Source organism: Myotis daubentonii, chromosome 15 (genome assembly GCF_963259705.1).
Source record: "Myotis daubentonii chromosome 15, mMyoDau2.1, whole genome shotgun sequence".
Classification (NCBI taxonomy): Eukaryota; Metazoa; Chordata; class Mammalia; order Chiroptera; family Vespertilionidae; genus Myotis; species Myotis daubentonii.
In genome coordinates, this window is record NC_081854.1 from 20,206,795 (window position 1) to 20,263,207 (window position 56,413).

The 56,413-nt window shown below is 50.5% G+C and overlaps 3 protein-coding genes and 1 pseudogene across 6 annotated transcripts; 2 read left to right on the forward strand and 2 right to left on the reverse strand.

The window, feature by feature from the left end:
- The first annotated feature begins 319 nt into the window (after window positions 1-319).
- On the forward strand, window positions 320-5,065 carry CCNP (cyclin P). The gene is made up of 8 exons (XM_059666541.1): window positions 320-796; window positions 888-1,010; window positions 1,080-1,277; window positions 2,615-2,704; window positions 2,782-2,937; window positions 3,743-3,901; window positions 3,994-4,145; window positions 4,848-5,065. The coding sequence occupies exons 2-8, from the start codon at window positions 1,005-1,007 to the stop codon at window positions 5,011-5,013; spliced, it is 927 nt and encodes a 308-aa protein (XP_059522524.1). The 5' UTR covers window positions 320-796; window positions 888-1,004; the 3' UTR covers window positions 5,014-5,065.
- A 2,442-nt stretch (window positions 5,066-7,507) lies between these two features.
- On the forward strand, window positions 7,508-9,941 carry TTC9B (tetratricopeptide repeat domain 9B). The gene is made up of 3 exons (XM_059665513.1): window positions 7,508-7,965; window positions 8,525-8,707; window positions 9,746-9,941. Exons 1-3 carry the CDS (start codon window positions 7,551-7,553, stop codon window positions 9,847-9,849), a joined length of 702 nt encoding a protein of 233 aa, XP_059521496.1. The 5' UTR covers window positions 7,508-7,550; the 3' UTR covers window positions 9,850-9,941.
- A 157-nt stretch (window positions 9,942-10,098) lies between these two features.
- Window positions 10,099-26,433, reverse strand: MAP3K10 (mitogen-activated protein kinase kinase kinase 10). Of its 4 annotated transcripts, none has more exons than XM_059666542.1 (10): window positions 25,194-26,430; window positions 20,996-21,176; window positions 18,042-18,190; window positions 17,420-17,595; window positions 16,630-16,876; window positions 14,552-14,668; window positions 12,522-12,696; window positions 12,317-12,429; window positions 11,304-11,984; window positions 10,099-10,675 (listed from the first exon to the last, which is right to left on the reverse strand). In XM_059666542.1, exons 1-10 carry the CDS (start codon window positions 25,876-25,878, stop codon window positions 10,365-10,367), a joined length of 2,835 nt encoding a protein of 944 aa, XP_059522525.1. In that variant the 5' UTR covers window positions 25,879-26,430; the 3' UTR covers window positions 10,099-10,364. The 4 variants fall into 4 exon arrangements, 3 of the variants coding, with proteins under 3 accessions (XP_059522525.1, XP_059522526.1, XP_059522527.1); XR_009448815.1 differs by having other exon boundaries at window positions 10,541-10,675; window positions 11,304-11,932; XM_059666543.1 differs by lacking the exon at window positions 18,042-18,190 and having other exon boundaries at window positions 17,420-17,642; window positions 25,194-26,432.
- Window positions 26,434-52,291: 25,858 nt separating this feature from the next.
- On the reverse strand, window positions 52,292-53,517 carry LOC132217343 (protein-S-isoprenylcysteine O-methyltransferase-like; annotated as a pseudogene).
- Between the last annotated feature and the right edge of the window lie 2,896 nt (window positions 53,518-56,413).

The window sequence follows — 56,413 nt, forward strand, 5'->3', positions numbered from 1 at the left end:
GAACGACCCTTTCACGGGGGTCCCCTAAGACCATCCTGCATATCAGATATTTACATGACGATTCATAACAGTAGCAACATGACAGTGATGAAGTAGCAACGAAAATAATTTTCTGGTTGGGTCACAACATGAGGAACTGTATTTAAAGGGCCAGGAGGTTGAGAACCACTGCCTTAAAGGGAGTGAGGGGCATCTGAGATAAGAGAACTTCAGGCAGAGGAACAGCCAGCGCAAAGGCCGAAGTGAGGCTGAGGATGAGCCAGGAGGCCAGTGTGGCGGGAAAGGGAGGAATGAGGGAGGTTGGGTTAGGAGAGAGCTCACAGGTGTGTGCTCACCTGTGGGAAGATAATGTAGAACCGCATGGACTTTCACTTTGAGGGGATGGGAGCTGCAATGGAGTTCTGAGCAGAGGCCAAGTGAGACCGACCTGACTGACTGGTGTGCACAGGATCCCTGTGGCATGTCCGGGCACAGGGAGGGCAGCGAGGAGCTGCCGCACTAGTCCAGGCCCAGCCCATGGCTGGCGACTTCTCCCCATCACCCGCGCTCTGGGCCTAAGGCGGCGGCTAAGGGGATTTGCTACCCCCGAGTTCCCACTGCCCAGAGCACAGAGGCCTTCTCTAAATGGTGTGAAGCGACTTGTAGCTCCCATGTACTAAGCTCTGATTCTGTTAAGCCCGGAGCTGGCCACTTAACACACAATCTTAGAAAATCCTCGGGACGACTATCAGTTGAAACAATCCCTACTTCATAGCTGAAGATCGTGAGGCTCCAAGGGACTGCTCCTCGCCACGTGGTAAGTGGAGGATGAGAGCTTGGCTCCAGCTGCCTGACCTTAGAGCAGTAGTCGAATTCGCCATTGACCACGCACCTGCCCACCTGCCCAGGTGAAGCTTACTCAGCGCGCATGCGCCCAGCCTTGTTTAAAGCGCCGGCGGCCACGGATCCTCGCTCCAGTAGGAAGAGGCGAGCTCTTGGTTTCGCTCTCGACGCCAGCCTAAAAGATGCTGGTGAGCTACAGGAGCCGGGGTCCCCTCCCAGTGGGACGCTCCAGGCGCTGACCCAATCCTCCCCTGCAGAGTCCGGCAGCCGCCCTTGAGCCAGAGCCTGCGAGCGCCCCAGTCCCGGACAACGTCCCCGTGGGCACGAGCGCCTCCCCAGGACCCCCGGAAAGGCCCCCGGGACGGTGCGCGCCGCCGGGGCTGGAGGAGGCTCTGAGCGCCCTGGGGCTGCAGGGAGAACGCGAGTACGCGGGGGACATCTTCGCCGAGGTCATGGTGAGGCGGACGGGGAGACTCCCTGGGAGCCCCCCAGCCCCGAGGACAGCCCAGGGGGTGGGTTGGCCCAGGCCAGAGCTGCCGGGCTCGCCTAGAGTCCGTGTGATGGGCATTTCTGACCCCCCCCCCCGCCCCGCCCCCGCCAGCCTGTCTGCCCCTTCCCAACCCCACCCCAGTTCCCGGCTGGTTTTTCCTGCAGTTATCTTTGAATGACTGCTCCCACCCTCCCAGGCCGTTTGCAGTTCCTCCTTTGGTACTTCAGACCCCTCTTACTCATCCCTCACACTTATTCGTTTAACACATATTTAGCAATTTATCAACAAATGTTTTTTTCTATCCTCCCTGTGCCTTACAAAAACTACAGAGTTTCAAAGTAAATGTAACAGATGTTTTGGAGCATGCTCTCGGCACTGGGGACGAACAGAGCACAGTCTGTCTTCATTGTGGAGGCAAGCAAGCAAGTGTAGGTGATAACGTCAGGAGGGCCATAAGGACCCAAACACAGTCTGTGACAGACGCTGTCAGAGAAACACTCCAGGGATGAATTAACTTAACACACATCTTGTGAACATCTCTTCTGGGCCAGGGTCTCTGCTAGGAGCTGAGATACAGCTGGGATTTGGACAGAAATCCCTGTCCTTGTGGTGCCCGCAGCCTCGTTGGACAAACAAAATACACAATGAAACAGCCATCTCCAGAGTGGAAATAATGTGAGGGAAATAAAGTGATGTGATAGGGAGGAGTATGGAGAGTCAGGGACGGTTTAGCTGAGACATGAATGACTAGAAGTCAGCAATGCAAGGAGCTGGGGATGGACCACTTCAGGTGGAGGGAATAGTACACATATGCATAGGTACTGAGGTAGGGATACGGTTGGCATAGCCTAGGGCCAAAAGAAGGCTGGGGCAGCTGGAGTGTGAGGAGAGAGGGGGAAGAGGTGATGTTGGAGCAAGGACAGGGGCTGGGAGAGTCTGAGAGGAATTAGATTTTCTCCAGGGGGTCCTGGAAGCTGAGGAAGTGTTTGAAGCTGGGAGTTCCTTGTCAGATTTCTGCTTTAGAAAACGGGTGTTGTGAGGAGGATGGATTTGCCTGGGAACGCTGGGGGAGATGCTCAGGGGGTCCTGTGGCATGGGGGCTGACGACTGGGAGGGTGGGTAGAGAGGCCGGGTTCTAGATGGTTACAGAAGAGGAGCACATCGGGAGACACTGGAGGCCAGTTTCGTGTGGCACTCATGCTGCCCCCACTGGGCGAGGAGGCTGCCGCACCCAGGGCTGGCGTTTAGGAAAGCGGCTGAGGCACAGGTGTGGAGAGTTAGGCCGTCCCTACCTAACCCCAGGTGTGCCCTGCGCTGCCCCAGATGGCCCTGCCCCGCACCGTGACCCCAGAGATGCGAGCACTAGTGGTGGACTGGCTGGTCCAGGTGCACGTACGTACGTAGGTACCAAGAAGGGGGTGGGGTTGGGCCTGCGTGGCAGCCTGATTGTAACCTGCGCCCCTCCCCAGGAGTACCTGGGCCTGGCGGGGGACACGCTCTACCTGGCTGTGCACCTGCTCGATTCCTACCTGCGCTGCAGCCGAGTGCGCCTACACCGCCTGCAGCTGCTGGGCGTGGCCTGCCTGTTCGTGGCGTGCAAAATGGAAGAGTGCGTGCTTCCCGAGGTACTTCCGGGGTGGGGCCAGGAGCGTGCAGCTCCTTCTCCAGGCAGCAGTCACAGGTTAAACGCCTACTCGCAGTGATGGCGAACCTATGACACGCGTGTCAGAGGTGACACGCGAACTCATTTTTTTGGTTGATTTTTTCTTTGTTAAATGGCATTTAAATATATAAAATAAATATCAAAAATATAAGTGTTTTACTATGGTTGCAAATATCAAAAAATTTCTATATGTGACACAGCACCAGAGTTCAGTTAGGGTTTTTCAAAACGCTGACACGCCGAGCTCAAAAGGTTCACCCTCACTGGACTGTGTGCCAAGCACCATGCCCAGCAAACACTTCATATTGTCTTGGAATCCCAGCAGATCTGATGAGGTCGGGGCTGCCAATGTGTCCTTTTAACATTGGCGGAGACTAAGGCCCAGAGAGAGGAAGACATTTGCCCAAAGTCAAGTAGTTGGGACTTGGACTTAGTTACAGTAGTTATAATCCTTAACGAGTGGTTGCAGTTAACATGTGTAAACTCAGTGCATTATCAGAACTGCCTGGTGAAGTAGGAGCAATATCTCCGTTTTACAGATAAAGAAACGGCGTCTCAGCGCCCTGGATGTCCATGTCACAGTGCGGAGTGGTAGGGTTTGAACTCGAATCCAGGTTTCTCTGACTCTGAAGCCTATATTCCCCAAGACTTCCACACAACAAAGCACTGGTCCCATTTTACAGACCAGGAAACTGAGGTCCAGAACGCGGACAGACCCGAACCCAGGGCAGGGAGTAACAGCCAAGGTCTTTCTCCCCAATCTGCAGCCCGCCTCCCTCTGCCTCCTGGGTGCTGGCTCCTTCTCCCAGGCCGAGCTGCTGCGAGCCGAGCGCCGCATCCTGAGCCGCTTGGATTTCCGACTGCACCACCCGGGTCCACTCCTCTGCCTGGAGCTACTGGCTGCTCTGGCAGGGAGCAACCCCCAGGTGCGAGGGGAGGGGGCAGTGGCGCGGCGAGGGGCGTGGCCTGTGCGGTACAGACGCGTGGCCTGATGGTCTGGCAGGTGATGCTTTGGCAGGTGATGCTCCTTGCCGCCTACTTCCTGGAACTGTCTCTGCTGGAGGTCGAGGCCGCTGGGTGGGAGCCCAGTCGCTGCGCAGCGGCGGCGCTGAGCCTGGCGCGCCGTGTGCTCCACGTGGCGGGCTCTGGGTTGGAGCCGGCACTTTACAGGTATGGCCACAGAGGGACGCCCCCCCCCCCCCCCCGCGTGGCGGCTTCAGGATCTGCCTTCGTCGTCCTTGTCTTTACTGTCTCAGAGAGTGAGAAACAATTGTTGGGGGGGGGGGGGGCACGATGACACCTAGACTTGATTTTTCTGGGCATAAGAGAGAATGGGGTATTTGCCTAGCCTTGGGGTATCCCATTGGCTTTTCTCTGGGCGGGTCTGAGAGAGTGGGGTATTGTCCATTTTGGGGGACCCTTAATCTTGTCCAGGGTGGAATATAGGCTCTCCCAAGCCCGGAAGATGGGACTGCGGAGAATGAGAGGTCTGCTAGCCTCTAATCATAAACAGGGTGTCCCTTTAGCTGCTAGAGCCCCTGTCCCTGTTAACCATGCCACCAAGGGGCTGGGCGAATTGTCTTTGTTCGCAGCCGGGCCCACGGGGTAGAGCTGGATGCCAGTCCGTCCTCAGCCCCAGTCCTTCCCTCTTCGAGCGCCCTGCCTGGCGCTCTCTAACGGCGCCCTGTGGGGAGAATCGAGGGTCTGCCGGCCCCTCCAGTCACTTTCTAGTCTAGATGATGGGCCACGTGCCCCGGAAGGTTTCCGGGACCCAAGTCAACGTGTCTTCTCGGCCTCGAGCCCCAGCTCCAAGGACAGGTCATCTCCACCGCCACCCTTTGCATCCACCTTAGTTTCTCCCTTTCCTCGCAGCCCCGCGGAGTTGGGCCCGCTGGAGCCGTGCATGGCCCGCGCGGTGCTCCGAGGCCCCGCACCCGGCCGTGCTGCCATCTTCCTCAAGTATGCGAGGCCCCAGCGTCGGGGCACCAGCCTCTTTGCCGCCCGCCTGCTCCGCTGTCCCCAGCCGGGGCCCCCCTGAGCCCCGACACCCCATCAAAAAAGTCTCAGTGTGTGTCCGTTTCCCACTTCAATAAAAGAGTTTCTTTTATTCCGAGCGCTCTCTGTCCTTACTGGTCAAATTCTGGCCCATCTCTTGCTTTTGATTGGTTACTTTCCGGGCCTCATCCCTGGGGTGGGATGTTCTCACTAACTTCCTTAATGATGAAAATTACGAATTCCTCCGCGAGGGGGCACTGGCGGGCTTAGCCCGGACGGCTCAGCAGGATCAAACTGGGATCCCAAGCGCAAACATTTGCGGGAGGTAGACAGAGGGGCTAAGAGGAAAATTCCAATGCAACCTGAACGGCCCTCAGACTCAGAGTTGGGAAGAATCTAGGAGGGATGGGCTATGGGAAACGGAGAATGTCTGCCCCAGTCATGAATTCTACCTAGATGTTACCAGGTTTTCAGATTTTGTTCAAGTGAAGCTGAAAACCTGCAATTCCTTAAACATCTCTGCTTTCCTACGTTGGCAACGAATTCAGTACTTTTAAATGGTTGCACAAGCCCAACACATCGCCTGCGAGGGTCATCTGTTTGTGGCTTTATGGGTCTTTGATAGCAAATGTTTGATAAATGGGATCTGATTTACTTAACTTCATTGTGGTGTATTTAGATTGTAAGTTAATATATTCACAAAGTTTTAGGACATTGCCTGGCACCTAGTAGGTGCTGTGAAAGTGCCAGCATTGCATCCTTGCAGGACTGTGAGTTCGTGGCAGTGGTCCTGTTTCTACCAAACTCCTGGCACCTAGCCATTTAGTAGGTGCTCAGAAAGTATTTGTTATGAACCAATGGATCTCCATGTTTTTAATTAAAACAAAACACACCGGAGGCACAGAAAGATGACCTCACTGCTCTGGAACTCAACCGCAGGAATATTAGATTCTTAACCAAGCCAGGTTTTGAAGGTAAGAGGTGCAGGTAAGAGGAAGTTTCTGTCCTAAGATGTTCAAGGTTGGACAGGATGGGGGAGAACCTCACTCAGCAAGGTACAATAAGAGATAAAAGCAGATGCTGCTGTTGGAATGGAAGGTGCCTTGTTAGGTTTGGGAATGTGGAGTGGGGCCTGCCATGGGACCTCCTGGGGGAGATGTGGGATAGGAGGGGAAAGGGACAGTGGAAACACAAGCTTGGTTCTTGGGGTTGAGACCCAGCTAGGGTCTTGTGGGGGTGGAGGGGGTGTAAAACATAAAGTTTTTATTCAACAACCATAGATGGATACTGACTCAGAGCCAGACACTTACGCTCACCTGTCTCCTAGTCTCACCGATGATAAGAAACAGGGTGCTAATTGCCCAGTATGTACCAGGCCCTGTGCTAAGTGCTTTGTCTGCATAACGTAGTCCAGTCCCTGCCTCTCCTCTGAAGCAAGCTCGCTTGTAATTCCCATGTTGCACAGATGGAAGGCAAGCTGGAGGCAGAGTGAGGAGCCTGCCAAGGTCCCACTGCTAAGTCAGTGGCTGAGGAGAGCGGAAGGACAACCCTCTCTTTCAGTCTCAGTTTTTCTTCCAAAGGCTCTCACATGTTTTATTTCTGTTCACTCTTACGATTGCACCGCTCACTCTGGGCTGTCACCTGCATTCCCACTGGTTTTTCTGCTCAGTGAGCTCGATGAGGTCAAGAAGCAGATCTCTCTTGTTCATAGTTATCCCCTCCTCTAGGAGATCCATTGATTCATAACAAACATTTTCTTCACTCACCACTACAGTCTAGGGCAGGCACCTCCTCTGGGCCCTCAGAGCCTGTTGTGTGTCCTCCATCCGGGGCTTGGACCCTCTGCCTGTACCTCCCCCATCCTGCCCTGACCACTTTGCCTGAGCTTCCCAGGCTAGCCCACTCTGGGCTGTCGCTGGCTCCTGGTTTGTCTCCTCACGGGACTAGGGGCTCCATGAGGATAGGGCCCGAAGCTCCCTCCATCCCTGCTATATCCCAGCATCACCCAGCCCAAAGCTTGGCGCAGAAAAGAGATCAGTGAATGTTTGTTTGTTGCATAGATAAACCAATGAGTTTCAAAGTTGCTACCATTGTCCCTTCCATGTTACTGAGGAGGATACAGAATTCCAGGTAATTTAGGGGATTTGTCCAAGTCATATGTAACTAGTGAGGAAAAACCCAGGGAATTGAATCTGGGCAGCTTGATTCCAAACCCTGTATCCTTATCCAACATGCCGAATGCCTAGTGGGCTGAAAACCAGCTTTTCACGAGGTTGAAATCTTCCTGCCCCCCCCCCCCCGACTTATCCTTTCCTTCTAGAAAGCTTTGGGTACGAGGAAGGCGAGCAGGCAGAAGGGTGGGGGAGTGGGGGGAGTGGAAAGGAGGAAAGGTGGGCTGGAGAATGAGGGCTGGGGCTGATTTGAAGAAAAGAGTGGGGAAGTCTTGAGGGGTTTCTCTAGTCTAGACCCATAGGGGGCAGCCGGAGTCGGCTCCCGGAGGTGAAGGGGCGGAGAAAGGGTGGGGACAGGCGCGGGGCGCAGCGAGATAGCTGCAGCAGCGGCCCGCAGGAGTTTCCCACAATGCAGCGCGGCGCGCTGTCCCCGGTGCTGATGCTCAGCGCAGCCCCGGAGCCTCCACCGCGCCCGCCTCCCGCACTCTCCCCGCCGGGCCCGGGTCCCCGCCATGGCTCCGCTCGGCCTGGTCCTGCCCCGGAATCGTCGGGGGGCCTGGGCGCGGCGCTCGATAGCAGCCTTCGGGCCGCTGTGGCGTTCAAGACGGAGGGTCAGCGCTGTTACCGAGAGAAGAAGTTCCGGGAAGCCATTGGCAAGTATCATCGGGCGCTGCTGCAGCTGAAGGCGGCGCAGGGGTCCCGCGCTGGAGGCCTGCCCACCCCCGCCCCCGGGCCCGCCACCGGCCCCGGGCCGGCCGGCCTCAGCGAGGAGCAGCGGCGCCTGGTGGAGAACACGGAGGTGGAGTGTTATGACTCTCTCACGGGTATGCCGCCCGCCGTCGGGAGCGCAGAGGGTGCTGATGCGACGGGGTGGGAGTGAGGGGCAATCCTGAGGCCTTGGGCGGGGAGGGGCGAGCGGAGGCTTGAAGGGACCAGCGCTGGGGTCTGGGGGAGGCATCAGAACTTACCGAAGAGAGGGCTTGGGGAAGGAGGGACCACGGGGACGGGAGGCGCCGGGGCGCGGGAAATGGGCTTTGGGCTGCCACCGCGAACCTCAGGTGAGAAAGCCTTGCCCTGGGTGCGCCGTTTAAAGCCTCATCCCTCGCCTGAGGTGGCCCTCAGTACTATCCCCCACCCTCCCCACTTCGAAAATAGCCCGAGCGCTAGTCTGTTTTCACACCCTCTAGCGGCCGTGCAGATTGATCCCATTCTGATTGGTCCGAGGCTCGGCAGCCCCCGGTGGCCTGAAGCAGCCCTTAGGCCCGGCTCAGCCGTGGGAACGGGTGGGGATTCCCTCGCAGCCTGAAATCCATGCTCCTCGCGGTCCTGTGAAGTCTGGGGTTGCCGGCAGGCTCTGAGAGCGCGGGTCCTGGTGCCCCGCAGCCTGCCTGCTGCAGTCGGAGCTGGTGAATTATGAGCGGGTGCGCGAGTACTGTCTCAAGGTGCTGGAGAAGCAGCAGGGCAACTTCAAGGCCACCTACCGCGCTGGCATTGCCTTCTACCACCTGGGGGACTATGCGCACGCCTTGCGCTACCTGCAGGAGGCCCGAAACCGGGAGCCCACAGGTGAGGAGGGTGGGGGCTGGGCGGAGCAGGGGGAGGGGCTGGAACAGAGCAAACAAGGGCGGGAAGGCCAGGGCACAGCTACTTCAGGGAGTGCTGACCACACCCCCCACCTCCACCTCCTCCTCCTCCCCCACCCATCCTCCCACCCATGCTTCCTGGATATTCACCCAACCACCTCTCATCTATTTATTGACTCATTTTGATGCTTCCCATTTAGCCCATTCCCTATGCACTCACTCCATGTCCCCCCCCCCCCCCCCAGCAACACACATTCATTCACCCACTCCCTCACGGACCCACTCCCGCATCCACCCGTTCTCCCAGCCACCGCTTGTGAAGCACTTGCTGGGAGTTAGGCCCCGGGGTGGAAATGGCAGGACATTTGCGGGGGTGGGACAGGGGTTGGCAGAGCTGGAGATGGTTCCCCGCCCTCTGGGGTGTGTTGGTGTGTAGACAGACACAATAGGAGATTCTGTATTAAGAGCCAATGAAGCCAGACCGGTTTGGCTCAGTGGATAGAGCGTCAGCCTGCGGACTGAAAGGTCCCAGGTTCGATTCCGGTCAAGGGCATGTACCTGGGTTGCGGGCACATCCCCAGTAGGAGATGTGCAGGAGGCAGCTGGTTGTTTCTCTCTCATCGATGTTTCTAGCTCTCTGTCCCTCTCCCTTCCTCTCTGTAAAAAATCAATACAATATATTAAAAAAAAAAAAAGAGCCAATGAAGAGGAGCACAACCTGCATGATACGGGCTGTGGGAGCGGAGCTGGTAAGTGGTGGGAGAACAGGCTTGGCAGATGTCACTGGAGGTGAGCAGAGTGTAACAGGAGCCTGAGCAGAGCAGCCCTGGCAGGGGAATAGCAAGTGCTACTCCGGAGGTGTGACATGCCCCCTCCCTAGTTGGGTCTCGGGCTTTTGAAGAAGGGGTCTGGCAATACCAGCAGGGGAGCCACTGAAGGCTGGGGACAGCAAGGTGTGAACTGAGGTGCTGCAGACTTCACCCAGGACACCCAGATAATGCCCTGCCCACCTTCCCTGCAGACACCAATGTCCTACGCTACATCCAGTTGACCCAGCTGAAGATGAGCCGGTGCAGCCTGCAGAGGGAAGACAGTGGGGCCCAGCCTCGGGATGTCATTGGCTGAGGGCAGCCTATGGGGACTGTCCCTACCCCCCCCCCCAATCTCACTGTGTAACTTTCCCGACTCGTGTGTTGGCTAGTAAAGCACTTACCATAGCCTCTTTGTGTGATCTTCTGTGGGAACCAGGGAGGGGACACAGGCGGCGCTTCACCCTCTGGACCTCAGAAACCCAGAGGGGCCCAGGAGGAAGCAAGGGTGGGGGGCAACCCTAGGGGATGAGCCAGGATTAGGGAAAGATACACAGCAAGCATGGCAGGGGGCAGGGGTTACCTTTAATGCTGCATTTTGTGCCAAATCCCCCACATTGCCCTGTCCCTGAGTGTCCCTGCCCCCTTCCCCCCCATGCTGCAGGGCAAGCACAGGGTACAAAGGAATAAATTAAGTGTTCTTCCCACTCCCCTTCCCCAATAAATAGAGTATCCTGCCCAGGGCCTCCCCTGCCTTGTGGCCGGGTGGGCTGGGGCAGGGCCTGGGGTGCTACATTCATGGCTGCCCAAGCGGGTGGCAGTGGGCAGGCCTCAGCGGGAGCCACGGGCGCCACACAGGGGCACTGTGCTGTCCTGGCTCTGCCCCTCCATGTCCATGTCAAGCAGCGTGGGCTGCATGCTGGGGGGCCCGGGGCTCTCTGGAGTGTCCAGCCTATTGGGAGGCGAGATGCTGAGTGTCCGGCCGAAGGAGACCAGTTTCCGGGGGTCCAGGCAGGGGCGGCTGGCAGCAGGCCGGGGTCTTGGGGTGAAGGTCAGGGTGGTGGGGCGGCCAGGAAACTCAGGGGGCTGGAGGTGGGTGGGAAACAGAGCCTGGTGAGGGAAGTCCAGGGGATCTCGAGGGCCTGGTAAGAGAGGATCAGAGGAGGTGAGTGAGGTGGAGCCGAGGGTGGTATTGAAAAGCCAGGAGCATTGACATGAAAATCGGAATTTCTGACTTTTCTCAAAAAACCTGCTGGAGAAAAAGCCCTCATGCTTCCCAGATCTCTTACACTGGGCTAAGGTCAGAAAGAGAGCTCAAAAGCTACGGAGGTACGGAGGCCTGAGGCATGATAGCATCTCTAGATGGGATAACAGCGCCTCCCCACATGGGTGAGGAGCAGGTCCAATAACAACAATGGTGAGACTAGCTCAGTGCCTGATAGGAGGTACCTAACTCCTTCATGTTTCCGTCATCTTTGTAGGGTCAACAAAGGCACCGAGACCAGGGCCTGGCGCATGACTGTTCGCTGTAATTCTTTGTTAGCTCTAGGTATTGCCATCATTAATGTCACCTCTGCTTCTTCCTGTGTCACAATCACCTGGGGCCCCACAATGCCTCTAGCAGTGAGGGCCAGGGGGACACAGCCCCCCGCCCCCCCCCCCCCCCCGCTGGGCAGCTCAGGGGTGGCAGCTGGGCTGGGACATCGGACCTTGGAAGGGCAGGGAAGAAGGGCCATTTTCTGTACACGGGGCACAGGGTGCCTCACTCACCAGGGCCAGGGCCTGTGGGCTCTGGCGCCCCCCGCTGCCCTAGCGCCCCATCCGAGGGGGTCCTCCGGTGCCCGCGGTTCACAGCGCGTGTGGCAGTGACTGTGACATGGGTGGGCGTCAGTGACTGGCGGGGGTCCTTCTTGAAACTCTCCAGCTCCAGATCCACCAGGGGGTTGGCGTTGGGCGAGGGCGCAAGAGGAGAGGGCGTCGGGGAGGGTGCGGCTGGCGCAGCCTCGTCGCTGTCGGAGCGCAGCAGTGAGCGCGTGGAGTTGCAGTCGGACACGGAGGACAGCGATACCAGGGTGGCCGAAGGCGCCAGGCCAGGGCCGGCGGAGGCTGCGTTGGGGCGTCCAGGGGAGCGTGCAGGCGGGCTGAGGCCCCGTGGGAAGCGGCCAGCGCGGTGGAAGAAGAGGCTGTCGAGCCATCTCCGCTGCTCCTCACCATCCGCTGCGCGCGCTTCCGCCACGTCAGCGCCCAAGCCCACCGCGCCCAGCAGCGTGGCACAGCCCAGCAGCGCAAATTCACAGCGCCTCCGCCGGGCGCCAAGCGCGGGTCGGGTGGGTGTGGGGGGCAGCGGCACCCCAGGGGAGGGCTGGGTGGGCAGCGGCACCTCGAGGTAGGCCAGGGTGCTGTGGGGGGAGTGGGGCCCGCTGCTGTTTCCCTCTGCCTCCGCGAACTCCTCTGCAACCAGAGAGGGCCGGCACTGGACTCCAGGCGTCCCTGGGGACTTGGAGCAAGGGGCTGCCCCCACGATCCCTCAAACAGCAAGCCCCCAAGTCCTCTAAGCATGGCTTTCCACTCTGTTTCCCCTAAAGCCCCCTGCCCCTGGGAGTGATGCCCACACCCCAGGGGCGGGCTGTCCCCTTTCTGGGAATGCTTTCTACACTCTGGCCCAGTGAAATCCCCTCCCCCCCGAAACCCTGGGGAAGGGTAACCCCTTTGTCTTGGCAGTCTCCCCTTCAGCCAGGGAATGTCCTCTCCCTTCCCTTTTGAAGGCACCCTCGTCCTCTTACCCATCTCATTGAGGCTGGCGAAGCCTGGGGCAATGGGGGTGTGTTTGGGGGACTTGCCCAGGTTGGGGGCGCTGGATGACCACTGTTTGCTTCCTTCCCCCAGGGCCTTCAGCCTGCAGGGCAAACAGAGTTGGGGTGGGGGGTGGGCCTTCTGGTGGCCATGGGCCTGGGGGTAGGGCACCGGGTGGGCTCCAGCCACCAATACCTCTCTTCTCCTTCAGCCTGCTCCTTCTGCAGGGTGGAGCTGGGCCCCCAGGTCCGGCCTTTCTTCTTGCCCCCAACCAGTTCTTCCTTCTTCGGGGGCCCGCTGCGGCCCCAGGTACTGCTGCCGCTACTACCGCTGCCAGTGCTGCCGCCGCCACCACCATCCATAGGAGTCACTGGGCCGAGAAAAGCCACTTGGTTACTGGGTCTCGGAAAGTCTGACCCGCTGGGTTCCCAGCTTCACTTTCCCCACCTGGGATTCATCCTCCACCTGGAAGCTCAAAGGATCTTGGATTCTAACTCCAATCATGACCCTTCTCTGCTCGAAATCCTTCCACAGCTCCTCACTGCCCAGGACGACAGCCCGGCTCCTCAGTCAGCATTCAAGGCCCTCCATGTTGTTCCCAGCTGACTTCCTCAGCCTCATTTCCATCACTCCTCACAGCCTAACCCTTCACCCATCCACTCATTCTCAAATGTTTACTGAGCACCTGTTCTGTGCCAAGACCTGTGGCAGGTGCTGAAAAGACAGAAGTGGACAGCGCAGACGAACCCCAGCCTCAGAGGATCAACACGGCTCTCACAGGGAAGTCATCTGTGCAGGAGGCAAGTGCTGCAGGAAACATGAGGCAGGACAGGGCCCTGGTGGCTGGGGAAGGCTTCCCGTGGGAGGAGAAACTGGGCAAAGACCAGGTGGTGAGTGAGTCAAGAAGATACAAGGGAGGGAGCATTTCAGGCAGAGGGAACAGCAAATGCCAAGGCCCTGAGACTGGACAGCGCGGAATGGGCACAGACAGCAGGAGGCCCGTGTGGTTGGTGTGGAGGGAGGGAGGGAGGGAGGGAGGGAGGGAGGGAGGGAGGGAGGGAGGGAGGGGAGCTAGAGTCGGGATATGCAGGCAGAGGGTGTAAGTGCCGTGGTTGGGACCCCATGTCCACAGGTTCCCAGGTGGGTGCTTTCACACCTCCATGCCTTTGCACAGGCTGTTCCTTCACCTGGAATTCTGTGCCTTTTCAGTCCCTTCCCTGACATGGTTGGCTGCATGCCCTTCAAGCCTCCAGCTCTGGAGTAATTTGTTCCCTGGAGGGTCAGAAGGCTGTGTCTTCTCTGTTCCTGCCACACTTTGAAGGCACCCTGATACCAGTACTGACTCCACTGCATGGCTGTTATTTGTCTTTGTGTCCCCCATGAGAATGACCCCCAGGCCTGGCACAAAGCTGGTGCCCAAACAGAGGTGTGCAGGAGGCAGTGTGTGGGGCAAGGCTGGGGGTGAATGATGGGGCAGAACAAGAGTCAGGAGTCAGCCCTATATCCTCCAATTTATCAGCAAACCATGCAGCTACACCCCTGCCAGGCAGCCCCTACTGTGACCATCTCTCCCTCCAAGGCCCTACCCTGGGTCAGCCCCATCACCTCCCTTGTCTCCTGCCCTTACTCTGCCCTCTTACCATCCACATCCCCACGGCAGCCAGAGGGAAAGGAGTGTCTTTTCACATTGCTGCCTGCTCACAGCCCGCCTGTCACCTTTAAAATGGAATCTAGGTTCTTCATCCAGCTCTCAGGGCCCAGCGTGATCTGGCCCCTGTTGAACCCCTGACCTATTGCTCTGCACCCCGATCGTTCTACTCCAGCCCAGTTGGCCTTTTGGGCCGACACACATGCCAGGCTTGTTCCCACCTCTGGAATTTGCCTTTGCTGTTCCCTCTGCCAGGGACACTTCCTCAGATCTCTGCACGTCTCTCCTGCTCTTACCACTTAGGTCCCTGCTCAAACCCAGCGCCTCAAACAGGCCCTCCTGATACAAAACAGCAACTCTTCTCTTTTATTCCCTCCCCTGGTTTCCTTTATAGTGCTCATCCCTAAAAAGGCGATCCTGTCTGCTTGCTGATGTGTTCATTGTGTTTCTCCCCCATGAGAATGAGGGAGTGGACCCTGCCTGTCTTGTTCCCCGCTGATCCCCCGCTTGGAGCAAAAAATGTGTTCAGAGAAGTCTGCTGACTGATGGGCTGGTCAGGGCCTTGGGAGATACTCACAGCGAATGGCCCTCAGCCGGGGGATGATGCTGGGGCTTGCGGGGGGGCTGGTCCCATCGGATCCTTTCCGCTTGTCCAAGGTTGGAGAGGCCTGGACTGTGATCTTGTGCTCAAAGCCTGCAAAGCAGAAACTTCCCTAAGCAAACGGTTCCACGGGTCACCTGAGCAGTTAGTTCCCTTTACAGAAGGGCAGTTCCCTAGAAGCAGTGCCACCATTTTGTATTCATGTCACGGTGGTTCTCCAAGTGTGGCTCCCAGGCTAGCAGCATCGACACAGTGGAAGCATCTTGAAATGCAGGTTCCCGGGCCCTCCCTGAATTAGCAGCTTTGAGGGTAAGGCACATCTAACTGTGGAGGAACAAGTGCTCTAGGTGCCCCTGATGCACATTCAGGTTTGAGAGCGGCTGCCCTCACTGAGAACCTAGGCCTGAGTGTCCACTCTGTGGCCATCGAGCACTTGAAATGTGGCTTATACAACCAGGAACTGGAGAGTTGTACCTTCATTTATTTAACTGCAATTAATTTAAGTTTACTTTTAAAGGTGAATATGCAAATTTGGTCATTAGAAACAATTAAGCATGTATGGAACAACCTGGGTGTATAAATCTGCTTTTTCAATATTTTATGAAGTCTAAAGACAGGTGAAGTATTTTTGATGAAAATTCAGCCCTTGGATTGAGATGTGCTGTAAATATAAAATACATACTGGATTTCATAGATTTAGTATGGGGAAAAAAAGGTATATTCCTTTAACAAGTCTTTCTTGTATTTATTATATGTGAAACCATAACATTTTAGATATATTGGGCTAAATAAATTATATTATTAAAATTTCACTTGTTTCTCTTTCATATATATATATACACACACACACACACATACAGACATATATATGTGTGTGTGTGTATATGTATATGTATATATATACACACACACACATATATTTATACATGTAATTTTCTTTATTTCAGAGAGGAAGGGAGAGGGAGAGATAGAAACATCAATGATGAGAGAGAATCATTGACTGGCTACCTCCTGTACGCCCCAGCTGGGGATCGAGCCTGCAACCCTGATCAGGAACCCAACTGTGACCTCTTGGTTCATAGGTTGATGCTCAACCACTGAGCCACACCGGCCAGGCTCTTTCCCTTTCTTGATGTAGCTATTAGAAAATTTAAAATCACACATGTGGCTTGTGTTTCTGTGAGCTGGTCCTGTTCTAGGCACTGCGCTGTGGCTGTAACATCACAGAGAGACAACCAGCATAATGAGCCTTCTGACATCACCCAGGAAGCAGTCTTTGAAAAAAAATAAAATCAAACCTAAACTTGAAACTAATTAAGCCTTGAGATCCATGTGAAACCTGTGTTTGTAGATCAAAAATGGCTGAACATCAGCAATTTCATATGGTTTAACCTAATACCAATTCATAGGAAATCCAGGAGACACAGGGACGTGTGAAGTGAAAACTGGGCAATTCAAGCAGCAAAATCTAGACTGTGGGGACAGGACAAATGATGTGTCCTCAACAAATTACTGGCAAGGAGGAAAACGAGGCAGAGTAAAAGTTATTAAGCAAATAGTTGGGAGACAAAACTATAAAGTAAAGAAGTGACTGCCCTGAAAGTCAAGACGGGTTACTCTCAGGGGGCTGCAGGGTGTTGGAGGGGGCACATGGAGGGCATCTGGGTGGCTGTAGGGTGATTATACTAATGCTTTAAGCTGTACAGTTTTTTGGTGGTTTGTGTGTGTGTGGTATTTAGCATTAAAAATATATATATATTTTAAAAGCCCTAGCTGGTTTGGCTCAATGGATAGAGCACCTGCGGACTGAAGGGTCCTGGGTTCGATTCTGGTCAAGGCCACATGCCCAGGTTGTGGGCTCAATCCCCAGTAGGGGGTGTGCAGGAGGCAGCCGATCAATGATTCTCTCTCATCATTGATGTTTCCTATCTCTCACTCTACCTTCCTTTCTGAAATCAATAAAAAAATATATTTAAAAATATTTTAAAAAGAAAAGAAAAAAGGAAGCAATAAACTCTGGATTAGGGACGCTCCAAGCTGACAGAGATGAGTACCAGAGGGCAGGCTGATGTGGCTGCCACCTTCCCGCAGCTTGAGAAGGCGGGTGCGCCTGAAGTTGCCCTTGCGTCTGCGGACACGGGGCTTTTCCTGGCTCAGCTGGCACATCAGCAGGTGCAGCTCCCGCTCCACGATGTCCATCTCACGCTGCGCCAGCTCCTGCTCTCGCCGCCGCAGCTGCTCCTCTTGGCAGCGCTGCTCCTGGGCCGCCCGCAGTAGCTCCTCCTCACGGCTGCGGAGCTCCTGGAGGGGAGACGGGGCTGGGGGAGGGCTTGGCTACTCTGCCCCTGGGATGGACCCAGGGCTGAGGGGTCTGGCTGGGGCCCTGCCTAGGAGTGTCCTGCTGTGTGAGCAAATTGGGGGCACAAAGGTTGGGTGCCAGGGCCGGGGGCTGTGTTAGCCCAAAGAAAGAATGTCTTTTTTTCTCTTTAATTTTTTTAACTCTTCAATTAGGAAAACTTCAAACATTCATGAAAGCAGAGAATAGTCTGTCCCCATGCTCCCATCATCTAACAATTGTCTGTACTTTGCAAATCTTCCTCTTCCTTCTCTCCTCTCTCCCTCTCGGTTTGCTGTAGTATTTAAAACTAACCCCGATTTCAGGTAGTATCACTTGTAAGCACTTCGGGGCAGGGTGCCTTTCTCTTATTAACCCACTGACAGAAGGCTGTCTTTTCTTCGACAAAAAGGGTCCCTGGGCCCTGGCTCGGGAAGGGACCCTACCCACCCAAGGCATCAGAACTGAGGGGTCTTGTCCATCCCTCCCACCTGGCCCCTTGCCTTCACCTTCTCCTTGGTTCGGAGATCATTGAACATGTGCTGAATCTCCAGCTTCCAGTCTTCCTGCAGTGAGTGGAAGGACTCCAGTGGCATCTGGAATAGGGCTGACTGTTCTATGACTTCAAGCTGCTTCAAGATGCTGCTGAAATCTGGCCGCCCGTGGGGGTCTGGGTCCCAGCACTCTGGGGTGGGAGTGGAGATGTCAGTGGTCATGCTCTGGGGCATCAGCCTGCTCAGTGAAAGGCAGGACTTTTAAGAGGCTGTACACAGACAGCTTCCATGGAGCTGAGGGGAAGGGATTCAAACCCAAACTCCTGGCAATCTTTCACTCTGAAACTCTGGGAGAGAAACCCAGGGACCTGATCTGACTGCTGGTAGAATCAGGGATCGGGGAGGGATCCTAGGGCCAATGAATCCTAACAGATTGCCCTAAGAACTGTGGGCCTGGTCAGAGTAAGGGTCTGGGGGCCATGGAGCCAACTGTGGGGGAGTCATTGTCTGATGGGTCCAGCCCTTCTCTCTCACTCCTGGGCCCACTGGTATGGATGGGTGTGAATGGGCGAGGTCTGGACGCACGGGCCCCTGCCACCCAAGCTGAGCCTTCCCTCTCCACGGGGCCCTGGCTCACCCTCCAGTAGGCGGGCAAAGGGCTCGGGGCACGTGGAGGGGATGGGCAGTGTCAGCTTGTTCATAGCCACGCCATATGCCACAGCCAAGGCGTCGATTTCACGGTAGGGGACCTCACCCGTCAGCAGCTCCCAGAGCAGCACCCCGAAGCTGCAGGTGGGGGAGAGGGAGGGGTGATGCCACAATCCACCCCAATCCTCACTTATACCCCAGTCCTGCCTCCAGTTCCCTGGTGCGCCCCCCTCACCCCGACATTCAGCCTGGCCAAAGAGGCCACAACAACCTAATTTGACCTCCACTGTCCTGATCGCAAATAGATGTGCAGAGATTGCTCTCTGATGTCTGGCTTTTGCTCTCTCTTCCCTTGCCCCTGCCTGGAAACCTTCAGTGGGTCCCCTGTGCCCACCCTCCTTAGCCCTGACCTTCGGTGACCCTGCAGACTCACCTGTAAGCACTCTCAGCCTCTGTATCAGCCTCAGCTTCATCCTGCAGCTACACTTGAGTTGAACAGGCCCTGTTCTTCCTAACTTCTGGCCTTAGCACAGGCTGTTCCCTTTGTCAAGAACACTTTTCCCTTTGTAACTGTCCCTTCAGTCTCAGCTCAGGTGCTCCCTCTCCCAGGAAGCCTTCCTTGATTTCACAGCCTCCAAAGCTGGGTTAGAGGTCCCTCCTCTATGCTCCCATAGAACCTTTGGCACTTACCCACAAAAACAAGTTAACACTATCTAACGTTTATAAAGTACTTTCTTATGGCTAGCACTGTCCTAGGCACTCAGTAATCCTCACAACAGCCCTGGAAGGCAGTCTTGGTATGACCCCCATTTTATCTGATGAGCAGAGTGGTAGGCTCAGAAAGGTTAAGCTGCTTGCCTACAGTCACACAGCTAGTAAGCAGGAGAGCCACACTCAGACTCAGGTTTGCCTGATGCCCATGACAATGTCCCTAATGGCTCCACAGCACCAGCACGTGCATCTCTGTGCTACAGCCACCTGCGTGCCCATCTTCCCTAGTAAGCTGTGCTCCTCTGGATCTCGACCACTGCTTTGTGCAGTGCCTCCCATGTCCGCCATATCCCCACGTGCATTCATTCAACATGTACCTACTAAGCATCCAGTGTGCCAGGCACTGTTCCAGGCACTGTTCCAAGATAGATGCGGCCCCTGCCCTCATGCAGCTGACAGCCTCCCCTCCCCTCAGCGACAGGACTGGTGAATTTGCGCTGGGCACATGCTGCCTGAAATAATCTTTCCATCTTCCTTTGCAGCCCATTATGCCCACATGACATTGGCTCTGGCCAGAGGGATGTAGGAGGGTGTAGTGTGCAACTAACTTCCGGGAAGTAGCCTTAAAGGGCAGAGGTGCCCCGCCAATCGTTTCTCCTTTCTACTGACTGGAATGTGGACATAAAAGCTGGAGCTCAGGCAGGCATTTTGGACCGTGAGGTGAACTTGGGAATGGAGGCCATGGGAGGTGGAGCAACACGAGGGGCTTATAGTTAGAGGCGGCATGATCCTCCCCTTCCCTGTCCCGGAAGCCTGGGGGATGCTTGGTTGTCACAATGACCGGGGAGTGCTACTGATGCTTGGCTGCCTCGAGCCATGGACACCTTTGTCCTGAAAAGTCCAGGACAGTATCGCACAAGCAGAATTATCCTGCCCCATGTCAATGACACCCCCATTAAGGGTCTCTAACACTGTATCAGTCCTGGCTTCACATGACAGCAAAAGCTTCAGCCTTGTTTTTATTTGGGGTTTCTGTTCCTTGCCACGGAAACGCGGCTCTGCTAAGTGCCTGGGACCACACATGAGGCCTCCCGTGGAGACAGTCTCGGGACTTCCCCCAGAGACTGTGCTCTCTAGCTGAGATCCTGTCTGCCCAAAGCCGTGGCTTTGCTGCCTGGCCCATCTGGAGCCTCAGTGGGGGCTCGCTCCCAGCAGCAGGCCCTGGGTTAGAGTTTTGCTGCCACCACAAAGTCTTGTTGGTGATGGCAACAGCCTCCTCACCGGCCTCCCACTCCCACTCCTCCCCTACCATCCATTCTCCACCCTACAACTGGAGGCAGCCTTTCCAGTGCCGAGTCAGATCGCATCATTCATAAACGCCTCTAGTGGCGTCCATTATGCTAGAATAAAACAGAGGCTGGTGCCTCATCCAAGAGGCCCTCCAGCTCTTTCCTTCGTTTCCCACCACTTTCCTCCTCGTCTGCTCTCGCCAACCACGCAGGTCCTCATAGCCGTTTCTGGTCCCACAAATCATATTTTCCCCTCAGCACCTCCTTTGTGTGAGCTGTTCCCTCTGACCGGGAAGCTTCCTCCCCCAAACTCTGCATAGTCTTGTCGTCCAGGATGCAGCTCAATTATCACGTCTCATAAAAGCCTTCTGCAAGGAGTCCTCCAGCCTTCAGAGTTCTTTTCCGTCAACCTCCTGGCTCATAATGCTATCTAATACTTCTTCTAGTGAATAAACTTATATTACTTCACAATTTTCTTAAAAACAGCTTTTTTTCCAGCTTCTTGTGTGCTTGTTTACTATCCCTGCAAGCAGGGAATGTGTCTGTTTTTATTTCTGCTGTATCCCTAGCACCCAGCACTATCGGTTGGATGGATGGATGCATGAATGGTTGTCTCCAAAGGTCTCAACTTCCTGTTTGACAAGTTGGGGCTGTGTAATGGATGGTGTCTGAAGGGCCGTTAGTGCTGACAACATCCAATCTCTACATCTTTGCTTTTGTTTTTGTGTGTGTTTGTTTTACTGCAATCCAAGTCCTCCTCAGCTGCCACTTTTGCTATCAGAGCAGAGACCTGCTTTGGTACCCGTCTATTGGTCCTACGTGGCCAGCACTTCGCCAGGCCCAGAACCTTGCTTCAGTGGGAGACTGTCCCTCCCACTCTGCCCTCACCCCTGCTCACCCCCCCCCCCCCATTTCCAAGAGGCCTCCCAAGCCCCATCGGCACCTCCAGACGTCACTGCTTTTGGAGAAGAGGGAGAGACGAATAACCTCCGGGGCCATCCAGGCGTAAGTCCCTGCAGCGCTCATTTTGGTGGTCTTGTGCCACTCTCGGGCGAGGCCGAAGTCCGTGATCTTGAGCACCGTGTCCGCGAGGTTGTGGTTCTCGATGGCCTCCAGAATGAGGACTGTGGGGTAGGAAGAAAGGGGTCACCCCAGACCTGGTGGGCTGTAGACCGCATGTCCCGGCCCTGCCCCAGCTGGACTTTTTTACTTGTTTTCTGTCCCCCACCTCAAGTGGCCGGTCTAATCCCTACAACTTCCAGGAGTACTTCTTGGCCCCAACCTGGACGCTGGGGAGCTCAGTGAAAGGTCGATGGCCAAGGCCTTGGTTCGCCTTGGTCCAGGCCTTGAATTCCCAACCTCCCCAGTAGAAGCTACAAACCATGAGCCAAAGGGATGAACAAGGTTTCCTTTGTCTTTGTCATCCCTGTGGTCACTGCACTCATGTCATGGCCCCAATTCTACTCCTTTCTGTGACATACTCTTTGCCACATGACTTCGCAAATCTTTCCACTAAAGACGCAGAGTGCATGTCCCCATGCTTTCCTCTGGGTTGGCCATATGACTTGCTTTGGCCAGTAGAGTGAGGCAGGAGTGAGGGCACCAAGCCTAGGCCTTAAGAGGCCTCGTGTGCTGGCTTGCCCTCTTGCACTTCTGCCATCAGCAGAACATGCCTTGCTGGTCCAAGGAAGATGCGAGATCCGCGGAGCAAAGCCTTTCCAGCTGACCCAGCCTAAATCATTTACCCTCCAGCTGGCCTGCTAATGCATGAGCAGTAATAAATGACAAGGCGTTTGAAGACACTGAGTTTTGGGGGTGGTTTGTTACACAACAGTATTGTGACAAAATCTGACTGAGATATCCCCGAAGCATACCGAATGGTTCCAACTTACTTGCTGCCTACCGTCAATACTAATAATAATCATGGCTGGTGTTTATCAGGATATTATGATGTGGCAGGCACAGTGCTAAGCACCCCAAGAATTACATGAAGTGTTTCACTTATATTAGTATTCATTTCATTATATTCATTTACATAAATTAACTAGCAAGCAACCCATTTTGCTGACTAGCAAACCAAGGCTCAGAGCAATGAGGTCACTTGGCCAAGATCACACAGCTTAAAAACGGTGAGGTAAGGCCCAGATGTGTCGCCAAAGCCCAATCTTTTAGCTCCTATGACATTCTACTACCTTCTATCAAACAGAGACCCCAAAGTGCACAGTGTACAGCCTGGGCTGGAATTACAGCTCTGCCACTTATTAGTTGCATAACCTTGTATAATTTATTTTTATTAACACCAAGATTTCTCCTCTGTTATATGGAGATGATAATAATAATAGTATTTACCTTATAGGGCTGTAGCAAAGACTTATTGCCTGAAGCAACAGTAGGTCCTTTAAGAATGTTAGCTATTACTATTAGTGTGTGATGCCACCATAATTGTTTCTTATTTCTCCACCTTTATCTTTGACCCTTCCCAGTTACTTCTCCAGTCAAAATAACAATGAGGTAATTCTACTATCATGTCCATTTGGCAGATGAAGGGGTTAGAGAGATCAGTACATTTCCCAAGGTCACACAGTTGGTAATCTTGTCAATTTTTACAAGCCTGATTCAAATGCCGCCTCCTCCTGGCAGCCTCCCGTGACTCTCTAGCCTGTGACTCCAACTATGAGAAATACTCCCTTCTGGGGTCCCCACTGCTCCTGTTTGTGGAGTGATCCTGTGACAGAGGGAACAACCCCATGGTCATACACTTTATTTTTGCGTCTTCCAGGCTGGGCCTAAATCAGTTCCCTTTAAAAAATATATCTGATCATGTCATTCTCCTGCTTAAAACCTTCTAATGGCTTCCACTACATTGAATAAAATGCCCAAAGTCTTCACTGTAGCCCCCAAGGTCAACAGGATCTGGCCTCTGCCTACCTTTCCACCTTTGCCTCACTCCTACTCTTGCAACTCCTGGGGTCTTGCAGACTCTCTAACAAGATACACTCTTTCCCTCCTCATGTCCTCTGCCCTGCCCACATCTTTGTAAGGCTGGATCCTTTTGGTTCGGGTCTCTGTTCGAATGTTGCCTTCCCTGACCAGCTGATCTAAAGAGCTCTCTCTGCCCCATCCTTAATCTGCTTCATTTCCTTCGGAGCTCGGTACTCTCTGGAATTTTATCTAAATATCAATCACTGGTTGAACATTGACCTATGAACCAGGAGGACACGGTCAGGGCACATGCACAGGTTGCGGGCTCGATCCCCAGTAGGGGACATGCAGAAGACAGTCCATCAATCACTCTCTCATCATTGATGTTTCTCTCTCTCCCACTCCCTTCTTCCCTGAAATAAACTGAAAATATTTTTAAAAATTTATAAATTTTTATAAATTTAGGACAGGGCCTAGTATGCTTAATTCTGCTTAAGAATTATTGGTTGAAAGAACCAGTGAGAATGATACATCAGATGAGGACTCCTTAGGGGAGGATGACTGGGGGACGCTGTGCCGTGGAGGCCTGTATCCTCTGTCTCAGGCATGGAGCAGGCCCGTTGCCAGAGCAGGAAGTCCTGGCCTGGAGTCTTACCAACCCTCTGTTCAGGTGGCACTGGCTACACAACAACTTGGGGGTGGGAGCGGTGTCTCTATACCTAGCTGCAGGCTGTGAAATCAGCAGGGTGAGGAAGAACCTAGAAGGTGCCCTAGCCTTCAAGAGGAGCCTGCCCGTAGTCCTGCCTCCATTTACCCAGCGTTTCAGAGTAGAGCATGAGCATCTACGAAGGCAGGGACCATCTATGTCTGTCTTCCTTCATTCCCCAGTCCTGGTAGAGGGCTTGGCACACCTTGAACACTTGGTAGCTCTCGGTTGAGTGTACGAATGCCAGGCCTGGTAGGTAAGGCTCACCCCTCTGTTCTAGGAGGTGGTGGGGGCATAGCAACAAACTTATAAACAATAATGGGATGGATTCAAACAAATTTCTGATCCCTGTAGAATTGACAGGGATCAGAAATAGATGCGATGTGAGGGCCAAGGGGAACCCTTCACAGTTCATGTGAGTGCAGGGAACGTGCTGGTCTCATTTCTCATTGATCCCTCTAGCTTAGCACAAGATCCAGCCCAGTAAATACCAAACTAAAGAATGAATAAATACATGCAGAAATGAAAGGAAGTGAGAAGGGGCAGAGGAAGATAGGAGAGTAGGATTTTGCCCCTGCTGTATCCTTAAGACCCATACAACAGGCGCTCCTGAAATATCTGGGAATGAATGAAATCTCTCGTTTGTAGGTATTATTAGGGCAGAAATCACGGCCATCTTCGTCCCTGCTTTGCTCCTACATAAGAGGTGCTCAGTTAATACTTGCTGACATCACGAGAAGATCCTTGATCTAGACGTGGGTCCCCGGGAACCTTCCCTTCTACCAGGTCTCGGTCCTCATTGAACAACCAATCAACGTTTGAGGGCCTGTGACAGGCCTGGCAGCCTGGAGGCTTCTACATAAGGCACATTCCTTTTCCTCCTCCCTCGTCTTTTCCAGTTTGCCTCAGCTGGACCAGAGGCTTAGCGGGACGCCAGGAGGTGGTTCTCCAATACGGGCAAGTTTGCCCCCCAGGGGACGCTTGGCAATGTCTGGAGACATTTTTGCTTATCGTAACTGGAGGTGGGGTTGGGGTGAGGAATGCCTAGTGGCATCTAGTGGGTAGAGACCAAGGATGCGGCTCAACAACTTACCACACACAAGACCGACCCCATGAGCACCCTCCCCAAAGGTCAGTGGTGCCAATGCCGAGAAGCCCTCACGCTAGGCCAGCTTCTCTGTCCTGGGGGGCTCTGGAGTCCTGGTGGGCAGGGGTGCCTGGAGGGCAGGCACTGCACCTGCCCTGTTCACACCGGGAATGCAGGGCCTGTCAGTGTTCACTGATACAGATTTGTTGAGCGACGGTGACCGTAGCCTGGGAGGCAGGCAGTCCTTCAACCTTTCTGAGCCACCCTGTCCTCCCTTAATGGGCAAGGCCTGCCTCACCCGCCCTGAAGGTTACTGCTGCCCCTTCCTGTCCCCGGCAGTGTTTTCTGGTTCTCCCACTTCCCACCACCTCGGCTTGGCCTCCGGAAGTCCTATGGAAGCACGTTCTGGGGGATGACACCACTTACTGTTGATGGACTTGAGGTCCCGGTGGATGATGGGCACGGGGGCCTCATTGTGTAGGTAGTTCATGCCCCGGGCCACCTGCACCGCCCAGTTGACCAGTACATGCGGGGGCACCTGGCGACCCGCCAGCACCCTGCTCAGCGCGCCCCCCCTGGCATACTCCATCACCAGGCAGAGGTGCGGGGGGCTGAGGCAGGCGCCCCGGAGGGCAATGATGTTGGGGTGCCGGAGAGCTCCGAAGAGCCGGGCCTCTTGGCGCACCTGCTCTGCGGTCACTGCCGGGTCCCGCTCAGGGTCCAGCCTGGCGGCCTTGACGGCCACCTCCTCGCCGCGCCACAGGGCCCGGTAGACCTTGCCGAAGCCCCCGACGCCGATGATCTCCTCCAGCTGCAGCTCGTGGAAGGGGACCTCCCGGGGCAGCCGGAGGCCGGCGGGCGCGGCGGGCGCGGCGGGGGCCACGTAGTCGCTGGGGAAGACGCCCACGCGGCCGCCGGGGAGCCGCCCGGTCCACCAGCCCTCGTCGCCCGACACCGCACAGTCCTGGGAAAGCACCTGGACGCGGTCGCCCCTCCGCAGGGTCAGCTCCTCGTCGCCCGTCGCCTCGTAGTCGAACACCGCGGTCCAGATGGGCCCCGCGGGGGTGGCGCCCCACTCCTCGGCCGCCGCGCCCCCCTCGGCTTCCTCCATGGGGCAGGGGCGGGCGCGGCGAGGCCGCTCACACCGGCTGCTCGCGGGACGCAGAGGGCGGGCCCCGGCGGCCGGGGTGGGGGGCCGGCCCTGCGGGCGCCGGGGGGCTCCTGGGGGCCATGGCGGGGGGCCCTCGCAGGAGCAGGGAGAAGCCGCTCCGATTCCGCTGTCCCGGCGGGGCGGGGGCGAGGCGGCGGGCTCACCGGTCCCCTCAAGCGTCAGGCGCTAAGAAGGCCTAGCCGCCCGGCTCCCGATTCCTTCAGGGCCCGCCGGTGGGGGACGAGGGCGAGGGCAGCAGGCAGCCCCTTCCCGGCGCCTCTCACCCCGCGCAGCACCACCGGCGGCCCCCGGCTCCGCATCCCGGGCCACAGCTGCCGGGCGGGGCGGGAGTGGAGGGGCCCGTGGGGCGCCCGCCCCGCCCGGGACGGGGTGGCGCGCCCCTCGGCTTCCTCACGCGCGGGGTGGCCGGGCGGCCCCCATCTTTTGCACCAGCCTCGGGGTCTGCCCCGGCCCCCGCCCCCGCCTCCGCCTCCGCCCCCGCCCCGCCCCGCCCGCGAGGCTTCCCCGGGCCGGGCGGTGCCTGAGTGACGTGTCGTCGCCGCCGCGGTGCCGCCTGGGAGTTGTAGTCTCCCGCTGTGCGGCTTCGAGGCCCGCCCCAGTCCCTCGGCCCCCAGAGCCCCGTTGCCAGCCGCGGGCCGCTGTGGGAGTTTCGTGGGGCCGAAGGAACCCTCCGGGGGAGATAAATTTGGCTTCGGATCCTCCCTGGGACCCGGTAGCCGGACGTCTGAAGGAGAGCAAAAGGACGGGGGCCTCACAGACCCTGCGGGGGCCGGGGCCCAACCCGGGGCCCAAGGTGGGGTTGATGGTGACGGATGCCCTTCGCGAGCGAAGAGTAGGAGCTGCGTCAATGACAGTTACTGCCTCCAGCCTCTAACGAAGCAGGGGTGCGGGCTCCGCCGGAGGGCCGGGTGCGCGGGGGCGGGGGCGGGGCCGGGGGGAGGGGGTGCCGAAGTGCACGCGGGGAAATGTAGTCCGCGCTCGGACCGCACGGCGCGAGGCAGCCCACAAACCTCGGTTTCGGCGTCAGGCCAATCAGTGGTGAGGCCTCCGAGGGGAAGACGGGGCTGGGGGGCCGTGTTTGCTGTCCCTGGGGCTGGCACAGCCGCCTCTGCCCTCCCTCCAGCCATGGCGTCCTCTACCTCCGCGGTCAGTACTCACCCCTGGACAATCCCCGTCCCCTTCATAGGAACTTGGACTGAGGGTTTGGGGGTGGAGAGGGCTTAATGTACAACTTGCGCTTTGCATGCTTGGTGTCATTAAATCTTTGCAAAGGCCCCATTTTACAGATGACGCAGAGAGGAATGAAGTCCAGGTCCAACAAGGCAAGAATCAAAGGCAGATTTTTAAATTAGAAAACAAAAGCATGATTTAAAAATGCCATTCCACAGCTGATCAATGATTCTCTCTCATTATTGATGTTTCTATCTCTCCCTCTCCCTTCCTCTCTGAAATCAATAAATAAAAATGCCATCACATTTGTTTTATTTTATTTATGTTTAATTTTATTTTTCGATTATAGTCTACATTCAACACTTAAAAATATTAATTTCAGGTGTACAGCACAGCGATAGACATTCAAATAGGTTGCAAAGTGTCCCCTCTGATAATTCAAGTGCCCATCTGGCACCATAAATAGTTATTACAGTATTATTTGTTTTTTTAAAAAATATATATATTTTATTGATTTTTTACAGAGAGGAAGGGAGAGGGATAGTTAGAAACATGGATCAGCTGCCTCCTCCGCATCCACCCGCAACCAAGGTACATGCCCTTGACCTTGACCGGAATCGAACCTGGGACCCTTCAGTCCTCAGGCCGCTGCTCTATCCACTGAGCCAAACCGGTCAGGGCAGTTATTACAGTACTATTAACTATGTTAGAAATAAGGCGAGCCCCCGAGCCAGGGGTCCTGGTAGGACACAAAGGCTACTGAGGACCCAAACAGCAAGGCAAACACCTTCACTCCTGCAGGAGGGTGAGCAGCACATGGTCTGGCAACGCCCACACTGAGCAAACCAAGGGCTGGGGTGGGGGCTTTATTGCTGACCTACCTCACCTGTCCCTCACTCTTGATTGGTCAGAGCTTAGGCTCACATTCTGGTGCGATTGGCTAATTTAAAGGAAAAAGGGAGGGGTTGACCTTTGCCATTTCAAAGTGGCGGCCACCAGGGGAGCTGCAAGTCACAAAAGCTAAAATGATGTCTGCCTAAACTCCCTTCTTTGACAGAAAAGATTACTTGTTTATTCTCACAACTATGTGCACTATATTCCCTATGCTCTACCTTATGTCTCATGCCTATTTTGTAACTACCAATTAGTACTTCTTAATCCCATCACCTTTTTTTTTTTTTAACCGCATTTCCAACACCCCTCCCCTCTAAAATGCCATTCCCTTGAAAGAATGAGGAAACAGCTCTTCAGAGGTCAGGACTAGCTCAAGACCCTCAAGCTTGTACATGTCAAAGTTTTGGGACTTTTCACTCGGCTTGGGGGTCTGGAGGGAGAATAGAACAGGGGAACCCCAGGGACTCGGGTGCCTGGACTCCAGAGCACCGCCTCACAGGCCCCCTGGGAGGTTGTTCCGCTCTCGGAGGGAAGCCGCACCTGGCAACTGGCTACCTGTCAGGGGAACCCAGGCCCCATCAAGAATGCTGTTGGAAGAGAGAAGACCTGCTGCCTTCTGAGTACTGGCAGTTCTTGAAAAAACAAACAAAACAAAAAAAAGCTCCCACAGCTGAAGTTCTGCAACACAAAGTAAGGCTTTATAGTGCAAGATAAGAACTTCCAAGCCTGTGACATTTTAAAAAGAGCTTATTAGCATTCATTTGAGCCAGGCAGAGGATACACCTGGAAGCAAGATTTCAACAGAATGAAAAATGCTTCCTAGAATGAGTTTGCAGTTTCTTTTTTGCATTTGAAATTAAAGAGGTAATTTAAGGAAGATTACATGAAGGTGGGAGAAAGCAAGGCAGAGATGGTTGGTTAACAATGTGCTCTCTTGAGGGTGGTTACCTTCTGAGGGGTCTGAAAAGAGCGGCCTAGAAAAAGAGGCATTTCAATCAAAGGCGTGTAAATCTAGATGCACAGAAACTATGGACCAGGCTTGCGAAGGCAAAGATGAAGCTTTCACTAAAGAAGTTATATGCCTGAGTGTGACAACCCTCCATCATCTGCCTTGTTAGGAATTTATAATAAGAACACCCTGTGAGGTTATTGGTTAGATTTATTATAGCCCGCACCTTTTCATCCACAATGGGAAAAATAAAGTTAGGGACGGGTTGCTCAAAATGTATGCAACTTTGTAATCAGAACACTATAAAAATATGAACGCTTTTAATAGGAATACTAGCACAGTTAAATTTCTATGAGCATTTGCTCGTAGCAACACCTTCTGTCCCTTTGTGATCTTAAAGGCTGGGACTTGTCTGGAGATATTAACTTGGAGATGTTGGTCTGGAGATACTAACTTCTTCTTTTTTTTTTTTAATGAAATCTTTATTGTTCAGATTATTACATTTGTTCCTCTTTTTCCCCCCCATAACTCCCCTCCTCCCAGTTCCCACCCCACCCTCCGCCCTCACTCCCCACCCACTGTCCTCATCCATAGGTGCATGATTTTTGTCCAGTCTCTTCCCAAATCTCCCACACCCCTTACCCCTGCAAGAATAGTCAGTCCAGATACGAACCAAGATGGCGGCACAGGTTAACGCCGGAGTTTGCTGCTTTGAACAACTACTTCAAAAGTGAAACCAAAAAACGGAAGGGACATCACCCAGAACCACAGGAACGCTGGCTGAGTGGAAGTCCTACAACTAGGAGGAAAGAGAAACGCATACGGACACTCAGAGGAGGCGTAGTGCTGAAGTCAAATTCTGAGGTGCGGAGTGCGCAGAGCGGCCTGGCAGCGGAGGGCGCGGTTGTTGTTTTCAATCGGGAGGGAGTCGCAGACTCTGAGCACCAGATCCGGGCGAGTCTTTAGGGACCCAGACTCAAACGGGAGAAGCGGGACTGTCTGGCTTCGGTCAGAGCGAGTGCAGCTTTCTCTCCGAGCTTTGCAGCGGGTGCTGGGACTCAGAGAGGCAGAGCCCCTTGGGACAGGACTGAGAGCCGCCATAACTGCTCTCTCCAGCCCACCCTGTTGATCCTGTGCGACCCGCCCCGCCCAAGCCCAGCGCAGAACCATTTGCCGGATAGCCTCAGGCAAAGGCTAGATTAGCACCTCCCTAGAGGACAGAAGTTCTCTCACTGCTGACACAGCTGATTCTCATAGCCACTTGGCCTGGAGGTCAAACCCTCCCTGGAATTAGCTACAACAATCAAGATTTATCTATAAGACTGCGAACAAAGACCACTAGGGGGTGCACCAAGGAAGCATAACAAAATGCGGAGACAAAGAAACAGGACAAAATTGTCAATGGAAGAAATAGAGTTCAGAACCACACTTTTAAGGTCTCTCAAGAACTGTTTAGAAGCTGCCGATAAACTTAATGAGATCTACACGAAAACTAATAAGACCCTTGATCTTATATTGGGGAACCAACTAGAAATTAACCACACACAGACTGAAATAACGAATATTATACAGACGCCCGACAGCAGACCAGAGGAGCGCAAGAATCAAGTCAATGATTTGAAATGCGAGGAAGCAAAAAACATCCAACCGGAAAAGCAAAATGAAAAAAGAATCCAAAAATGCGAGGATAGTGTAAGGAGCCTCTGGGACAGCTTCAAGCGTACCAACATCAGAATTATAGGGGTGCCAGAAGATGAGAGAGAGCAAGATATTGAAAACCTATTTGAAGAAATCATGACAGAAAACTTCCCCCACCTGGTGAAAGAAATGGACTTACAGGTCCAAGAAGCGCGGAGAACCCCAAACAAAAGGAATCCAAAGAGGACCACACCAAGACACATCATAATTAAAATGCCAAGAGCAAAAGATAAAGAGAGAATCTTAAAAACAGCAAGAGAAAGAAACTCAGTTACCTACAAGGGAATACCCATACGACTGTCAGCTGATTTCTCAACAGAAACTTTGCAGGCCAGAAGGGAGTGGCAAGAAATATTCAAAGTGATGAATACCAAGAACCTACAACCAAGATTACTTTATCCAGCAAAGCTATCATTCAGAATTGAAGGTCAGATAAAGAGCTTCACAGATAAGGAAAAGCTAAAGGAGTTCATCACCACCAAACCAGTATTATATGAAATGCTGAAAGGTATCCTTTAAGAAGAGGAAGAAGAACTAAAAGGTAAAGATACAAATTATGAACAACAAATATGCATCTATCAACAAGTGAATCTAAGAATCAAGTGAATAAATAATCTGATGAACAGAATGAACTGTTGATTATAATAGAATCAGGGACATAGAAAGGGAATGGACTGACTATTCTTGGGGGGGAAAGGGGTGTGGGAGATGTGGGAAGAGACTGGACAAAAATCGTGCACCTATGGATGAGGACAGTGGGTGGGGAGTGAGGGCGGAGGGTGGGGCGGGAACTGGGAGGAGGGGAGTTATGGGGGGAAAAAAAAAGGAACAAATGTAATAATCTGAACAATAAAGATTTAATTAAAAAAAAAAAAAGGATAGTCAGTCCATTCCCTTTCTATGCCCCTGATTCTATTATAATCAACAGTTCATTCTGTTCATCAGATTATTCACTTGATTTTCAGATTCACTTGTTGATAGATGCATATTTGTTGTTCATAATTTGTATCTTTACCTTTTAGTTCTTCTTCCTCTTCTTAAAGGATACCTTTCAGCATTTCATATAATACTGGTTTGGTGGTGATGAACTCCTTTAGCTTTTCCTTATCTGTGAAGCTCTTTATCTGACCTTCAATTCTGAATGATAGCTTTGCTGGATAAAGTAATCTTGGTTGTAGGTTCTTGGCATTCATCACTTTGAATATTTCTTGCCACTCCCTTCTGGCCTGCAAAGTTTCTGTTGAGAAATCAGCTGATAGTCGTATGGGTATTCCCTTGTAGGTAACTGAGTTTCTTTCTCTTGCTGCTTTTAAGATTCTCTCTTTGTCTTTTGCTCTTGGCATTTTAATTATGATGTGTCTTGGTGTGGTCCTCTTTGGATTCCTTTAGTTTGGGGTTCTCTGCCCTTCCTGGACTTGTAAGTCTATTTCTTTCACCAGGTAGGGGAAGTTTTCTATCATTATTTCTTCAAATAGGTTTTCAATATCTTGGTCTCTCTCATCTTCTGGCACCCCTATAATTCGGATGTTGGTACGCTTGAAGCTGTCCCAGAGGCTCCTTACACTATCTTCGTATTTTCAGATTCTTTTTTCATTTTGCTTTTCCGGTTGGGTGGTTTTTGCTTCTTCACATTTCAAATCTTTGACTTGATTCTTGTGATCCTCCGGTCTGCTGTTGGGAGTCTGTATAATATTCTTTATTTCAGTCAGTGTATGCTTTTCTTTATCACAACATTGAGGGTCTCATTAGATTTCTTATAGATCTCATTAAGTTTATCAGCAGTTTCTAGAAAATTATTGAAAGACCTTAAAAGTGTGGTTTTGAGCTCTATATTCTCCATTTCTGACATTTGTGTCCTGTTTCTTTTTCTCCGCATTTTTTTATGCTTTCTTGGTGCACCCCCTAGTGGTCTTTGTGCGCAGTCTTGTTGTAGTTAAGCCTTGATTGTTGTCGGCAATACCGGGGGTGATTTGACCTCCAGGCTAACTGGCTATGAGAGTCAGCTGTGTCTGCAGTGTGAGAACTTCTGTCCTCTAGAGAGGTGCTAATCTAGCCTTTGCCTGAGGCTATCCGGCAAATGCCTCTGTGCAAGGCTTGGGCGGGGTGGGTCCCACGGGATCAACAGGGCAGGCGGAGCGAGCAGTTATGGCTGCTCTCAGTCCCGTCCCCAGGGGCTCTGCCTCTCAGAGTCCCAGCAACTGCTGCAAACCTCAGAGAGAAAGCTGCCCTCAAGTTCCGACTGATGCCAGACAGTCCTGCTTCTCCCGTTTGAGTCTGGGTCCCCTAGAGACTTGCCCAGACCTGGAGCTCAGAGCCTGAGACTCCCTCCCGATTGAAACAGACAACCGTGCCCTCAGCCGCCAGCCCGCTCCGCATGCACCTCCGCACCTTAGTATTTGACTTCCGCACTGCGCCTCCTCTGAGTCTCGGTATGCCTTTCTCTTTCCTTCTAGTTGTAGTATTTCCCCTCAGCCAGCCTTCCTGTGGTTCTGGGTGATGTCTGTTCTGTCTTTTAGTTGTATTTTTGAAGTGGTTGTGCGAGGCAGCAATCTCCGGTGTTTACCTATGCCGCCATCTTCTGATCCTAGGTATAGTCTCCATTAATCTGTTATTTTAATATGGGAAAATGTGTTGCAGTTTCTTCACCTGCATTCACAGCTTTGCCACATACCATAATGGCGAAGCATTATTTGTAGCAAGCATTGTGGTATTTGAAGCCACTGTGGATATGAAGGAAGATATTTTCCATAGTTAGGCAACTTTTCCCCTTAAGATTGTCTTTTATTACTAAAGCTGCCCCTTTAACTGTGAAAAAACTGGCCCTTGATTGCTTCAAGATATTAACTTCTTGGAGAAAATTGCACATTAACCTCACATTTAATCCTCACCTGAGGATATTTTTCCATTGATTTTTAGAGAGAATGGGAAGGAAGTGGGAGAGACACACACAGAGAGAAACATCAATGTGAGAGAGACACATCAATTGATTGCCTCCCGCATGCACTCGGACCAGGGCCAGGAGCCTGCAATCAAGGTACGTGCCCTTGACTGGAATTGAACCCGGGATCCTTCAGTCCACAGGCCGATGCTCTATCCACTGAGCCAAACTGGCTAGGGCCCCAATGCTATATCTTTTAACAATTCATCTTGTTCCTTCTGATTAGGATGCTTATTCTGAAATACCTTAAGTTCTTTGATGTACTGGTGTCTGTTTCTGGCCTCTTGAGTCTGTTCCCTTGATCAGTTTGTCTGTTCATGTGTCATACACCTTTGCTTTCTCTTTTTAACTGTGGCTTTTTAGTATATCTTATCTGATACAGGCAATCTCTCTTTTGCCATTCTTTCCTATTTGTGGGTCTTAACTCTTCCACATGCATTTTTTAATTCATTTTTGTGTTTCTAAAAGAATATATCTGGAATTTGGGTTTGCATTGAATTTATAGATTGATTTAGGTAGAAAACACATCTATTATTAAATTGCTGCACTCATGAACATGGTTTATCTCATTTGTTAAATTTCTTTTATGTCATTTAAATAACAGTAAATTTTTTTCATAAACATTTTGTAGATTGATAGGTGAATTCCTAGATTAATTTTTTTGTTAATCCTCACCTGACAATATTTTTCATTACTTTTATTTAATTAATTAATTTTTATTTATTTATTTATTTATTTATTTATTTATTTATCTTTATTGTTGAAAGTATTACACATGTCTCCCTTTACCCCCCATTGACCTCCTCCAGCCTGCTCCCACTCCCCCCGCCCCAGGCTTTCACCGCCCTATTGTCTGTGTCCATGGGTTATGCATATATGCATATAAGGTCTTTGGTTGATTACCTCCCACCCACCCACACTCCCCCACCTTCTTTCCAAGAATCTGCACTCTTCCATGTCTCTGGATCCACTCCGTTCATCAGTTTATTTTGTTCATTAGATCCCATATATGAGTGAGAGCGTGTGATACTTGTCTTTCTCTGACTGGCTTGTTTCACTTAGCATAATACTCTCCAGGTCCCTCCATGCTATTTCAAAGAGTAAGAGATCCTTATTTTTTATAGTTGCATAGTATTCCATTGTGTAAATATACCACAGTTTTTCTATCCATTCGTCTACTGATGGGCACTTGGGCTGTTTCCAGATCTTAGCTCTTGTAAATTGTGCTGCTATAAACATAGGGGTGCATACATTCTTTCTGATTGGTGCTGCAGGTTTCTCAGGATATATTCCTAGAGTGGGATCACTGGTCAAATGGCAGTTCCATATTGAATTGTTTGAGGAAACTCCATACTGTTTTCCATAATGGCTTCCCCAGTCTGCAATCCCACCAGCAGTGTACTAGGGTTCCCTTTTGTCCACATCCTCACCAGCACTTGTCATTTGTTGATTTGTTGATGGTAGCCATTCTGCCAGGTGTGAGGTGTTGCCTCATTGTCATTTTAATTTGCATCTCTCTGATGATCAGTGACGTTGGGCATTTTTCATAGTCCCTTGGCCATCTGTATGCCCACTTTGGAGAACTGTCTATTTAGGTCCTTCGCCCATTTTTAAATTGGACTGTTTGTCGTCCTTTTGTTAAGTTGTATGAGTTCCTTATATATTTTGGATATTAACCTTTATCAGATGTATCACTGCCAAATATATTCTCCCATACACTGGGCTCCCTTTTTGTTTTGTTGATGGTTTCTTTTGCTGTGCAGAAGCTTTTAGGTGGAGTGGAAAGGAGGGAAGAAGGGAGAGAGGCGGGGAGAAAGAGAGAGAGAGACATCAATTGGTTGCCTCCTGCATATGCCCCGCTCAGGGCAGGGGATCAAACCTACAACCCAGGTATGCCCTTGATCAAGAATTGAACCCGTGGGAGAACCAAGATGGTGGCATAAGGTACAGACCTGTGTGTGCTGCCTCCCACAACAACCATGGGAAAGCTGGCCCAGTGGAAGTTCTACAACTGGAAGGAAACAAAGAAGAGCATTGAGACTGAGTAGGATATGCAGAGGCACCAAGAACAGAGGTACGGAGTTGCACGCCAGGCGGGCTGCAACTGGATGCGTGTGTTTTTCAATCAAAAGGGGTTACAAACTCTCGAATCCACTGAGCTTGTTTGGGGCGGGATTCTGAGGTCCCAGAACCCTATGGGGAGAGGCGGGACGGCCTTGCAGCGGGTTGGAAAGTGAGGGCGGCTTTCTCGCAGAGCTGCTCGCCGGCACTTGGGGACGCGGAGACGCGGAGTCGGAGTCGCAGTGAGGCGAGGAGTCGAGGAGACGCCATTGCTGTTTGCTCTGCCCTGGTGATTCCCTGAGACCCCGCCCTACTCAATTTACATCACTGTCCAAGCTGTGCCAGTGGCACAAAAGGAACCACCTGCGCTTTTGCAGCTTAACCCAACAAACTGCAGATTTCAACTCCTCACACCCATAAGGGACACACTCAAGAAGCAGAATCAGGTTCGGAGGAAGCTGGAACCAAACCCAGCTGGGCTGGCAACATGGAACCGCTGTACCAGCAAACGCACAAACAGGTCCACCAGATCCAGTCTCACATGGGACGCTGGGAGACGGCAGACAAGCAGTCTGTGCACTTAGTAGAAGACGAAACCCCCCCCCCCCAAAAAAAGAAAAAAGAAAACGAAATCCAAGCAAGCATACCAGATATTCAGCCAGCAAGAATGACTAGAGATTTTGTCCAGCAAGGAGCCGCCCAACAAACGACAGAATGCCAAACTTCGTGTTGACCAGTTAAAGTATGATGTCCAGCACCTGCAGACTGCTCTCAGAAACTTCCAACATCGGCGATATGCAAGGGAGCAGCAGGAGAGACAGCAAGAGGAGCTTCTGTCTCACACCTTCACCCCCAATGTGGGATATGGTGCCCCTGTGAGGCTGAGACAGCCCCTGTGAGGCTTAGACAGTCCTTGTGAGGCTGCGACGGTCCCTGTGTGGCCGAACACAGGGACACATTGCAGATGGAAATAGCTATATTTTCCATGTGTATGACCTGGCAACAAAAAGCGTACACCTATGGATGAGGACAGTGGGGTGGGGGGGGGAAGGGCAGAGGGTGGGGTGGGAACTGGATGGAGGGGAGCTATGGGGGGGAAAAAGGGGAACAACTGTAATAATCTGAACAATAAAGATTTATTAAAAAAAAAAAGAATCAAACCCGTGGTCCTTCGATGCGCAGGCTGTTGCTCTAACCACAGAGCACACCTGCCAGGGCCCTAGATTACTTTTAAACTTTTGTTACTATTTTGAATAGAATCTTATATTTTGTTAGAGTTTCTAGTTGTTTATTTTTATACTAGAGGCCTGGTGCACAAAAATTTGTGCACTGGGGGGGGGGGCGAAGGAGGGGTCCCTCAGCCTGGCCTGTGCCCTCTCACAGTCTGGGACCCCTCGGGAGATAACGCCCTGCTGGCTTTGGCCTGCTCCTGGGTGGCAGAGGGCAGGCCCAATCCCTAGGTGCAGCCCCTGGTCGGGCTCAGAGCAGGGCCGATTGGGGAGTTGGGGTGCCGCCCCCTGTCATGCACAGAGCAGGGCCCATCAGGGGGTTGGGGAGCTCCCCCGTCACTCACAGAGTAGGGCCGATAGGGGAGTTGGGGCACCGCCCCCTGTCACACAGCAGGGCGGATCAGGGGGTTGGGGCGCCGCCACTGTCACACTCAGGGCAGGGCCGATGGGGAAGTTATGGCTCTACCCCATCACACACAGAGCAGGGCCCATGGGGGGGGTGTTGGGGTGCCGCCCTCTATCACCCACACAGCAGGGCTGATCAGGGGGTTGGGGCACCGCCACTCTCACACTCAGGGAAGGGCCGATGGGGAGGTTATGGCTCTACCCCATCACACACAGAGCAGGGCCCGTGGGGGGTGGGGGATGGGGCGCTGCACCCTGTCACACACAGAGCAGGGCTGATCAGGAGGTTGTGGCCCCGCCCCCTGTCACGCTGATCCTGGTGCCGGGAGGCCTCGAGGCTCCGCTGATCCAGGTGCTGGGAGGCATATTACCCTTTCACTATATAGGATAGAGGCCTGGTGCATGGGTGGGGCTGGCTGGTTTGCCCTGAAGGGTAAACTGGATCAGGGTGGGGGTCCCCACTGGGGGGCCTGTCCAGTCTGGGTGAGGGGCTGAAGGCCATTTTCAGGCTGGCGGATGACTGAAGCCTCCCAACCACTCCTTTTTTCCTTTTTTTTTATTCTGGGATTTATTTACCTTCTATGGCTGTCACTGGAGCTGAGAGCCGGCTTTAGCTCAGACCTCGGCTGCTGAAAGCAGGTTTCTGTGCTTTGTTTCCCTTCTGTATTTGAAACTTTGTTGCGACTCCAGCTCTGAGATCCCGGCTGACTGAAAGCAGGTTTCTGGGGTTTTGTTTAGCTTCTATATTTGTAACAATGTTTCTTAGAGAGCAGCTCAGAGCCCAGCAGCGGCAGGCTGGGAACGTTGGCTTCCTCTGTGACTGGAGCAAGCAAGCCTCCTGTTCGCGTCAGTTGCCTGGCTGCCGGCCGCCATCTTGGCTGGCAGTTAATTTGCATATCGCCCCGATTAGCCAATGGGAAGGGTAATGAAGTTACGGCTAATTACCATGTTTCTCTTTTATTAGGATAGAGGAATGCTATTCATTTCCCCAATTTTATTTTTTATTTGGCCAATTTGATGAATATCTTATGAGTTTTAATGGTTTGGACTTTCTTTCTTTTTTTTTTACATTTTTGATCTTTATTTTATGTATTTAAATGCCACTTAACAAAGAAAAATCAACCAAAAAAATGAGTTCGCGTGTCACCTCTGGCACGCGTGTCATAGGTTCGCCATCACTGGAATATAACGTCTGTAAGGTTTACAAATATGCATATGTAAATATGTAATGACAGTGTAAACGACGCAGGAGAAAGACTCAGAGAGCCGGGCTGAGGGGGACACAGGAACTTCAGTTGTGTCTGTGGTGTTTTGCAGCGTAAGCTGTGGGAACACAGTTCTGTGTGATAATATTGTCTACACTTTAGGGCAGTGATGGCGAACCTATGGCACACGTGTCAGAGGTGACACGTGAACTCGTTTTTTTTTTGTTTGTTTGTTTGTTTGTTTTTATTAAATCTTTATTGTTCAGATTATTACATTTGTTCCTCTTTTTTTTCCCCCCCATAACTCCCCTCCTCCCAGTTCCCGCCCCACCCTCCGCCCTCACTCCCCACCCACTGTCCTCATCCATAGGTGCACGATTTTTGTCCAGTCTCTTCCCACATCTCCCACACCCCTTTCCCCCCCAAGAATAGTCAGTCCATTCCCTTTCTATGTCCCTGATTCTATTATAATCAACAGTTCATTCTGTTCATCAGATTATTTATTCACTTGATTCTTAGATTCACTTGTTGATAGATGCATATTTGTTGTTCATAATTTGTATCTTTACCTTTTTCTTCCTCTTCCTCTTCTTAAAGGATACCTTTCAGCATTTCTTATAATCCTGGTTTGGTGGTGATGAACTCCTTTAGCTTTTCCTTATCTGTGAAGCTCTTTATCTGACCTTCAGTTCTGAATGATAGCTTTGCTGGATAAAGTAATCTTGGTTGTAGGTTCTTGGTATTCATCACTTTGAATATTTCTTGCCACTCCCTTCTGGCCTGCAAAGTTTCTGTTGAGAAATCAGCTGACAGTCGTATGGGTATTCCCTTGTAGGTAACTGAGTTTCTTTCTCTTGCTGTTTTTAAGATTCTCTCTTTATCTTTTGCTCTTGGCATTTTAATTATGATGTGTCTTGGTGTGGTCCTCTTTGGATTCCTTTTGTTTGGGGTTCTCCGCGCTTCTTGGACCTGTAAGTCCATTTCTTTCACCAGGTGGGGGAAGTTTTCTGTCATGATTTCTTCAAATAGGTTTTCAATATCTTGCTCTCTCTCTTCTTCTGGCACCCCTATAATTCTGATGTTGGTACGCTTGAAGCTGTCCCAGAGGCTCCTTACACTATCCTCGCATTTTTGGATTCTTTTTTCATTTTGCTTTTCCGGTTGGATGTTTTTTGCTTCCTCGCATTTCAAATCATTGACTTGATTCTTGCGCTCCTCTGGTCTGCTGTCGGGCGTCTGTATAATATCCGTTATTTCATTCCGTGTATGCTTAATTTCTAGTTGGTTCCCCAATATAAGATCGAGGGTCTTATTAGTTTTCGTGTAGAGCTCATTAAGTTTATCGGCGGCTTCTAAACAGTTCTTGAGAGACCTTAAAAGTGTGGTTCTGAACTCAATATCCTCCATTGACAATTTTGTCCTGTTTCTTTGTCTCCGCATTTTGTTATGCTTCCTTGGTGCACCCCCTAGTGGTCTTTGTTCGCAGTCTTATAGTTAAACCTTGATTGTTGTAGCTAATTCCAGGGAGGGTTTGACCTCCAGGCCAAGTGGCTATGAGAATCAGCTGTGTCAGCAGTGAGAGAACTTCTATCTTCTAGGGAGGTGCTAATCTAGCCTTTGCCTGAGGCTATCCGGCAAATGGTTCTGTGCAGGGCTTGGGCGGGGCGGGTCGCACAGGATCAACAGGGTGGGCCGGAGAAAGCAGTTATGGCGGCTCTCAGTCCTGTCCCAAGGGGCTCTGCCTCTCTGAGTCCCAGCACCCGCTGCAAAGCTCGGAGAGAAAGCTGCACTCGCTCTGACCGAAGCCAGACAGTCCCGCTTCTCCCGTTTGAGTCTGGGTCCCTAAAGACTCGCCCGGATCTGGTGCTCAGAGTCTGCGACTCCCTCCCGATTGAAAACAACAATCGCGCCCTCCGCTGCCAGCCCGCTCTGCGCACTCCACACCTCAGAATTTGACTTCAGCACTGCGCCTCTTCTGAGTGTCTGTATGCGTTTCTCTTTCCTCCTAGTTGTAGGATTTCCACTCAGCCAGCATTCCTGTGGCTCTGGGTGATGTCCGTTCCGTCTTTTAGTTTCACTTTTGAAGTAGTTGTTCAAAGCAGCAAACTCCGGCGTTAACCTATGCCGCCATCTTGGTTCTGGTTTGGACTTTCTATACAGAATACCGAATGACATCCACATAATGAAAATGTTGTCATCCTCTCTCCCATTTCTTATATACTTATTTATAATGACTTACTGCAGTGGCCATGACAGCCAGGAGCGAAAGGTACCCAGCTGTATCTTCTTCCTGAAGAAGGGAATGAATTTAGGGTTCTATGTGAAGTGTGAAGTTTGTGATAGATTTTTGGTAGAGAGTTCTTATCAAATTATGGAAGTTCCTTTCCATTCCAAGTTTCCCAAGAATTTTTATCATAAGTAGATATTGAATTTTATCGAATGTTTTTTTCTTTCCTCCCCCCCATTTTTTTTTCAATCTATGGAGGCAACTATGTGTCTTTCCTCTTTTATCCCATAATGGAGTGCATTCATTGCATTGTTAATGTTTGCTTACTACAACCCACTTGATGATGTTTTATTTTTAATACATTATTTTATTTTCTCACCTAATATTTTATTTAGGAATTGTATGTACAATTAGATAGTCAAATGGGCCTCTAATATTCTTTCCCCAAATTGTCCCTATTTGGTTTAGGAATCAAGGATATACCAGCTTCATAAAATAAATGTCTTTTCTTTTCTCCTGTAATGATTTGTATGTTGCAGGTGCTATTTGTTTCTTGAAGGTTTGGTGGAACCCCCCTGTTAAACCTTCTGGAGCGCCTTTTAATTAAAATTTCAGGGTCTTTAATAGTCATCAGCTAACTATAGTTTACTGTTTTCTCTTATTTCGGTACTGGCATTTTCTATGCTTGCAGAAATTTGTCCATTTTGTCAAGATTTTTAAATGTATTCGTTTATATATTTCAAAATTTTATTTTATTATTATTTTAATATATTTTTATTGATTTCAGAGAGGAAGGGAGAGGGAAAGAGAGATAGAAAAATCAATGATGAGTGAGAGTCATTGATCAGCTGCTTCCTGCACTCCTCCAACTGGGGATCAAGCTGCAACCCAGGGCATGTGCCCTGACAGGGAATCTGACCATGACCTACTGGTTCATAGGTTGATGCTCAACTGCTGAGCCATACCAGCTGGGCTATTTTATTATTTAAAAATACAGCCGAAACCGGTTTGGCTCAGTGGATAGGGCGTCGGCCTGCGGACTGAAAGGTCCCAGGTTCGATTCCGGTCAAGGGCATGTACCTGGGTTGCGGGCATATCCCCAGTGGGAGATGTGCAGGAGGCAGCTGATCGATGTTTCTCTCTCATCGATGTTTCTAACTCTCTATCTCTCTCCCTTCCTCTCTGTAAAAAATCAATAAAATATATTTAAAAAAAATATTTATATCTGTATCAGTCAGGTCAGAAAAAGAAAAATGAAACTGAACCAATCAATTTAGCAGCAGACAGACGTCGACAAAGGAGTTGGTTAAGTTGATGCTGAGATGACAAAGTGGGAATATGTATTAACCAAAGATAATAAACGCAGAAATCAGTTTTCATTCCCTAAGCCTGGGCAACAAAGGAATGAGGTTTGGATATTGAATCTAGAAGGTTGAAGGGATACTCCTGTAGAGCCAAGACCAGACCTCTGACAAGGAGGCATCGGACAGCTGGTACTGTTATGTCGGGGACAGAAAATGAGACAGAGTATGGAGAAAACAGGAGGCAACTGCCACTGTGAGGGGGAAGAACCATGGGATGATGCAAACAGGAACAGAGAGCAAAACAGGAAGCAGCAGGAACTTCTCTTGTCTCTTTCTGTGCTCTCTTTTGGCAGAATCTAGTAGGGAGCCAGCTGGCAAAGGAGAAATGTGATTTGTAGATTCCCAGCCTCAGCAACACAAAGTCCAGAATAAATGGGTGAGGTTGGGCTAAGAAACAAAGAATTAGTACCCCACACAGTCCATCCAGCCTTTTGACTACTCGGCATCCATACATACCTTTCTATACATAGTTGATCTTCCTTCCATTTAACAGCCATACAATGTCATGTTTCACCTAACCTTGAACAAAGAAGCTTTCATCTGCTCCCCAATCCTCCAGTCATTCTGTCCACCCCTGTTTCGTTTTCTCTATTATTTTCTTTTTGCTTCTTGCCTTTGTTTGGCCCGAGTCTCCTCCCAACAAATCCATTTCCCCTCTGTACTATATTGAAAGTTTTATACTTAGTTTCTCTTTGTTTGGTGGTTACTTATGTGTATTTAACAAAATCCTCTCCATTTATAAGTTGTTTGATCGTGGTTCTATTTTTAACACTAACATTTGACATTCTTGCTGTACTTAGAGTCTTTATTGTTGAAAGTATTACATATGCCCCCCTTTCGCCCCATTGACCCTTACTGCCTGCCTCCGCCCCCCACCCGAGGCTTCACCACCCTATTGTCTGTGTCCCTGGGTTATTGCTGTACTTTTGATAGAGTAAACATATGTTTACCTTTCACTTTGGTTTCCTATTTTTTTAAATATATTTTTTATTGATTAAGATATTACATATGTGTCCTTATCCCCACGTTGCCCCCTCCCCCCTCCCCCCGCTCATGCCCTCACCCCCCCCCATTGTCCGTGTGCATTGGTTAGGCCTATATGCTTGCATATAAGTCCTTTGGTTGATCTTCCCCCCTTACCCCCACCCTCCCCTACCTTCCCTCCAAGGCCCGACAGTCCAATCAATGCCTCTCCGTCTCTGGATCAGTCCTTGTTCATCAGTTTATGTTGTTCATTATATTCCACAAATGAGTGAGATCATGTGGTATTTATCCGCTCTCCAGTTCCATCCATACTGTGGCAAATGGTAAGAGTTCCTTTTTCTTCTTCCTCTTCTTAAAGGATACCTTTCAGCATTTCATATAATGCTGGTTTGGTGGTGATGAACTCCTTTAGCTTTTTCTTATCTGTGAAGCTCTTTATCTGACCTTCAATTCTGAATGATAGCTTTGCTGGATAAAGTAATCTTGGTTGTAGGTTCTTGCTATTCATCACTTTGAATATTTCTTGCCACTCTCTTCTGGCCTGCATGGTTTCTGTTGAGAAATCAGCTGACAGTCGTGTGGATACTCCCTTGTAGGTAACTGATTTTCTTTCTCTTGCTGCTTTTAGGATTCTCTCTTTGTCTTTTGCTCTTGGCATTTTAATTATGATGTGTCTTGGTGTGGTCCTCTTTGGATTCCTTTTGTTTGGGGTTCTCCGAGCTTCTTGGACCTGTAAGTCCATTTCTTTCACCAGGTGGGGGAAGTTTTCTGTCATGATTTCTTCAAATAGGTTTTCAATATCTTGCTCTCTCTCATCTTCTGGCACCCCTATAATTCTGATGTTGGTACGCTTGAAGTTGTCCCAGAGGCTCCTTACACTATCTTCATATTTTTGGAATCTTTTTTCTTTTTTCTTTTTCGGTTGGGTATTTTTTGTTTCTTCGTATTTCAAATCTTTGACTTGATTCTTGGGATCCTCTAGTCTGCTGTTGGATCTCTGTATATTATTCTTTATTTCAGTCAGTGTATGCTTAATTTCTAGTTGGTCTTTGTTCATATCCTCCAGGGTCTCACTAAATTTATTGGCGGTTTCCATAAAATTCTTGAAAAACCTTATAAACGTGGTTTTGAACTTTATATCCAGTCGTTTTCTTTCCTCCATTTCTGTCATTTGTGTCCTTTTTCTTTGTCTCTGCATTTTTTATGCTTCCCTGTGTTGGTAGAGTGGTTTTGTGTGCTAGGTGTCCAGTAGGGCCCAGTGGCTCAGCCTCCCCAGTTACCTGAGGTGGACACTCTTGGTGCACCCCCTTGTGGGCTTTGTGCACAGTCTTGTTGTAGTTATGCCTTGATTGTTGTAGGATCACTGGGAGGAATTGACCTCCAGGCCAATTGGCAGTGAGAATCAGCTGTTTCTGCAGTGGGAGAACTTCTGTGCTGAAGACACCCTTCTGGGGCAAGACTTGCTTCAGTGGGGCTTTGGTGCTCACTGAGTCTGCGCCCTGAGTGTGTCCCTTATGCATCTGAGGAGTTGTAATCTGGATGGTCCCCCTCTGACCACTGGGTACACTGGCTCTTGGATCTAAGGAGGTGCTAATTTAGCCTCTTCCTGAGGTTACCCGGCAGGAGCTACGAAGAGAACTGCAGATTCCCCTTCCTTTTTTGGAGTTTGGAGGTGCCCTGATGAGGCCCAGCTGTGAAGCAATGCAAGCTGCTGTGGGGCCTTGGGCCTTCTCTTGGAAGTTCTCGGTCTGTCTGGCCCACCTGCAATTTGTTAGGTAATTTTCAGGTTGCAAAGGGCCAGGGCATTCATATGCAAAAGCCTCTGCAGCAGCCTGGGCGGGGCGGGGTCTCAGGGAATCAAAGGGCGGAGCAAGCAGCTATGGCTGGTCCTCAGCCCTGCCCTAAGGGGCCACGCGTCTCAGTGTCCCGATAATTGCTGCAAGCACCTCTGAGTGAAAGCCGCCCTCAGGTTCAGAGTTCTGCCTGCTGCCAGACAGTCCAGTTTCTCCCCGTATGAGTCCTGGGTCCCCAGAGACTTCTCAGAACCAGAGTTCAGAGCAGTCAGGAGCTTGTGACTCCCTCCCGATTCAAAAAGACAGCCGTGGCTGAAACCGGTTTGGCTCAGTGCATAGAGCGTCGGCCTGTGGACTGAAAGGTCCCAGGTTCGATTCCGGTCAAGGGCATGGCGCTCGAGCCTCCGTACCTTTGCACTTTACTTCCGCAGCTCCTCTGGCTCTCAGTGTGCTTTTCTCTTTTCTTCTAGTTGTAGAATTTACACTCAGCCAGCCTTCCTGTAGTTCTGGATGTTGTCCGTTTTGTCTTTTTGTTGTATTTTTGAAGTTGTTGTGGGAGGCAGCAATTTCCCAGTTTTTACCTATGCCGCCATCTTAGTTTCTCTGGTTTCCTATTTTTTTTCACCATTCATTTTTATGTTTTTTTTTTTTTTTAATCTTCACCTGAGAATATTTTCCCCATTGATTTCTAGAGAGAGTGGACGGGAGGGAGGAGAGGGAAAGAGAGAGAGAAAGAAACATTGATGTGAGAGACATATCAATTGTTTGCCTCCCACATGCGCCCTGATCAACCAGGGCTGGGGAACCTGCAACAGAGGTACGTGCCCTTGACTGGAAATAGAACCTAGGACCCTTCGGTCTGCGGGCCAGTGCTCTAATCACTGGGCAACCGGGCAGGCCATTTTATATTTCAAACCTTCAGTCTAGGATTTTCTTCATTTTTTTTTCTGAAGTTTATCCTTTAGAAGTTCTTTGGAAGAGGGTATCTTAGGAATTGTTCCTTAGTTTTTAATGTATCTAAACAATAATTTTATTTTTGCTCTCAAAAGGTAGTTTTGCTGCACATACAATTCTGTGTGACAGTTATTTTGTTTCAGCACTTCTGGTATCTCATTCTACTGTCTTCTGGCTACTATTATCTCATTGCCATTGAGAAATAAGAAGTAACACTTCTGGTTATGGTGATGATTTTCCTTTTATTTTTATTTTATTTTTTTTTAAATATATTTTATTGATTTTTCACAGAGAGGAAGGGAGAGAGATAGGAAGTTAGAAACATCGATGAGAGAGAAACATCGATCAGCTGCCTCCTGCACATCTCCCACTGGGGATGTGCCCGCAACCCAGGTACATGGCCTTGACCGGAATCAAACCTGGGACCTTTCAGTCCGCAGGCCGACGCTCTATCCACTGAGCCAAACCGGTTTCGGCTGATTTTCCTTTTAGTGTGCTAAGGTTTACTCTTTGTCTTGTGTGGATATATTTTTTATATTCTGTGTAGGATTCATTGGATTTCCTAAATTTGAGGAAGAGTCATCAATTCTAAAAAATTCTCAGATTATCTCTTCAAATGTGCTTCTCCCATTCTATCATTAAAAACCCTCACATAAATTAGATGTATGTTGGACCTTCCCATTCTGTTCCATATTTCTTAACCCATTGTTTGCAATTTCCCTTCTCCTGTCTCCCTGTGCTGCAACCTGTGTAACTTCTTAAAATATAAATGTTTTCTAGTTTCTTCTCCTTTCTGCTGTGATATAATCTATTTAATTTGTCTACTGGGAGATATATATATATATTGATTTCAGAGAGGAAGGAAAAGGAGAGAGAGATAGAAACATCAATAATGAGAGAGAATCATTGATCAGTTGCCTCCTGCATACCCCACACTGGGGATCAAGCCTGCAACCTGGGCATGTGCCCTGACCAGGAACTGAACTGTGACCTTCTAGTTCATAGGTCGATGCTCAACCACTGAGCCATACCAGCTGGGCTTTACTGGGTTTTTAATTTCTCACTTCAGTAATTTCTAGTTTTTCTTATTCAAATCTTCCTCAATCTTGATAGTCTCTTTTCCTTCAATAGTGTTCAAACTCCATCTTTAATTTCTTTAAAAATTTAATATATATTGACTATTGACCTGGCCGGGAAGGTTAGCAGTTAGATAGTCAGCCAGCACATGGAAGGGTCATGGGTTGGATTCCCAGTCAAGGATGTACCTGGATTGCAGATTTGATCTTGTCCTAGGTGAGGCACGGGTGGGAGCAACCAGTCAGTGTGTCTTTCCTACATCGATGTTTCTCTCTCCCTCCCTCCTTTTCCTCCACTCTCTCTAAAATCAATGGAAAAATATCCTCAGGTGAAGATTAATAAAATACAACATTAAAATAAAAAACTAAAATGTGATGTGTTTATTTTATATCCTGTACCTTATAATTCCAATATTTATACCATTTGTGGGTCTCATGCTGAGATTTATTGCTTCTGCTTTTGTGGTTTGTGGAACTCATGTTCCTTGGGATTTTATCTGTGGAAATTCTTTAAAGTCTGGGTTTAAAATGTATTTCTCTGGATAGAGTTAGTGTTTGCGTATGCCATGGACCTGTGGGAATAGCTGACTTGAAACATTCTAAAATTTTGCCTGGAAGTCTTTCTGGCTGCACAGATAATACAAATTTAGGTTCTAATCCAGTGATGGCGAACCAAGACACGCGTGTCAGAGGTGACATGCGAACTCATTTTTTGGGGGTTGATTTTTCTTTGTTAAATGGCATTTAAATATATAAAATAAATATCAAAAATATAAGTCTTTGTTTTGCTATGGTTGCAAATATCAAAAAATTTCTATATGTGACACTGCACCAGAGTTAAGTTAGGGTTTTTCAAAACGCTGACACGCCGAGCTCAAAAGGTTCGCCATCACTGTTCTAATCCCACAGGAATGTGGGCTTACCATTAGGAATTCTCAGGGGAAACTCTCACTTTACTCATTAGAGCGGCAGAGACAAACACAGCTCACCGCCATCCTTTTCCAAGGAGAAGGTTTAAAAAAAGGTACAAACTGAGGGTTGGCTCTCAGGTTCTGGAACGTTGTATGTAGGTCTCTGACCTTTCTTCTCACTCTGCTTGAGTCCCAGGGTTTTTCTTCTGTGAAAACGGCCTATTAGCACCTGGGCTTAAGGCAGATACCCAGGAAGAGTGATGAGTCTATAGCTCTCTTTACATCTCTGCGTTCATGCTTCTTGTTTTCAGTCTGTAAGGATGGAGTTCGAGTGGGACAGCTGAGAGGAAGAACCTGGGGATCTGGGCCCCACGCCGCCTCTGCAGCACTTCACTGAATTAGTGAGCTAATTTACATATAATTAATTGCACCCATTCATTTTAAAATTAATTATATCCTGTCCCTTGCTTTCATGGACAACAAGTCCATTTACGTATCCAATAGTTACTGCCCTTATTCAGAGAACCCCAAAGGACTGGTACATCCTAAAACCAAGGAATGTCTGTTACGGTTGAATCGTCTCCCCATACGCTCACACACAAAATCATACGTGGAAGCTCTAACCCTCGGTGCTTCAAAATGACTGTATTTGTGAAACTGGACAACCAATGGGTCTGGGTGCTGTCACTACTTGAGCCAATTAAGCAGAGACAGGGTTGAATCATGTATGAGCGTTTATTCCCAAAAGGTCAACAGTATGAGGGATCAGCAGGTGATCCATGAAAATCTGCTTTAGCCCCACCCCCACCCCAATAAGCCAGCTGCTTATATCGGGTAGAAGGATAAAGATTACATGGGGAAGTGGTAAGAATTACAGGCCTGAGGAAGCAGGCAGGTGTCATGGTACAGGTTACAGGCAATGCAGGCCTGGGGTCACAGAGGGTGGGCGCCTCCAGAACTAGACTGCTGCATGTTAATCTTTTCATGGTGATAGGCAGTTCTCAGAAAAGGAGAACGGACTGCATTTCGAGATTAACTCCCATATCCAGGGCGTACAACTCTCAGCTAAGGTCAGAATGTGCTTTCTCTAATCAGAATAGAACAATCATGGTTAACAGAGCAGGGTTAATATTTCTTTTTTTTTTTTTTTTTAAATATATTTTATTGATTTTTTACAGAGAGGAAGGGAGAGAGATAGGAAGTTAGAAACATCGATCAGCTGCCTCCTGCACACCTCCCACTGGGGATGTGCCCGCAACCCAGGTACATGCCCTTGACCGGAATCGAACCTGGGACCTTTCAGTCCGCAGGCCGACGCTCTATCCACTGAGCCAAACCGGTTTCGGCGGGTTAATATTTCTTAAACTACAGCTATCCCCACTATTCTATTCCTGCCCCTCACATTTGAGATGGGGCCTTTAACAATGGGATTAAGTTAAAATGAGGCTGTTAGGATGGGCCCCAATTCCATCGGACAGTGTCCTTGTAAGAAGAGGGTATTTGAGCACAGAGACGCCAGGGATGTGTGTGCCAAAGAGAGAGACCCAGAAGCCAAACCTGCCCACACCTTGATCTTGGATGTCTAGTCTCCAGAACTGTGAGAAAATAAGTCTCTGTTGTTGCGAAAGTCATTCAGTCTGTGGAACTTTGTTACTGTAGCCTGCACAGACTGGCACGGTCTCCAAGGCTATCATTTCAGACACCGCCTCAGCCTGGAGGCAGGAACTCTGATTGCACATGGGGGCCTTTCCTAAGCTGTTCACATCACCCCCATAGCACAGCCTGGCTGGCAGACAGGCGTAGCAGCCCAGGCCTAGGAGGCGTCTCATCCTGCATCATCATGCTTCTCTCTTCAGGGTGTCATGCACGTCCTTCTGCTCAAGAACGATGTGAGGACAGGCGACATCTCGGTGATGCTACAGTCGTTTCCAGATGACTTAGTTTGGAGGAGCGGGGGGGATGTGCTGAGGAGGACGGGAAGAGAGGTGAGAGCAGCAGGAGGGAGGGCGCGGAGGAGGGAAGAGGCACCTCTCATGAAACCAGATTTCTCTCCAAGGTCTGGGCAAAGAAGGCGTTTTATGAGGTCTGCACACAGAGGTAAATGCACAAAGAGAGTGACGTCTGCTGAGTTTAGAACCAAGTGACTCAGAGGCGGCACAAGTGCCCCAGCCCTCTTCTGCCTCTTGATTGAGTCAGGAGGCGAATTCAGCTACAGATGATTATACCTGTTAACCTTTATGCGTTTCTTCCCCCAACCTTTATATAGGACCAATTCATTCTCTCATCGAAAAAATATTTACTGAGCACGATCACTGTATTGGGGTGTAGCAGTTAAGGGGACAGTCCTCCTGCATGCAGCCCCAAGTCTGGGCGGGCAGGAGAGGCACTGAGCATGGGCAGACGGGAGTGTGGTGTGTTGGAGAAGGGGCAGTAGAAGGCGCTGCAGAAAGAACCAACCAGATCTGAAGGCATCAGTGAGGAAGGTGACGTGGAAGATGAAGAGGAGGGTGAGAGAATAAGTTCCAGGCAAAGAGAACCATGTTATCAAAGCCTTAAAGTCGTTAAGGTGTCAGTTCAGGCAAGAGATGATGGTGCTTGGAAGAGGGTAGCTTCTGTGGGGACTGAGAAAAGTGACAGGTTTAGAAACTGGATCCTCCTAAAGCAGTGGTTCTCAACCTTCCTAATGCCGCGGCCCTTTAATACAGTTCCTCATGTTGTGGTGACCCCTGATCATAAAATTATTTTTGTTGCTACTTCATAACTGTAATTTTGCTGCTGTTATGAATCGTAATGTAAATATCTGATACGCAGGATGTATTTTCATTGTTACAAATTGAACATAATTAAAGCGTAGTGATTAACCACAAAACAATATGTAATTATATATGTGTTTTCCGATGGTCTTAGGCGACCCCTGTGAAAGGGTCATTCGACCCCTAAAGGGGTCGCGACCCACAGGTTGAGAACCGCTGCCTTAGGAGGACGTGGCTCTCTCAGCTCCTGAGGAATATGACTCAATGAAATATCCAGCAGACAAGGGAGTGTATTAGTTTACTGTTGCTGCTGTAACATGTTACCACAAACTCAGTGCTTACAATAACACAGATTATTTTTTTTAATCTAGACATTAATACTATTTTGGGTTGGTAAAATGCTCTTTTGCACACACATTTCCGGCATCTGGTACAGTTAACCGAATGTCCATTTTTACGCAACTCTCACACAGAATAGCTTCCACACTGTCCTCTCATCTGAGCATTGAAAACGTTTGACGTTCTTCTAAGTCTTCACAACATCCCCGTGAGGTAGGCGGCATTGACTCCATTCTACAGACTACAGGCGGGGAGGTCTGGGCGCGGAAAGGTAGCAGCTCGGAGGGGCGGCCGCAGGTCTGCGCTCCGCCGGCTCCGCCGCCACGTTCCGGGTCCCAGCGCCGCCGCCACGTTCCGGGTCCCAGCGCCGCCGCCCTGCGCGGAAGGATCTCACACAGCCACGCTCCTGTCTCGTGCGGAGTTAAACGAGGGTCTTCACAGCTCCTATGTTTGACTCCTAAATCCAACCACTCTCCCTGAACTGGAAAGACAAAAATATGACTAAACCTCAGTCGGGATTATTTGCTCTATTTAAGACTTTCACGAGTCGTCTTACATTTTGTAGCTGTGCGAGCGCGCAAACCCCTTTGGAAGACAATTTGAAATGGCATCAGGGATGATGAAAGTTTGAGAACGGAACATAGAAATCAATAGTTAATAGACTTGAATCAAAACACAAAACTACACGCTATGGTTAGAGTAAGAATAAAACCCAAATCGACGGAGAGCAGTACTTCCCAGTGTCTGACAAGGCCTCGCACAGAGCAGGTGTCCAGTAAGTTTCTTGGACGAAGGCCAGATGACACATGTTCGACATGCCTGCCACTGATGACACCCCCCCCTGGGGAGAAGGGCAGGGCAGGAGCCGGGAGGCCCGGGAGGCCACAGGGCCCGGGGGCTCCCTGGTAACACAAAGCCGCTCGGCCGCTCGATCGTCTGGGTGTGGATGCTCCTCCCTGCCAAATAAAAGTTGGGGCTGTAAACACCGAGCCCCCCTGAACTTATACTGCCATTCATGTAAATAGGTACGTAAATAGGATAAATACATGGAGAGCCTTGTCAGGAAGTGTCTTGAAAACTGGATAGATGCTCATGCGCCGACCGACGACGGGAATGAGGAGGTTAGAGCTGTGCTGCGTGTGTGTTTCGGTTAAAATGCATCTCTAACGCTGGAAAGCCCTGGGGCCCACGCCCCTTCCGGAGGAAGAAACCTGACTCTGAGTAATGAGTCCACCTCCCCCGGGGGCGGGGGCTTGGTTACAGCCTAAATACAGCGGGGCCTCAAAGGACGGCGCCTGCCTGACACCTAGGCTGCTGCAGCCTGGCTCGCCCAGCGCACCCTGGAGCGCACTGCTGATATTGTTTATTTGCTCCTCGTCCAAGAACAGATTGCTCCGGGGAGTTGGGGGGAGTGGTCCTTTGGTCCAGGGCTTCTGACCATTTGGTCTTGAGGGATATTCCCGAAGAGGAAATGGTGAGTATAAAATGATTAAGAAAATCCATCCTGCAGAGTGGCCGGCGGAGGCCGTTTTGTCCCGGGGGTCATAGCTCCACCTTGACCCCTTTTACGAAAGGCAGGCCCGTGGGCACCCACTTCTTATACTCCAGGTACTCCTCTCCAAAGAAGTGGGTCAGTGAGATTTCCTCTTCCGTCCGGTCGCGGAAGAACCCCCACACCGTCAGGCGTAGCCCCCGCAGATGGGGTTGCAGAGCATCACCTGGGTTCGGATACCCCAGTAAAACCACCCCACGTAAGAAGGGTGCCGGAACCAGGCATCACCGCGCTCCTCACCGGCGTGTGAGTTTCTGATCGTTCATTCTGCACCACGCGGTTGAAGGTGGAACCAGCCTTGCACATCGCCGCTTCCCTCAGACGTTCCCCGGAGACACCATCGGCAGCCCGCGGCGCGGAGCCCGGCGACCTGCTTCAGCGCTGGCCAGAGGAGGCTCTCGAGGGTGAGCTCTGTCCCAGAGGACAGGGCAGCCACGGTGTGCTCCAGGCTGTGATTCGGGAGGAAGGAGTGCAGGGACCGGCTGTTGGGGGTGTTGGCCGCCGGGACTAAGTGTTCAGAATAGTGAACGAGGACAGGGAGCACATATACCAGCCGAAGTGAGTCCAAGAAGACTGGCTGGAACTCAGGGCACCCCGCAGCCGAGCGCGAAGCCAAGGAGGCAGGCTGGACGGCTGTGTGGTGGCGCGGCGGCCGGTAGAGCAGCAGCAGCGCGCTGAGCCCGCCACGTGGAGCGCCAGCGGCGGGCGGCCCTGCAGGCTGGGGCGCGCGAGCGGAGGCAGCGCCAGCACCGGGGCGCCCAGCGGGAAGGCGGCCGGGCGGAGCCCCACCGCGCAGCCCGCCCTGGCGCGGACTGTAGCCCCGGGGAAACCCGCCCACTGCACTTGCGCACGGCGCCCAACGTAGATTATTTTAATAGTTTGGGAGGACGAAAATCTGAAATGAATCTCACTGGGCTAAAATCAAGGTTCTGCGGGGCTGGTTCCTTCTGGAGGCCCTAAGAAAAAATCAATTTCCTTGACTTTTCCAGCTTCTAGAGGCAACCTGTGTTTCTTGGCTCGTGCCCCCCTGTCCACCTTCAAAGCCTGCAATTGCATCACTCCAACCTCTGCTTCCATCATCGCATCTCCTCTGACTCTCCTGCCTCCCTCGTCTTATGAGGACTTTTGGTAGTTATATTGGGTCCACTTGGATCATTCAGGATAAGCTCATCATCTAAACATCTTTAACTTAATCACATCTGCAAAGTCTGAGATTAGAACATGAACATCTTTGAGGACCAGTATTCTGCTTTCCACAGGGGCAAGTTAGCAATGGGCTCTCAGGCATCAGTACATGCTGTGTCCCTCTCCAGTCTCCCCCACTGTGTGCTGATCTCATCTCTCTTTTTCTCCGTTTCCCATTTATTCCTGTCCTTGCAACTCATTTAAAACACATATAATTAGCTAGAGGCATTTGCTCCAAACCCCCTAATCTGTAGGGATGGTGGTCCAGGTTAAGGTGTCCTCTGGTTCCATGCACTGGAGTGAGCCTGATCAGACACGGTCTCCAGGTGGCGCTTCTAGAACAGCACAGTTGAAAAGAAATAGAGTGTGAGCCAGAGATGCAAGTCCCATATATGGATGTCCCCAAAAATGTATACACACCTGAACAGCTGATAACTTACTGAATTTCCACTCCTTTTCAGGTTAAACTGATTTGAAATAATGGGTGAAGCCAGATTAAACTTTGAACAAAGAAAATTTATCCTGAAGTGCCACTAGACTATTTTTATGGGGATACATAAAATGCAAAGTTTACGGTACACAAACCCAGCAACAGTGGATGCACTGATGGCACACAAATATGGAACAAAATGGACACAAACACTGGGGCAGTGGGGGCTTGCCCAGGGTGGGAATGGCTGGGGGTGTCAATTGAGGAAAAAGGAGACATATGTAAAACTTTAGACAATAAAAAAATAAAAATAAATAAAATAGCTATATTAAAAAATCAAATCTTTATTGTTGGAAATATTTCATATGCCCCCCGCCTCTCCCCCCCCCCCGCCACCCCAGGCCTTCGCCACCCTATTGTCTGTGTCCATGGGTCATGCATATATACATACAAGTACTTTGGTTGATCTCTTCCCATCCACCCATCCACCCACCCACGGCTTCCCTCTGAGATTCCACAGTTTGATCTATGCTTTTATGTCTCTGGATCTTATTTTGTTCATCAGTTTATTTTGTTCATTAGATTCCACGTATGAGTGACATTATGTGACACTTGTCTTTCTCTGATTGGCTTATTTCACTTAGCATAATACTCTTCAGGTCCGGCCATGCTAGTCAAAGGGTAAGAGATCCTTCTTTTTTACTGCTGCATAGTATTCCATGGTGTAAATGTATCACAGCTTTTTTATCCACTCATCTACTGATGGGCACTTGGGCTGTCTCCAGATCTTACCTATTATAAATTGTGCTGCTATGAACATAGGAGGGGTGCATACATTCTTCCTGATTGATGTTTCAGGTTTCTCAGGATATATTCCTGAAGTGGGATCACTGGGTCAAATGGCAGTTCCATATTGAATTTTTGAGGAAACTCCATACTGTTTTCCATAATGGCTGCACCAGTCTGCATTCCCACCAGCAGTGCACTAGGGTTCCTTTTCTCCACAACCTCACCAGCACTTGTCATTTGTTGACTTGTTGATGGTAGCCATTCTGCCAGGTGTGAGGTGATACCTCATTGTCATTTTAATTTGCATCTCTCTGATGATCAGTAACGTTGGGCATTTTTTCATAGTCTCTTGGCCATCCGTATGTCCACTTTGGAGAACTGTCTATTTAGGTCCTTTGCCCATTTTTTTTAATTAAATCTTTATTGTTCAGATTATTACATTTGTTCCTTTTTTTTCCCCCCCATAACTCCCCTCCTCCCAGTTCCCGCCCCACCCTCCGCCCTCACTCCCCACCCACTGTCCTCATCCATAGGTGCATGATTTTTGTCCAGTCTCTTCCCACATCTCCCACACCCCTTTCCCCCCCAAGAATAGTCAGTCCATTCCCTTTCTATGTCCCTGATTCTATTATAATCAACAGTTCATTCTGTTCATCAGATTATTTATTCACTTGATTCTTAGATTCACTTGTTGATAGATGCATATTTGTTGTTCATAATTTGTATCTTTACCTTTTTCTTCCTCTTCCTCTTCTTAAAGGATACCTTTCAGCATTTCATATAATCCTGGTTTGGTGGTGATGAACTCCTTTAGCTTTTCCTTATCTGTGAAGCTCTTTATCTGACCTTCAATTCTGAATGATAGCTTTGCTGGATAAAGTAATCTTGGTTGTAGGTTCTTGGTATTCATTGCTTTGAATATTTCTTGCCACTCCCTTCTGGCCTGCAAAGTTTCTGTTGAGAAATCAGCTGACAGTCGTATGGGTATTCCCTTGTAGGTAACTGAGTTTCTTTCTCTTGCTGTTTTTAAGATTCTCTCTTTGTCTTTTGCTCTTGGCATTTTAATGATGATGTGTCTTGGTGTGGTCCTCTTTGGATTCCTTTTGTTTGGGGTTCTCCGCGCTTCTTGGACCTGTAAGTCCATTTCTTTCACCAGGTGGGGGAAGTTTTCTGTCATTATTTCTTCAAATAGGTTTTCAATATCTTGCTCTCTCTCATCTTCTGGCACCCCTATAATTCTGATGTTGGTACGCTTGAAGCTGTCCCAGAGGCTCCTTACACTATCCTCGCATTTTTGGATTCTTTTTTCATTTTGCTTTTCCGGTTGGATGTTTTTTGCTTCCTCGCATTTCAAATCATTGACTTGATTCTTGCGCTCCTCTGGTCTGCTGTCGGGCGTCTGTATAATATTCGTTATTTCAGTCCGTGTATGCTTAATTTCTAGTTGGTTCCCCAATATAAGATCGAGGGTCTTATTAGTTTTCGTGTAGAGCTCATTAAGTTTATCGGCAGCTTCTAAACAGTTCTTGAGAGACCTTAAAAGTGTGGTTCTGAACTCTATTTCTTCCA

Bases quoted from the DNA above. Each gene is read 5' to 3' on its own strand.
- MAP3K10 (XM_059666542.1), bottom strand. From the start codon at position 25,878: ATGGAGGAAGCCGAGGGGGGCGCGGCGGCCGAGGAGTGGGGCGCCACC. The intron at 14,669-16,629 runs GTACTCATCTCT...TCTGCTTTGCAG, and splicing joins CCACATCAGCCTGCCCTCTG to GCTTTGAGCACAAGATCACA. The intron at 10,676-11,303 runs GTGAGTGAGGCA...CTCTCTTACCAG, and splicing joins GCCCACAGGCCCTGGCCCTG to GCCCTCGAGATCCCCTGGAC.
- TTC9B (XM_059665513.1), top strand. From the start codon at position 7,551: ATGCAGCGCGGCGCGCTGTCCCCGGTGCTGATGCTCAGCGCAGCCCCG. The intron at 7,966-8,524 runs GTATGCCGCCCG...GGTGCCCCGCAG, and splicing joins GTGTTATGACTCTCTCACGG to CCTGCCTGCTGCAGTCGGAG. The intron at 8,708-9,745 runs GTGAGGAGGGTG...CCTTCCCTGCAG, and splicing joins CCGAAACCGGGAGCCCACAG to ACACCAATGTCCTACGCTAC.
- CCNP (XM_059666541.1), top strand. The intron at 1,278-2,614 runs GTGAGGCGGACG...ACCTAACCCCAG, and splicing joins ACATCTTCGCCGAGGTCATG to GTGTGCCCTGCGCTGCCCCA. The intron at 4,146-4,847 runs GTATGGCCACAG...CTTTCCTCGCAG, and splicing joins TTGGAGCCGGCACTTTACAG to CCCCGCGGAGTTGGGCCCGC.